We start from the raw sequence: 72,089 nt of genomic DNA on the forward strand, positions 1-72,089 counted from the left end.
GAGGAGGCTGGGGCACAGCCCTGTGAGGAGAGGCTGAGCGAGCTGGGGGTGTTCAGCCTGGAGAAGAGGAGGCTCAGAGCTCTCTACAACTTCCTGAAGGGAGGTTGTAGCCAAGTGGGGTTGGGCTCTTCTGCTAGTCAACCAGTGACAGAACACGAGGACACAGCCTCAAGCTGTGCCAGGCAGGTTCAGGCTGGATATTAGGGAGAAGTTCTTCACAGCAAGAGTGATTGGCATTGGAAGGGGCTGCCCAGGGAGGTGGCGGAGTCATCATCCCTGAAGGTGTTTAAGAGGAGACTGGATGAGGCACTTAGCATGATGGTTCAGTTAGTTGGAAGGGTTAGATGATAGGTTGGATTCGATGATCTTGAAGGTCTTTTCCAACCCAGTTAATTCTGTGATTCTGTATAACATATAGGCACGTAATACAAATTTGCAGATTGAATCAGGTTGGAATGTGTGCTAGTTTGAGCCTAGCTAGAATATTTTGGTGAGAAGAATTAGATTACAGGCTGTGAAAGGAAAACAAGGCTGATGTCTACCTCGCTCATAGGCTTGCGGAGATGTATAAAAACAAGAATCAAAACATAGATAAGGCACTTCTCCCTCTGTCAGTACACTCACAGAATTGTGAAGAACAAAACTGGGGAAGCAGCACAAGTCCTCCTGCCCTGACAGCAGTCACAAAGCTTGCACTGCATCCTTCCAACAAAACATTTATTTATAGTGAGAATTTGCAGAATAAAGCCTGGTTACTACCCTGTGTTTTACTGCACCTAACTCTCACAGCTGCACTCTTCATTGGCCTTTAGGCTGTACCATAATAAAAGATAATCAGTAGTAGGGTTTTTGCAAGTTTCTGAAGTTGCATCACAATGTGTTTCTCAGTTCATTTAACCAGAGAAGCACCCTAAGGCCCCTGCTCTGGCAGAATGAAGCAACTGTGTGCGAACAGAGGCAGATAAAGCACTCCTGACTAATTTTTTATGGTGTGTGCTAATTATTTTCAAGCCAGATTCATGATTTCAGAACAAGCAAGGCTGACATAGTAAATGCAACTCTAAGTGGCTCATTAACCACTCTCTCCAATTATAGTTACCAATTAGGCAGTAGCAAAGTCCTGATACAGCTCCTCAACATTTTACAGTTTACTTAGAACAACCCAGTGGCAAGGCTAACAAAAAGGGACTATTTTTAGTAACAGGCTAGATTGCTGATGAGTAGGAACCACTACCAGATACCCCCACTCCACCCCAAATAATTTCCTGGAGTTTGGTACTGATAGCCAAGCACAAATCTCCTCTGCTCACAGGTCCTTGGCTTCCAGAAACCCTCCCACCTCCTCTACTGCCTGAAGTCCTCCACAACCTTACTTTTATAGGGGTACCAGTGAGCTCTCCCCCCTCCCTCCCCCCGTATCCCTAAGTAATCAGAAACCCTGGATATCTTTCCTAACAGAGTTAGAACAAGGCTGCACCATTGGCATGCCAATACCTGCAACCTGTTGCAGCTCAGGAACGTAATTTTAATGATCTGGGGTCAGACTCCAGATTTGCTTTCCACATCTGCCTACAGGCATAGAGTATGTTTTTTGCTTTTACCCTCTTACGAAATGTCTTTGCTTGTCTGCTCAGCGCAGAGCATGGATTAGTACACCCTCCATGGGTAAATGAAAGAAGAGGTGCTGGTGAGAATCTTCACCTCCACTGCTGCAGCACACTGCTGGTACAGCAGCCAAAATACTAGGCACTGACTGAATCAGGGTTCTCATTTTACCCCTGAAAAGGAGGGACAGAAAATATTAATTATGACTGCTTGAGACACACTTCTTTCATTGAACCTTAAAGCTAAATACCGCAATGCATGAATTAAGCTTACGGGCACAAGGTAACCTTTGCAGGCATTAACAGTATGCTACGGAAGAATGAAAATGCACTCCTGGACAAAGAACTCCTGCAGGCCTTATCCACGGTACTTCTCTGAGACATCAACAGGCGCTTGCCTAAGGAAAGGCTGGGAAGTTTGAGCTATGAATAGGATCTCAAAATGTGCCATTTCACCATGGAAACAATTCTGTTCTCTTTAAGCCTGTAGCAGGAACTGCACCAGATACTTCACAGACCAGAAGGACTGAACGTCTCACTATTGCACAGGCGGGTGCAGAGCTCAGTCTTTGCGCAGTGCCAGCCACGCCGCTCCTGCAGACAGGTACCTCGGTGAGCTGTCCTTAGCGATCCCACACCAGTTAAAGCACACGGGCAGGGCGCGTTGGCCCTACACGGGTGCTATCTCCTGGGTCGCTCTGTTTCCAGAAACACGATAGAAGACCCACACTGCCCACAAAGGTCCGGTACACCTTCACGCCTGCGGGAATGCCGGCAGGTGTCAGGCCTGTACAAGCACACCTGCACGCTGCTGGCAGCAGTCAAAGCTTCCCTCGGCCTGCGCGCACGACCCCGGCGTTTCCCCCTAAGCCGGCTGCTGACAGACGCTGGCTCGAAGGAGTTAAAGTGGCCGGGCTCCCCCTCCGCCCGCGGCCACGCTGCCAGGGCCGGGCCCCTTCCCCCAGCCGCCGAGCGGCTTCCTGACGTCAGCCCGGCGCACGGCGCAGGCGATGCGCTAGCGGGCGGCTTGGAGCTTTGCGCGGCGGCGTAGACCCGTGGCAGGCGGCTGCAGGCGGCTGGGAGAGCGCTGCGGCAGGCCCTTGCCTGCAGCCCCGCCAGCATGTCCGCGAAGGAGCGGCCAAAGGGCAGAGTGACCAAGGACAGCGTCACTCTTCTGCCCTGCTTCTACTTCGTGGAGGTGAGTGGCCGCCCCGCCGAGTGGGCCTCTCGGGAGCTAGCGGCGGGCGCAGAGGCTTGACGGGCTCGGGAAGTGGCGCGCTTCGGATCCGCGCCGCGGGGAACGGCGCCGTCCCCGCGGAGAGGGAGCTCGCCTTGGCACCGCTACCGTACCGTCTGATGCAGAATGCCTACGTGCTGCTGCGCTGCCAAAACCAGCAGCGCAGCTCCCGTAAGGAGCAGGCAAAAATTAACATCTTCACTGCCCTTCCCGGTAGAAATTATGTCTAAGAATTGCTCAGAAAAGGAAAGGGTTGCTCAACGGCATCACGCTCTGCGCTCAGTAGCCCAGTGGGAGGAAGACGTTTCAAGAAGGGCTTGGCTTCTAATCAAACGCTGCTCGCATTACTTTGGTAGAATAAAAATGACCTTCGTAAGGGAACGCTTAGGTCAGGAGCTGACCTAAAGCAAGCAAACCAAGTGGAAGGCTTAGCAGAGGCTGGTTATATGGAATCCTCAGATGCATACTATCAAGGTGAATAGGCCTACTGAAGGAAAGCCTTTTGATGGAAGGCGCTTGCTGTGCCACATATCTTATATGGCCTTTGCGTGGGAGGGAATGGTCAAGTCGGGAGACTCCTCTAAAAAAAGGTAGGGGGCTTCCTCACTCTCTGTGCCCTCTTTGCTGATTCTGGAATCCAGATGGAGGGAGGTTCTCCTCATCTACTCTGCCCTGCTGAAGCCCCACCTGGAGTATTGCAGTTCTGGGCTCCCCAGTGCAAGAGGGACAAGGATCTGCTGGAGACAGTCCAAGGGAGGGCTACAAGGATGCTGAAGGCACTGCAGCACTGCCTGATGAGGAAGGGCTGAGAGCCCTGAGGCTGCTTAATCTGGAGAGGAGAAGGCTGAGAGGGAATGTGAGCAATGTCTATCAATATTTGAGGGCTAGGGGCCAGGAAGGAAGGAACAGAAACACCCTCTGCTCACTTGTGCCCTGGCATAGGACAAGGAGCAAGGGATGGAAACTACAGCACAGGAAGTTCTACCTCAACATGAGGAAGAACTTCTTGACTGGAAGGCTCCCAGAGCACTGCCACAGGCTGCCTAGAGAGGTTGTAGAGTCTCCTTCTGTGGAGCCTTTCCAGCCCTGTCTGGATGTGTTCCTGTCTGACCTGCTCTGGGATTCTCTGGTCCTGCTCTGGCAGGAAGGTTGGACTGGAAGATCTCCAGAGGTCTTCTCCAGCCCTTAACATCATGTGAGCCTGAGATTGCTCTACCAACATAGAAGTCTAATGCAGGGAATGTAGAGATACTGCAGGATACAACAGTACTGCTGTTTCCTGGGCTATGCTTTGGCTTGCAGCAAGAAGGGGTGAAATACAGAGCAGCATCACAAAATGTGCCTACTGCTCAAGAGTTGCCTTATGTAATATTAACTGCATACTTGTAATTCACATATAAGCTCTCTGTAGCTGTTGCAAGGAATGAGGCAAAGGATTCTGCAAGCAGTGAAGAACTGTCCTCTGTGTACCACTCTCACATGAACCAGACAAGATTCCCACTATTTGGTGTGGAGTCCTAAGACTTTCAGCAAGTCTTTTACAGCTAGATCTGAAAGAGGTGGAGATCTCTTCAATGCCAGCTGCTCTGAGAGAGCCAGAGTCCTCACCTGACAGAATGATCTCCTAATGAACTTTAAGAACATCTGTGTTACTCAGTCGCAGGAACAATCAAGAGCCTGCACAAGCCCTTTCCCCTCCAGGAGTAAGTTTTAATTATTGACCTGCCCCTTACAGCCCCTCTTGTACTTATGAACATGTAGATAGTCACCACAAGTAAAAGGAACATCAAAGCTACAATGCACCTCAGTCTAAACGTTGGTCAGTAAACAGACATAATTCTGACACTGAGGAGTTTCAGGCTATTAGGATCCTTAAGAATGTGTTATGAATGACACTCCTGTGAACATATGTGTTTGGTGACAGAAGTATTCAGGGCTGGATAAAATATATCTGTGTTTAATTTAACTTAAATGACCTGGGCTTGATTTTGGTTTCAAACTGATTTAAGAATAATTCAAATGATCAGATTTTACCACAGCCAGGGTTAAACCATTATTGTGGAGGGCCTGTAGGCCCCAAAATAGGCTTATTTATGCCTTGCCCTGTCTGGAGATGCTTTTTTGCCCAAACCAGAGGTAAACACATTAAATGGATAAAAGAGGCACAATAGGTCTGGTGCCACAAAGTCTGGTCTGCCAGGACCCCTGTTTGTAAACATGTTGTGTAAGCCCTACCCAGCTCATGCTTCCCTGGTGTAAGCCCATGTGATTCCCATATTTGGGAAAGTCCAGGCAAGTGGCATTTGCCTATTATGGTAAGGTTTGGCTGACTGCCAACCTGATTGGTCATTCTAGTGGCCAAAGGGCCGTTAATCTCGTCCCACATTTAATAAATAGGGGTACACAGGTAAACAATGTGCTCAGGATCCGTGCTTGGACGTCCGTGCTCACGCTTACTTGCAGCTCGGACCACCCCTGCATAGCTTGGACCGCGAATTGCTGGTCTGCCTGCGTACTTCACTTGCAGAGCTCACATAAGCCTGCCTATATATATATGTGGAGCCCATAGTCTCCCAGCAGCCATGCACACCTTGTATGCCCACTGCCTTATCATTGCCTGGTAGACGCCATTGCTGCCGAGTTACCAGGAAGCAGACTCTGTATTGTCTGCACGCGAGTGGCCTGCTAGCCATGTGAGAACTGTGCTCAGACAGCACGGCATCCTTCTCCTGCACCTGACATCCTGCCTAAGAATCCTTGGACAGAGCATCTAGAAGGAGCCAGCAGCACAAGAGCAGAGATTAAATCCTGTGCCTGGAGAACAAGGTCAGAGACTGTCTTTCCCCAGAAGCCGGGAAGATTCTCTTTTCCCCTCAAGCTGGGAGGATTCCAGCCTCAAAGTCCACAGGCAAAGCTCCCCTGAAGTTTGGACACTAGTAATAGGCTGTGACATAGCCCCGGAGGCTGACTGATGATTAATAAGAATTGTGAGTAAATGCTTTAATGCCTCTGTAGTATCCGTTGTCTCTACCATAGACCAGAATCAGTTTCCAGCCCGCTCTGCTGGGCAAATAGTATATTGGCCCCAAGTGGCATTAAGCCGTGGGGAAAAATCCTCTCTCTGTTTATAGTTTGAATGTTTGCTAGTTATTAATAAGTTAATGTAGATATTTATCCTAGAATGTTTTCATAACTGTGTAGAGTCTTTTTAACATTAATATACAGTGGTTGGGGGTGATGAGAGTTTAGAATATTGAGTTTAACAAATACATATTTTTTATAGAATATTATCTCGCCCCAATTAATTTCTCTCCTCCGCCAAAATCGGCATAGGTGGCAGAATACCCCTCCGCGACAACCATTAAACCAATGTCTCTCGATATAGTTGTTAGCACCAGAACCAGTCTTCATTTGCTCAAGAAAAGCAGAAGGAGAATCAGGCTGGTGCTTTGGAAGACCAAGATGGAAAGGCAATGAAATGAAGGCATGGAGCTTCTGTACAATATGTATGGGTCATTTTCTAAACAAATCTTCGTACATTGTTCAGTTACACAGCCGCAAATTCTGTGATTCATAAAACAACTTGATGATTTGTTCTGTGTATCCTAAGAATGCTTCAAAAGCTATTTCAGAACACTGGCAGCATTTACATTCCGCAGAACCTCCTGTCAGCACACCCTCCTGAGTGGGATCATTTCAGATTGCCTTGTGCCTCATGCTTACACCTGAAGCAGGCCATAATGAGCACTGCCAGGTAGCCTGGCCTGTTTCAGTTATGCTCATGGCATATTAGGGTTCTATAGACTACATGGGTTCTCTGAGCTTTATTTGCATACTGAGAAAGAGAAAACTTGCCATGAAAATTCACAGCTGCTCTGGTCTAGTGGGAATTAATTTTCATGGTATAAAGTCTACATGCCTCTGGAAGATATTTGAAGTGAATATTCCTGGAGTAAGTTTTGGTTTTTGCTAAATTACTTTATTTTCAGCACGTGCAGAACATGTCATATTTGCAGAACGAATACAGATGTCTCATTTCAATGGGAAGCTTGTAGGTTGGTGTACTTTTCTTTTCTTGACAGAATGGTCATTCTTTAGAGGCAAGACAGAGAGTTACATTTCTTCCTGGAGAAGGAAGAAGACTCTGTTGCTCTGTTTTTCCTCTTTATAAGCTGCTGATTTAAACTCAGGTTTCCCAGAAGCTGCTGTGACTTTGCCTTTGACTTCAGACTGTTAGTTCATCTGGTACCCCAGACGTGGGAATATAAAAGGCCAAGATGTTGTCAGTCTGAGTGACTTTATGTGCTTATTCTCCACTTAAATTGTGTTCCTGTGGCATAGCTTTCATCTGTTGGCTGCTTAACTTCCAGGGACTAAAGTCAGAGACATTTCAGACAATGTCCCTTCTGCACTTACATTTTTCCCCTGTGTAATTTTCCTGGTTGTTGTGTATGCTGTGTGCATACAGATATAAGTAGCATCTTTTTCTACATCTTCCAGAGCACAGCCAGGAATTAATCACACCAGGATTGTTGGGGAACACTTCTTTCATTACTGGAGGAACACTTAATTTCCTTGTTCTCCAAATGAGCTGGAATTCTCACCAGCAGAAAGCACAAATATCTGTTATTATTGTAGGCCTCCAGGCTGCAAAATGCAGGAGATCACAAATCAGGGGATGTTAGATGTAGGAAGTGACCTCTGGACATCTACCAGTCCAACTCCTCTGCTAGAGCAGGACCAGAGAATCCAACACAGGTCAGACAGGAACACATCCAGACAGGGCTGGAAAGGCTCCACAGAAGTAGACTCTACAGCCTCTCTAGGCAGCCTGTGGCAGTGCTCTGGGAGCCTTCCAGTCAAGAAGTTCTTCCTCATGTTGAGGTAGAACTTCCTGTGCTGTAGTTTCCATCCCTTGCTCCTTGTCCTATGCCAGGGTACAAGTGAGCAGAGGGTGTTTCTGTCCCTTCCTTCCTGTCCTCTGGCCCTCAAATATTGATAGACACATATCAGAGCCCCTCTTATTGTTCTCTCCAGGCCAAGCAGCCCCAGAGGTCTCAGCCTTTCTTCATATGGTCATCAGCTCACACTGAGAGAAGTGCACGTAGAGAATGTTCAGTACCTCAGCTCCAGGTGCTTTGTCTCCAGCATACACTGACAGAGCTAGGTGTGAAAGGTCAGATATTCGTATGCATCACTTGGTGGTTCAGTGCCACTTCTCAGTCACATCTGGATTTTTTTTTTCAGCTACTAAGCCATGCATGGCCCACCACATTTAAAATATGTATTTTGTCACCTGCAAGTCATGTATAGTTGTGACTGCGAGAGATGCAAAATACCAAGAGAGTGATAAGGAGAGAGAGAAGGCTATAAGGCCAAATCTTACTTACCTAAGAGCAGGATGTTTGGATCCATTGTAAGAGTTAAACTATTCTGCTGTGCCTTGGAGGCACAGCAGTCACATTTCTCTCTAGATAGGTTTTCTGTTATGCTTAAATTAGGCTTAGGATAGGGGGAAAACAACAAAAAGCTCCAGCTACAGAAGATTAAATTACCCCACACTGTGGAAGTAGCATAACACTTTCCAAACATTGGGTTTTTTCCTCTCGAAAGAGTCAACTATGTGGGAGGAGAGGAGAAGAAGGAGTAGGAATACGTTTAACAGCCTATTCAGTGTGCTGGCCTTGTGTAGCTGACTCACAGACAACAGAGGTTAGATGTGTTTATGAAATGGCAGTACAGACCAGCAGCCCCAAAATAGTAAGTGGCTGACTGAGGCCTTAGGGGGCTGCTGCACATTCAAAGCAGCTATGTAATTAATTGGCCAAGTAATCAACATTGCATTCTCCACATCACTTCCATTCTTGCAGAAGAGCTGTTTAGCCTGCATCCTACAAGCTTTTCACAAAAGATGAGCAGAAGAAGGTAAGGAATAAATGGAGGTTTCAGGGCTGTGTGAAGGCTGTCCTGGGCGAAAAAATCCAAGTGCCACACATTAGAGCTCCCTCTGTTTGGCCACTTGCTTGAAAGTGTAGAGTTTGAGTAGTTATACTGAAAGAAGGGCCTACTCCTTTACCAGTCCTGCACAATCCTCCTCACTACCCTAGTAGTTACAAAAAAAACCAAAAGAGGCTTGAATACATTAGAAATTAAAGATTGATTTTTCCAAATGATTACCTCTTCCAAAAATTTTCACCCCTCTGTGATTTTCATCTATAATTGTTAAAAATCTCAGCAACCAAAATTAATAAAGAGCTATCTATCGTGGAACGTTATGCAGACAGGAGCCATGCTGTACAAATTTTGTGTCCTGACTGGTGTGATCCTGACACTTGAAAATTGTTTGTAGGAAGGGAGTTCAGGAGTGAAAAACCAGCATGAAAGTAAGCTGCTGGGCACTCATGGAAGTATTCAAGTGCTTTTGCTTTGTGTGTGTGTATATATATGGAAACCCAGTGTTTTAGAGAGAATAATACATAAAAGTATTGCGTAGAGATTGGTAGGTGTTTTTGAGGAAATTCTTGGCTGAAGTTTGGTAACACTGGCCGAGAAAGAACTGCCTGTGCTGCTCTTGATTTACCATAATTAAGGGCTGTCCTCTCCTATGATGACAGACTGAGAGAGTTGGGCTTGTTCAGTTTGGAGAAGGAAAGGCTCTAAGCAGACCTTCTTGTTATCTTCCAGTATCTGAAGGGGACTACAGGAAAGCTGGGGAGGGACTTTTTAGGGTGTCAGGTAGTGATAGGGCTGGGGGGAATGGATCCAAGCTAGAGGAGGGGAGATTTGGACTAGACCTTTGGAAGAAGTTCTTCAGCATGAGAGTGGTGGGAGACTGGCACAGGTTGTCCAGGAAGGTGGTGGAAGTCTCATCCCTGGGTGTTTTTAAGGCCAGGCTGGATATGGCTGTGGGCAACCTCATCTAATGTGAGGTGTCCCTGCCCATGGCAAGGGGGTTGGAACTGGATATCCTTGAGGTCCCTTTCAACCCTGCCAGTTCTGTGATTCTGTGATAATGCTGCTGCAGAAGCATAGAATAAGTGTCATAATGAACAGTATATGCTATATCCTAAATATTGTTTTCAGTTATTGATTATAACTGATCATGGACTTAATTAGTAAGTGTAATTAACGGTAATAATAATTAATGACTCCTCAGCTACATTTGAAGTCACACTGAAAAGAAATGTGTTAATGTTGGGGGGAGTTGTGTGTTGTAAAATTCTTGCCTAAGAACTTGCTTTCTGTTGAAGCCTATATACCTACTTAAATAGAAATATTTATAAAGTCTTTTTGGATGATTCCTGCCTGAAAATAATTGGTGTTTTGCTGGTTTTGCCCTTTGTAATTCCTGCTTCACAAATGTTTATTTACAAAATAATAAAGAGAGAAAAGAAATAAGCAACTGTAGGATTGCCATGCATTCCTCGTGACTTTGAGATTTCTGAAATAAACAGGAACTTTATCACTGATGTATCAGTTCTGGGTTTGGTCTTACACATACTGAGAAGTTTTCAAGTAAGAGTGAGAGGTTTGAAGAGTTGCAAAAAGATGTTTTGGAAAGCAGTGAAGGAAAAATGGACCTGGGGGTCGTGGTGGATGGAAGGATGAGCTTGAGCCAGCAATCTGCTCTGGTGGCCAAGAAGGTCAATGCCAGCCTGGGGTGGATTAGAAAGACTGTCGTTAGTAGGTTAAGAGAGGTTCTCCTGCCTCTCTACTCTGCCCTGGTGAGGCCACATCTGGCATATTGTGTCCAGTTCTGGTGCTCTCAGTTCAAGAAGGACCTTAGGGAACTGCTTGAGAGAGTCCAGCATAGAGCCACGCAAATGCTGAAGGCAGTGGAATGTCATCTTCCTTAGAAGAGCCTGAGGGAGCTAGGGCTGTGCTACTTGGAGAGAAGAAGCCTGAGTGAGGACCTCATTCCTGGTTAGAAAGATGTAATGGTGAGTGTCAAGAGGCTGGAGCTGGGCTCTGCTGGGTGATGCCCAGTGACAGAACAAGGAGCAGTGGTGGAAGCTAAGGCATAGAAAGTTCCATAGAAACGTGAGGAGGATTTTTTTCCCTATGAAGGTGACAGAGCCCTGGAACAGACTACCCTGGGAGGTTGTGGAGTCTCCATCTCTGGAGATACTCAAAACCCACCTGGATTTGTTCCTGTGTGATCTGCTCTAGGTGATCCTGCTCTGGCAGGGGTTGGACTGGAAGAGCTTTCAAGGTCCTTTCCAGCCCCTAACATACTGTGATATCTGTTGCATTTCTAAAGATAGACTCTAATTGGCAGTCACTGAACAATTCAATTAAACTCTAAAATGAATGCTGGAAATTAGAATACCTCAATTTTCCAAAATGGTAGCTATAGAGATTTTAGTGACATTTGGGATTTGAAATGAAACTGTGAGTTGAAATTAAATGAAAAAATGCTAAATATAGGAGAAGAAAAATCATTGTATCATGTCTCTGCAAGTAGTTTCCACAAAACTTTGACAGTGGCAAGATAAAAGTCCTTTAGAGAAAGACAGCTTTGGACAAGAAGCAGCAGAAACTAGAGGTCAGAGAAAAAAAGTAAAAATCCTTTAGACAGATAACAGACTTCTGAAAAGTCTAAGGCATTAAAGAATTTAGATTAGAACATTTAAAAAAAAAATCTATAACCTTGATTTTCAGGACAAGCAAGCTCCTTCTGTACAGCCATCCTGTGCTCAGTACTCTGTCTCAAAACTCCTCATGACAGCCCCCTTTGCAGTGCATTTGAGGTTGTGATTGGAATTAATCCCAGCCCTGCACAGCAGCCTCACTGAGGCTGGAGGTCAGCACTAGCACAGTTCAGTAGGAGCCATGGGTTCTCAAAAACAGGAGAAAATGCCTGATGCTATTTCATATTCCTGACATAATTCTGGATTTTATTCAGCCTGTCTTGGCACTTTATACTTCATTTCAGGATGAAATAGATCTGTCCTGCCACCCTCTCCTCTTGTCCTGTGAGTCTCACAGCAGAGCACAACAGTAAAACAGTCATGGTGGCTGAAAGCCTGCAGTCCCTGTTAGTTGTTTGCTAAGAATAGGAATACCTTGTCTCCTCCAACCCACTATAGCCCTCTTTTTTGTCTCATCCATCTCTGTGCCTTGTCATTTAGACTATTAATTCTTTGGCACAAGGACTGGTATATATGATGCATTTTAATAGAACTTGCACAATGCCACAGCTTTACTGTGTGAACACAATGTAGTTATTAAACACATAATCCTTCTCCCAATACTTGGCTGCAGTTCTTCTCCATGAGCATAAACCAATAGCTGTCCCTTGAAAGCAACCCTGTTTATTTGTTTGATTGCTTACAATAATTCCCTAATTCCCAGAAGACAAGACTTAGGTCACACCTTGAGTACTGTGTCCAGTTCTGGGACCCTCAGTTTGAGAAAGATGTTGAGATGCTCAAATGTGTCCAGAGAAGGGCACCAAGACTGGTGAGGAGGCTGGGGCACAGCCCTGTGAGGAGAGGCTGAGGGAGCTGGGGGTGTTCAGCCTGGAGGAGGCTCAGTGCAGATCTCATTGCTCTCTACAACTACCTGAAGGGAGGTTATAGCCAAGTGGGGTTGGGCTCTGCTCCCAGGCATCCAGGGGCAGAACAAGAGCACACAGCCTCAAGCTGTGCCAGGGCAGATTCAGGCTGGATGTTAGGGAGAAGTTCTTCACAGCAAGAGTGACTGGCATTGGAATGGGCTGCCTGGGGAGTAGTGGAGTGCCTGTCCCTGGAGGTGTTTAAAAGGAAGCTGGATGAGGCACTTAGTGCCATGGTTTAGTTAATTAGAAGGTGTTAGGTGGTAAGTTGGATTCAATGATCTCAGAAGTCTTTCCCAACCTGTTTAATTCTATGATTCTGTGAAGAGAAACACCAGGAGGCAGCTCCTGTGCTCAGGAGCTCCTTGCTTGCTGTAGAAGGGTTGCAGGATGACCTGAGGATCCAAGATTTTGCTGTATAACAATTATTTATGAAACAGAAAAGATCCAAATAGCATACCAGGCATCCCTTCATTCTTTCTGGTTGGGGGGCTAGTTATGCTGTCGTCATTCCGCATCTGGCTAGTCCTGTGTTGGCTTCTTGTGAAAGCCAAATACTACACCACTTCTCCCTTCTCTGCCTATCTTGTTATGCAGGCAGGTAACACTGCTACCACAGCCTTTGTATTTGCAGCCAATCTCAAGGAAGAGCACTCAAATCACTCTGTTCATTGCACTGAGCGGTGACTTCAGTATTCAGCTAGAATTATGGGAGAGGCATTTTGTTTTTCCCTACTTAGCTTGACTGAAATACAGCCAAGGCTAAACAATTTTATAACCCCCATTTAAGAAGTGCCTGGTGGTAGCCACCCACAAAGGAGCTGGATATGAATTCTGTGGTGCAAGGCAAAGAGGATTCACATAAATGTAACCTACAAAACAGGTTCAGACATTTGAGTATCATAGAATCATAGAATTGGTTCAGCTGGAAAGGACCATAATTTAACTTTACCAAGTTTGGTGCTAAATCATGTCCCTTAAGCACCACATCTCTTCATCTTTTAAACAGCTCCAAGGAAGGGGATTCAATTCATGTGACTGATAACCCTTTCAGTCAAGAAGTTTCTTCATATATTTAATCTAAACCTCCTCTGGTGCAACTTGAGGCCATTTTCTCTTGTTCTATCACTTGTTACTAGGGAGAAGAAACCAACACCCACCTCACTACAACCTCCTTTCAGGGAGTGGTAGAAAGCAAGAAGATCTCCCCTCAGCCTTCTTTTCTGCAGGCTGAACAACTCTAAGTCCCTCAGCTGTTCCTCAGCTCACCTGTATGGCTGCGGTCTTGCGACATGCATGGATTTTCCTGAAGAGAGATAAGGACTCCTTCCTAAGTGCTAGCTGATGGAAGAGTTGGATGTGTAACTAGCAGCGCACAGTTACTGTGTTACCAAATGCTCTTTTGGTTTGTCCTGTGCTATGTAATGTACAGGTTTTCAGCTTTTATTTTTCTCCTTCTGAGATCTCTGGGTACTTACATCCTTGTTGAGCTCTTGGGAGTAGAGATCATCTTTTCTCATGCTTGGACAATTCCTAGCTCAGTACAGAAGAGTCTTTTAGAAATATTGGTAACATTACTTACTATTAATAGCAAATTTTCTATGGCTTAATAAAGGCTCTTGACTTAGAGTTTAAGAAAATAATCAGGAAGAAAAAAGAAAAAAAATTTAGTCAACGCAACAAAGAAGCCTCAAATCAAAGCTTTTCAGCAGCTGTACTGATTATGGTCCTGACTTTAAGATTTTAAGGCACAGTTTGGCCATGTGATGGTTTGGGCTCTTACCCGCCCCCCCACACTTTGTATTTGCCCCAGCTAACTCAGACGGACCCTGGGAATATAGATGAAGCAATTTATTTACAGCTAGCAGAATTTACAAGCAGCTATTTACAAGATATACAGTTATATACAATTATATACAGAAATATGCAAAGGATAAACAATACAAAAGCACAACTCCCCTCCCAGAAACCTGAGTCCCTAGGAGGGGCTTTCAAACCACCCCAACACCTCCCCTTGCCCTCTCAACCTTACCCCAATCCTGAGAAAGGAATAAAGGTGCAACTAAGAGGGTAAGAAGCAGGGTAAGGAAGCAGTGATGTTAGAAAGATGTGTCTCGGTCTAAGGCAAAAGCAAGAGTGAGAAACAAAAATGGAGAAAAAAGTCTTTCTTCTTCCCAGAGTTCTCAGCGTGACTGTGAGAGAAGAAGACACCATGTTTTCATTCCACTGCCTGTTATCAAGTTCTTTCACCAAAACATTCCAGCTTGCTTCTAACTAGCACAGGCCACTTGTGTCAAACTTAACTTTTACAGGTCTCAATTACAAGCTGAAGTGGGATCTTCCTCCATTTGCCAACCAAGGAATTAAAGGAGTATAAAGACCTACTAGTCAAGATGTGTGAACTGAGGCTGAGGAGTTTATTATTCTAATTAATAACAGGAAAATTCCTATTCCATTTTGTAGTTAAAACAATACACATTCTACCATCTAATTATATTTGATATTTTCAAGGTATTGTTGGGAGCTGAACTCTGTAACTGCAGAACTGCTGCTGCCTTAAGCAGAACATTCCATAAATGTTAATATATTAAATAGCCACTTCTACTGTCTTAGAAGATTTTAGAAATGCTTGGCTTTTATTTTCAGAACCATTAGCCTTTTGGAAGCCACATTTTTTATTTGTATTTTTAAAGAACTTAGGAAGGGAAATGTCCTGTGGGATCTGACATATACTGTATATAGCAATTTGACCATAAGACTATTATGCAACTACCTTGGAGATTCATAGTAGAGTGGGTAATTACAGGCAGAAATACTATGGGAGTCCTGCAGTGAAGTCATAGGACAGTAAAATTCTATTTTTATGATTCCTTGATTTTTAACAATTCCTTGATTATTCCTTGATAATTAACTATACAGTTATAGCTTACATACAGCAGTTTAAAAAAAAAGACTAATCCACATCTTTTATTTTAGTGTTTCGCAATAAAACATCACTTCATATATTGCCTATTTTTTATGGTTCAGTATTGCCATCTAAAAATTACCTGCCTAAGAATACTATAATATTATTGCAACATCTTCATCAATGCCATTGCTGAGGGCACAGTCTGCTCAGCAAGTTTGCTGATCATACCAAACTGGGAGGCTTGGCTGAGACAACTGGAGGCTGTATAGCCATTCAGCCGACGTGGACAGACTGAGAACTGAGCAGAGGGGAACCTGATGAGGTTCGACAGGGATCAGTGCAGACTCCTTGTATTGGAAAATGATAATTGATATTAATTATGAATATTAATTTATGTATTAATATTAGTTTTTATAAATATTTTAAAAATTAGGGAAATTCCCTTGGATTTTCAGTTGGCAGGAAGTAGTTGCACAGAATTAAACAGTTTAAACTATAAGAACTTGGAAAAAGGAACATGAGAACAGGAAAAATTATAACTATGCTCATGGAGTCTTTGCATTAACTCTAGCATATGTACTCATGACGCTTTTGGTCCCTGAGTACATCTCGTGTATCAAAGGTGCCTTCAAACTCATGATAATGATCCTAGGGTAAACTACAATATATTCTAGGTAGAGGGGAAGGAGTTGCTGCTAAGTTGCTAGCGTTAGCCACAACATGTGGCTGCCTTTAACACGCTGCAAATGATGAGAGGCAGGAAGGCTCCATGCAGACAGGCTGAAAGCAGAAAGGATGCAGTTTTCTAAATCACCCCCCTTTAAATACTTTGTTTCGAAAATCGAACTGGCCAATAGGCACTACCACCATTGTTCTGGCCAATGAATTAAGTGCTTTGTGCCTTGTTTGACCATGCAGGCACGTTGAAGGCAGCATAAGACACCTGACATGTGCTGCTAAGCCCCCTAGCTCTCAAGGCTTTGCTGGGGATGAACCCTTATTGTTTGCTCATCTGACTCCACTCCAGACCCACAACAGAAGGGGAAGAGCAAGGGTTAAACCAGCCTAGCAGGATTTATGCCCTACCAGGACAGTCCTGCATCTCAGAAGAAACAATAAACTGCAACAGTATAGGTTGGGAGGTGATATACTGGAGAGAGCCCTGTGGAGTGGGACCTGGGAGTGCTGGTGGACATGTTCTCCATGGATGGCAATGTGCCCTAGTAGGCAAGAAGGCCAATGGGGCCCTAAGGGTCATTAAGAAGAGTGTGTCCAGCAGATCAAGGGAGGTTCTCCTTCCTCTCTACTCTGCCCTGGTGAGGCCCCACCTGGAATATTGCATCCAGTTCTCGGCTCTCCAGCTCAAGAGGGACAGAGAGAATCCAAGGGAGGGCTACAAGGATGCTGAAGGCACTGCAGCACTGCCTTATGAGGAAAGGCTGAGAGCCCTGAGGCTGCTTAGTCTGGAGAGGAGAAGGCTGAGGGGATGTGGGCAATGTCTATCAATATCTAAGGGCTAGGGGCCAGGAAGGAAAGGACAGAAACAGCCTCTGCTCATTTGTGCCCTGGCATAGGACAAGGAGCAAGGGATGGAAACTGCAGCACAGGAAGTTCTACCTCAACATGAGGAAGAACTTCTTGACTGGAAGGCTCCCAGAGCACTGCCACAGGCTGCCTAGAGAGGCTGTAGAGTCTCCTTCTGTGGAGCTTTTCCAGCCCTGTCTGGATGTATTCCTGTGTGACCTGCTCTGGTTTCTCTGATCCTGCTCTGGCAGGAAGGTTGGACTGGAAGATCTCCAGAGGTCCCTTCTGGCCCCTAGCATCTCGTGAGCCTGTGACTTATGAACTGTAGTCATTATGGTTCTAAGCAGACAGGCTTGCTAAAGTTAATTGCCTTTTGGATAGAACTACACAATGTACGTGTGAAGGCAGAACACATTCTGAGGAAATAGTGGATTTTTTTTTCATAAACTGTTACTTTGAAAGTCATTGCAAACTAGCTTTACATAAACACTGTTATATACACTACAGAGAGCTGCTGAAGGTCCAAAAAGGATGATGTTGAGCTGCAGACCACTGAGACCCCACATGAGAGTAGTCCATGTTAAAAAAAAAAACAAACCAAAAATCAACAGTGGTGTATTAATGATTCCAAGATGAAAAGGCCAAGTTTTGTGCTCCGAAGATTGGACTGGGTGTTTTGACTGGCTTGATAAAGAAGGTTACATGGTATCATCCGCGTGGTATCGCAACATCTAGAGAGCTGATCATTTAAAGATGGTAAAATGGCTCTGGCAGGGAGCACAGAGATGTAAATAGCAAACATCCCTGAGGTTTGTTAGCAGACTATGTTGTCTTTGCAAAAGCATTGCTGTTACATTTCCAAATGGTGATTTGTTGCTTTCTTCTCTTCCAGTTGCCCATACTGGCATCTTCTGTTGTTAGTCTCTATTTCCTTGAACTTACTGATGTCTTCAAGCCAGTTCACTCTGGATTTAATTGCTATGATAAGAGTTTGAGTATGCCATACATTGAACCTACACAAGAGTCTGTCCCCTTCTTGATGTTGCTTAGCCTGGTTTTTGCTGGACCATCGATTACGGTAAGTCTGAGGTGTCACTCTCATGTGTGAAGGGTTTTGAACGGTTTCAGGGAGCATAAAGAAAACAGCTCATGTGCTTTCACTTAGGCCTCAGAGTGCCTTGCAGGCTAATTACTCATTAGCGTTTAGGCTTTCCGGGAGCTCACAAGCCCAATGGAACAAAATTTTAGGATGCCTTCCCAAATTAGGTAGAAGAGTAAAAGTGGGTAAAATGTCCAAAGAACAGCCTTGAACAAATTTGGACATTAAAAAGAAAACTTTAACAATAAATAAAAGGTATTTAAGGTAAAGGAGGTGTAGCATATGTGCAGATATTTACAACTACATACAATTCATTATACACAAGTCAAAAGTAATACAGAAATTCAAAACCCCTCCCAAACAGCAGACCCATCAAAGAAGTCTCTGAACTAATTCTCCTTCTTCTCATGCCCTCCCTTATCTCAAAAGGCTTATGTGCAGGGGTGAGATGCCAGATAAGGAGTTAGAAGAAGAATGATTAGATTGAGTTATACAGGTCCAGGCAAAGGGGTTAATGAAGCAAGCACCAGCCAGACAGAGACTGAGAAACATTGTTTGGTTTGGCTTTTTATATCTCTAAGCAAAACCAATGGATAATATAGACATCACTATTATTTTCTTTTCATAGCCAATGATCTAATTTTTCTCATTAAAATATTCAAATTAGTCTCAAACCAGCACAGGAGGGTTATAAAGATATAAGGGAAGGGAACAGATACAGATACAAAACCAGATTGGATGGCAGTGGATTCTCTGGATTGAGATGGAGTTTGTCCTTGGATACAGGAGGTAACAGGACTGGCTACGTGGTTAGCTGGAACAGCAGCAGCAGAGAGATATCATAAAGGCAAAAGCAGGAACCAAGAGAGAGTGAGAGGAACTTGACTGGGTCTTAAATAGGGTTGTGGACAGTAAATGGGAGTGGAACAAACTGACCTGGGGGGCTCTCCCCTCAGGAGGTGCCAGGTCTCCCTGCCAATCTGGGGTCACAACGTTTCCAGACCACTCCCCCAGCCCAGCTGGGCTTAACCTGGAACATTACTTTAGGATTTTCAATTGCTTTTTCATTCTTCTATCACTGAAGGAGATACACCACGTTAAATGCTGCCTGTAGCACTTAATACACTATCCCGCTTGTGGACATTAATGTTCAGAAACTGCAGCTAAAGTTGGATAAGAATAGCTTGGATTGTCTTGTTATGTTGTACTTGAACTTTTACAGACAGGATATCTCCATGCTCTGAGATACTTCAGATTCACAGATTGGAAGGGACTCTCAAAAGTCATCTTGTCCAATCCCCCTGCAGTGAGTATGGACACCTCCAGCTAGACATCCCTGAACATGCCACTTTTGTTAAACCTATCTTCATGCTGTTTCAGTGAAATGAATTACACTTTCCCAGATAGCACCGTGACTCCTTTAAATTGCCAATTAGTAAGAGTAGGTAAAAGGAGGCTGGTTTCATCATTCACTCAAAGGGAGGAAATTATTTCAGCAGAACAGAAATGTCCTATTCAGATTATGAGAAGTTTGGCCACTGTTTTACAGCAAAAATATATACATTTGCTGACAGAGGTGAGTAGTGTCCCTGCTGGAATTGCTGTGTTAAATGAAAATAAAAGACTTTACTTTTACATGTGTGCTAGAGGGAATTCATTGTGGCTGGTATTAAGTAGATCATATGGAAGCCTTATCCACACCACTACTATTTGGCAAGTGGAGATAAAACATCACCTTGAATGGGTGATTCCATGCACCCAAAAAACTGAATCAGCCTTCTGAAAGGGTCTCCTCACTCCCCTGACAGCAGTGACTGTATGTCTCAGGCACTTCTCTAAGGCCACCTGCAAATGCATCTCTGCTGCCAGCTCTTCTGAATTCCTTTAAATTCAACCAGTTCATTCCTTTTAGGATAGCGGCCCATTTGCAATTACAAACTCTACAGAATGCAATACCCTTCTAAAAATCACTAAATGCTGCTCTCTCTTTACTATCCAGAATGTTTTGTCTTTTTTTTTCCAAATGAACTCTTCTTGCTGTTTTTTTTTCCTTTAGGAACCATTTTAAAGGATTCTGCACAACCATCAGGCTAAAAATTGTACTAATTAAGGAAGTGGGAGCTAATTCTCTCGTTGTTGCTGGTGCAGACACTTGCAGCAAAAAACAAATAATGTGATAAAAGCCAAACTTGGTGGTGTTGCAGTTTGGCTTGGTTTGTGTTTTCAGTGCATCTCAGTGGTGAGAACTGCCTCATCAATTTCAGTATTTCAACCCAGCTCTTCTGAACTCCGTAAAAGCCCTACTCAGGCATCCAAATTATTGCAGTACTGAACAAGGAGAAAATCAAACCTGAGACTGCAAATGTACAAGTGGATCTGGATTTTCCAGCAAGGAACACCATTTTTTATTTCTGTTCTTCTCCTTGTAAACTCTTATCTAGGGCTTCAGTAATAATCTGTTTTGCTTGGTGCATTCAGAGGGACCATAAGGACAGAATTTTTTCTGCTGCTGTGGATCTGGCTAAAAGCCAAGCCAAATGAAACAAATCCAGAAGAGCAGGCTGCCATGTAATTAGAAACTGCTAGCAATTGCTAGGCTTGAGGCCAACACCGAGTGCTAAAAACACTTCAGGAGCATTGAAAGATTATGGTGGCTCCTATTTATTTTAGAGGTGAAGTTGTGGATGAAGACCCCTGTTCCACTGAGCATTGCATACTGTATGCCACTTACATTTAATTTCAGTGCCACCTTCTTGCCTGCCCTCACTCAGGCTAAGCTGCATTACTGAGTGTTTACATATTGATATCAGTCTTTTAAGGCAAATACATGTCAGTGGGCGACATTGGTTGTGGTCTGGTGGTATCTTAACCCTTTAAATTGACTCAGTGTCTTCTAAGTAACTGATACATTTAATTTAACAGCTCCTTTGTCATTACAGATAATGATAGGAGAAGGAATACTCTACTGTTGCCTGTCCAAAAGAAGAAATGGGACTGGAACAGAAGCCAATATTAATGCAGGAGGATGCAACTTCAATTCTTTTCTTAGACGAGCTGTCAGATTTGTTGGTGGGTTTCAAGTGTTAGTCATGAAGAGTTTTCCATATACATTCACTTTTCACTATGCAGCTTTTCTTTTCTGAACCAGTCTTTAAGAACAGTGCAGGACTGTCACTGATACAGATCTTCTGCCAGAAAAGTGTGAGAAGAAAACGTAAAATGGAGCAGCAGAACAGCCCCATATGCAGTAATGCAGCCATCTACACTCTCCATTTTCACTTTCCTCTCAGTGTTTCAAAAAGAGAAATTGAGTTTTGTCTCTGCCCACCTTGAGCTGGCTTCCTTTTAATAGTTTCAGTATATAGTTTCCCCTGCCTGGCTTCTGTGCACCCACCTGATACAGCATTCAACAAGACAGCAAAAACATTCTCTTCTGCTACTTGTTTATGCTCCCCTTGAAAAAGGGCTAAAATCCAGGAACCTCTTAGTAGAGAGGAATGGGTTGAACTGATTTTATGCTACCTTAGTTTAATTCTTGATTATGAAAATTGAATTTGAATAGGTGTCTGGACTTTGTTACCATTCTTCCTTTAGCAGTGAGTGGCTGAATGAAAGTTTTTCCCTGTTCCAGATATTTTTCATTAGAGAGGGCAGCCTAGACAAAGATAAGCTGCAGGACAAGGGGCAAGGGATGGAAACTGCAGCACAGGAAATTCTACCTCAAAATGAGGAAGAACTTCTTGACTGGAAGGCTCCCAGAGCACTGCCACAGACTGCCCAGAGAGATTGTGGAGTCTCTTTCTTTGGAGCCTTTCCAGCCCTGTCTGGGTGTGTTCCTGTGTGACCTGTGCTGGATTCTGTGGTCCTGCTCTGGCAGGGGAGTTGGACTGGAAGTTCTCCAAAGGTCCCTTCTGACCCCTAACATCCTGTGAGCCTGTGCTCCTGTGACAGCAGACTGAAACTCCTGTAAGTGTCTGTACACTAGGTTCCTGTAGTATGGCAAACATGTAGTCTGGCAAACAAAAGAAGTTACTCAGTGTATGACCAGTAAAACATCCTCTTAAGTGCCCCATTGAAGAAGTGAGCAGAGAAGATGGCAGACAATATAAGCAAAGAGGATCATAAAGGTACTCCATTCTCCTGCATGGCATCCCATTCCACCACCAAAGGAGAGAAGCTCAAAGATGTATGAATTTCACTCTTGGTTCTTACTCTTAACTTTCAGTTTCTTTCCTATTTTAATGACTTCAGCATTCTTTCAATTTTAAGATTAAAATAAATGTTTTTTATATGGATATAAGTAGAGAATTAGAGGTAAATCTTCAGGAGAAAAGCAGTTGCTCAGTAAAACAACTGCATTACTTCAACTGTCTTGTGAATTTGACATTGTTAACCAAACAAAAATGGATCACTTACCATAAAGGCAAATATTTGGACTTGTGGCAAGGGCTTGGTACTCAAGAAATATGAGGTGTGAAAGTAGCCCAAGTTACTGAGAGCTGATGTGCCCCTGGTGGTAAAAAGAGAACTGGCCCTCAGTGATCTAATGAGAAGCTAGCCATAAGAGTAAGGAGCTTTTATCCCAGAGAGCAAGTCCAAGGACTGGATGAGCACATGTGCTCTCCTCAAATAGTTGGCTGTTCTTTAGCCAGTTCAGAAAACTGCTTTCCAAATGGAAAGTGTAGTTTACTTTTGTGAAAGCATGTTATAAAAAGAGGGAGACCATCAAGTCATCAAAATGAAATACCAAGTATCAGGATGATGAGCATAAATAATCTGAGTTTTTACATTCAGTTTTGCAATGAGCTTTTACAAAAGCAAACAAATAAAAGTCTTATTCTTCAGTTAAATTCCCTTCAAGTCCAATGACACTAACATTCCACTGAATGTATTTTTGTCACAATTAATCTGATTTATGCATCTAATAATGTTAACAAGCTCTACTGGTGTCTCTCCTAGGTGTTCATGTGTTTGGTCTTTGCTCTACTGCTCTTGTTACTGATATTATACAGCTGTCAACAGGATATCAGGCACCCTATTTCCTGACTGTCTGCAAGCCCAACTATACATCCTTAAATGTATCCTGCTCAGAGAATTCCTACGTTGTGGAAGATATTTGCTCAGGAGCTGATCTCAATATTATCAATGCTGGAAGGTTGGTTCTGTCCTTCATCGTATACTTCTAATTTTTTTTTATTTTCTGTCCTAGTTTCAAGAGTAGCTTTTTTGCTAGTTAAAAGTCTACACTGCTTTGTGTCAGGTTTTAATCGTAAAGGTGACAGCAGAAGTGTATTTTTTGGCACATTCAGTTTCCTACATAAATATGCTAGGCTTTGGAAGGAAGCCTTTGTCAGATTCTGAAGCTCAGTCATTAGCAATTAGTTATTTTCCCTTCTTCGAAGGAGACAATTTCTTATGTAGTTATTGATATGCATAGCTTCTACTGCTTTTCCCAGTGAGATCTGGCTGATGTCCCCAGAAGAGGCAGGGAATGAAGTTACCTAGGCAGTTCATCTGAGACTTCTGTGTAAGATCCATTACTCTTCTGTCATTTTGATCTTGATTTGTCAGGCTTGGCTTTTGGATTTTTTAGAGATGTTTAGCTGTTCTCTACTTCTCTGGTTGATCAAGTTTGTTATATTGACAGCATTGAAGAAACCCTTTTATTAGAGGAATACCACAACAGTGTAAATTGTGTGCCCCCAAACATATGCCTTTTCTTTCATATTTGTTTCTAACTGCTGCTTTACCCTCCTTGATCACAGTATCACAATATCACAGTATTATCAGGGTTGGAAGAGACCTCACAGATCATCAAGTCCAACCCTTTACCACAGAGCTCAAGGCTAGACCATTGCACCAAGTGCCACGTCCAACCTTGCCTTAAAGTGCCCCAGGGACGGCGACTCCACCACCTCCCTGGGCAGCCCATTCCAGTGTCCAATGACTCTCTCAGTGAAGAACTTTCTCCTCACCTCGAGCCTAAATTTCCCCTGGCGCAGCCTGAGGCTGTGTCCTCTCATTCTGGTGCTGGCCACCTGAGAGAAGAGAGCAACCTCCCCCTGGCTACAACCACCCTTCAGGTAGTTGTAGACAGCAATAAGGTCACCCCTGAGCCTCCTCTTCGCCAGGCTAAACAATCCCAGCTCCCTCAGCCTCTCCTCATAGGGCTTCTGCTCGAGGTCTCTCATGAGCCTCGTCACCCTTCTCTGGACACGCTCAAGCATCTCGATGTCCCTCCTAAACTGGGGGGTCCAGAACTGAACACAGTACTCGAGGTGTGGTCTAACCAGTGTAAAGTACAGGGGTAGAATGACCTCCCTGCTCCTGCTGACCACAGCAGGATCATTTAGTCTTTAGCCTTACTACTTAGATAAATACAAGAGACATTTATAATAGTAGCTTTGGACATGCATATTCTTCAAGTTAATATATAAACCAGACTATATATATATGCTACTTTAAACAAGCTCAATGTGATGAAATAGTGGTAATTCAATTACTAATGACAGGTCATGGATTTAAACAAGGACTCTGAAGATCTAAGCCAGTGAGTAGTATTGTTCCAATACATCTGTTACTTTTAGTTCAAGGACAGCAGGTGTCCTAAATATAATCACTATACTACTGAGAAATCATGAAGCTCTTGACTGATTACAATAGTAGTCCTCTGCGGCGAGGCAGATCTCACAGAGAAGGGCTAAACTCAATATGCAAGGACACTGCACAATCCAATGTGGATCAAAAATGAGTGACCACTTTATTTAGTAGATGCGTGCTTATATGTGTTACAGATAATATATGCATACATGTAAAAAGCTAAATGGCTGAATCTCTAAATACCCCATTTGCATGGTGCACCTACTTGCTACATGCAGCCGCGAGCAGCAAACTACTTCTTATCTTATTCAGAGTTAGCTGGATCCTGCTCTGCTTGAGTTGTCCGCTGACTTGTCAAGGACAGTGCCTCCCTAGCTAGTTATATTAAATGCTGCCTTTGTTTATTCAATGTGGCCTTTGTTTCAGTGTGGTCTAGCACAGCCTTAATTTAGTTCTATATACTTATCCTTCTTGCCCACCTCTAAGTCATGTCCATTTTCCTTAGCCATTCTGCAACAGTCCTCCATTATCTTTTTCACACCAGGTTCATCATTATTGCCTTATTGAATCTCTCACAGTCCTCCAGAACCTTGTTACTTTTTAAAATCTTCTGCTCTCCAGAAGAAAAGTTTGAGCGAAATCATAGGATGCTTGAAATAACAAGTTCCTGGCAAAGCTGGCAGCTGATGGCTTGGACAGATTCACTCTGATATGGGTCAAGCACTGGCTGGTATGCTGGGTCCAGAGAGTGGTAGTGAGCGGTGCCACATCCACTTGGCATCCAGTCACTAGTGGTGTTCCCCAAGCATCAGCACTAGGCCCAGTCCTGTTCAACATCTTTCCTGATGATCTGGACCAGGGGATTGAGTCCAGCATCAGTAAGTTTGCAGATGACACCAAGCTTGGAGCAGGTGTTGATCTATCATAGCATCATAGTATCATCAGGGTTGGAAGAGACCTCACAGATCATCGAGTCCAACCCTTTACCACAGAGCTCAAGGCTAGACCATGGCACCAAGTGCCACGTCCAACCTTGCCTTAAAGTGCCCCAGGGACAGCTACTCCACCACCTCCCCGGGCAGCCCATTCCAGTGTCCAATGACTCTCTCAGTGAAGAACTTTCTCCTCACCTCGAGCCTAAACCTCCCCTGGCGCAGCCTGAGGCTGTGTCCTCTTGTTCTGGCGCTGGCCACCTGAGAGAAGAGAGCAACCTCCTCCTGGCCACAACCACCCTTCAGGTAGTTGCAGACAGCAATAAGGTCACCCCTGAGTCTCCTCTTCTCCAGGCTAAACAATCCCAGCTCCCTCAGTCTCTCCTCATAGGGCTTGTGCTCAAGGCCTCTCACCAGCCTCGTCGCCTTTCTCTGGACACGCTCAAGCATCTCAACGTCCCTTTTAAACTGGGGAGCCCAGAACTGAACACAATACTCAAGGTGTGGTCTAACCAGTGCAGAGTACAGGGGCAGAATGACCTCCCTGCTCCTGCTGACCACACCATTCCTGATGCAGGCCAGGATGCCACTGGCTCTCTTGGCCACCTGGGCACACTGCTGGCTCATGTTCAGGTGGGTATCAATCAGTACCCCCAGATCCCTCTCTGTCTGGCTGCTCTCCAGCCACTCCGACTCTAGCCTGTATCTCTCCATGGGGTTGTTGTGGCCAAAGTGCAGCACCCTGCACTTGGAGCTATTGAACCCCATCCCACTGGACTCTGCCCATCTGTCCAGGCGGTCAAGGTCCCGCTGCAGAGCCCTTCTGCCTTCCAACTCAGTCACATCTGCCCCCAGCTTGGTGTCATCTGCAAACTTGCTGATGACTGACTCGATGCCCTCATCCAGATCATCTATGAAGATGTTAAAGAGGATGGGGCCCAGCACAGATCCCTGAGGGACACCACTAGTGACTGGCCACCAGCTGGATGTGGCACCATTCACCACCACTCTCTGGGTCCGGCCCTCCAGCCAGTTCCTAATCCAGCACAAAGTGTTGCCATCCAAGCCATGGGCTGACAGCTTAGCCAGCAGTTTGCTGTGGGGGACAGTGTCAAAGGTCTCTATTGGAGGGTAGGAGAGCCCTGCAGAGGGACCTTGCCAAGCTGGATGGGTGGGCAGAGGCCAATGGGATGAGATTTAACAAGGCCAAGTGCAGGATTCTGCACTTTGTCCACAACAACCCCAAGCAGCACTACAGGCTGGGGCCAGAGTGGCTGGAGAGTAGCCAGGAAGGGTGGGCCCTGGGGGTACTGGTAGGTAGTAGGCTGAAAATGAGCCAGCAGTGTGCCCAGATGGCCAGGAAAGCTGATGGCATCCTGGCCTGGAACAGGAACAGTGTGGCCAGCAGGACAAGGGAAGTTATTCTTCCCCTGTATTCAACACTGGTCAGGCCACACCTTGAGTAGTGTGTCCAGTTCTGGGCCCTTGCATTCAAGAGAGATGTTGAGGTACTGGAATGTGTTCAGAGAAGGGTGACAAAGCTGGTGAGGGGCCTGGAACACAGCCCTGTGAGGAGAGGCTGAGGGATCTGGGGGTGTTCAGCCTGGAGAAGAGGATGCTCAGGGGTGACCTCATTGCTCTCTTGTGGCCGGCTGAGGTCGGTCTCTTTTCCCAGGCAACCCAGCACAGAACAAGGGGGAGAGTCTTAAGTTGTGCCGGGTGGGGGTATAGCCTGGATATAGGAAGATGTTCTTCACAGAGAGAGTGATTGGCTTTGGAATGGACTATCCAGGGAGGTGGTGGAGTAGCTGTCCCTGTAGGTCTTCAAGAAAAGACTGGATGAGGCACTTAGTGCCATGGTCTAGTTGATTGGATAGGGCTGGGGGATAGGTTGGACTGGATGACCTTGGAGGTCTCTTCCAATGTGGTTGATTCTATGATTCTATGACTACAATGTCTGACTGACTCAGCTGCATAACTTCTCTGTGTACCAAATTAATAGACATGAAGCTATGTTACTTCAGTCACATACACTTCTCCAGAACTGCACACTCCTTTCTTGTTCTGTATGGAGCCTCAGACCCTAGCTTCTGTTTTAACTGCATGCTTTGTGGCATTACACTTTAGTCAGTTAAAATATTCTGTATATGTGTTAGGCAGCTTTCCCCTTTTTTTTTGCTTTTCCAAAGTTCATTTCAGTGGTTGGCACATGGGAATCCTGAAGTAATTCACTTTGTATATTCCAGTAGATCTTGTAATCTGTCTCCTTTCACTGGAACAAACCCATTTCACTGGTACTTAAAGACACTCATTTATTTGATGGTTTTGGTTTTAAGTATGTCTAGTGGCCTAAGACTCATAATTGGAACTGATTAATTTGCCATATCTTTTCAATTTAAATAACTTGGTGACAATAATTTTGCTAAAAGGCATAACCAGAATTACTGTATCAGCCTTCACCTCACTGTCTTGTTTCCCCTAAGTATTCACTGTTACCAGGATGCCACTGAAGCCCAATGCTGCCAAGCACTGTCCTGCACCTACCTGGTATCCCAGGGAAATCAATGCAGCTTTACACAGGAGCAGGCAGAAAAATTTTCATCATTTCATTATCATCTCAAACATGGTATCTGCTGCTCTGAATTGACTGCCTGTAGCTGTTCCAAAATCAGCCATCTCTCCTACGTTTAAACATCTTCACTTGCAAACTCAGCTAAATGAATTGTAACATAGTAAGATTATGAACCAGTTTTTGTGTTTCTGCTTCTTTAGGAAGATGACAATATTTTGACATCTCAGACTGATTCCTATCATACAGGATACATTTGGTGATTCTGGCATCTTCCTCAGCTTCTCCTTAATTTGTTTCATTTTCCCCTTACTAAACTGTTGCTTCTTTATGCCTGACTCAACTTTACCGAAGCAATCAGAACTCACTGCTGGTCCAATATGTCCTTCAGTCAGCTACTGCAGCTGGTATAACTTCTCCAGCCCAGGAGCTTTGACTTCAGTAATTTCAGCTTGTAAGGAATTTGTTCTTCTGATATTTCTAATGTGCTTAATTTTTGATTTGTGCTCTCCAGAAACTTCGACTCCAGAAATTTGCCTCTAGACTCCTTTAATGAAAAGTAGAGAAAACACCTAATTATCCAGCTGATTATTGTGCAGCATCTCCAAATAGCCAGTAGTTTGCTTTGATCATTTTTGACTCTATCTTCAAAGAGCCTTTTCAGTGATTTCTGTTCAGATTTCCTGTGAGTTCTCTACCCTCTGTCATTTCTGATGTTCTGACTCAGTATGAGTCTCTCAGAATGACTCTTACCATTGCTTTCTCTCTACAGATCCTCCTGCATGAGCATATAGAGCTCAGGACATGTTTTCTTTGAGGGCTTTGTTCACCTTTTCAATACAGAGCCATAAAAAAGGCTACATACTCTTAGTTTGAATTATTTTCATTTTAGAGGAACAAAAGTACTGCCACTGCTAGGGAGTACACAGAGTGCATTTAGTTTGTGAATGCTGTGCTTGCCATGAAAGCACATGAACAGAAAATGCAAAGCAAATTGACTGCAGCATAGTGACACACCTTGTATAGGATAGAAATGCCATCAAATTAAGGCTAAGTTCTGAGTAATAATAAAGTTCATGAATCAAATCTACATATTAGCTCCACACAGACTGTAACTAGGTGTGTGCCTCAGTGAAAATCTGCAGAAGGTAAACAAGTTGATTAGGCAATATAAACATACACATATTTTTCATGTCTTTATCCTCCTGATGCCAGCCTTGATCTTGTTCTTCAGGGATACTGTTTGTGAAAGGTTTGTTCAGAAGTGGGGGGGGGAAAATAAAGAAGAATAACTTAAATCTGTCTTTAGAGACAAAAAAAGAATTGTGCTGATTTCATCTTGTCCAGTCATGAACCTGCTGCAGCTACGGGCTCAAATTCAGGTCAGTGGTGTGGCATCACACACAATTATATGCACACATTTAACTGCAAATCAATTATTTAGAACTAGCAAGGCAAAAGGCATAAGAAGGAAATTTAGAAAGTAGGCACTGCTGGTTTGCAGAAGATTCCTTTGTCTGAAGTGCTGTGTTTTAGTTGTTGCTAACCTAGCTAACTCAGGTGCTGCTAGCAGAAAGGCTGTCCATGGAGGCCAGGTAGGGTGGCAAAATCTCTCTGTGAAGCTGAACAATTGTTCCAAGTATTTATCCCAAGCTAATCTTTCTCAGGTGTGTGTGTTAGCTCTGGTTACAAGATAAGACATACCCTCCTTCAGCAAGCCAGCACATTATCATTCCCTGCCTTTTAAAGGAGATAAATATACAGAGACAAGCTACTATACATCTTCACTGCATCTTCCTAACTTCTGGAGTTCAGAAGTCATACAATTTTTTTATGGCTTCTACAACCTCTGAACTAGTTGTCTGCTACAGAACAGGTGCTGCTGAATCCACCACCAGCTAGGTTTTTGCTCTGCTGCATAAAAATCTCTCCATCATGTTCCCATTGCTTTTCTTTTGTCTTTGGAGGACTAAAATGAGTCTATAAGAAGTTTTGGGCTTCCTGATTCAAGAGTGACAGGGATCTACTGGAGAGAGTCCAACAGATAGCTACAAGGATGATCAAGAGAGTGGAACATCTCTCCTCTGAAGAAATACTGGGAGCCCTGGGGCTGTTTAGTCTTGGGAAGAAAATGCTGAGACAGGGTCTTATTAATGTCTGTAGATATCTGTGGTGTGGGTGTCAAGGTGCAGGTGACAGTTTCTTCTTGGTGGTGCCCAGTGATAGGACAAGGAACAACATCTCAACATGAGGAGAAACTTCTTTATAATCAGGGTGATGATGCACTGAAGCAGGCTGCCCAGAATGGTTGTGGAGTCTCCTTCTCTGGAGGCTTTCAGAACCCACCTGGATGCATGTGGTCTGCCGTAGGTGATCCTGCTCTGGCAGGGGAGTTGGGCTCAATCTCTAAAGGTCCCTTCCAGCCCCTAACATTCTGTGATTCTAATATTAAAATGTTAGAGGACCTTGTGATAGTTCTTTGTAGCTGCTACTTAAGCGAAACCTCTTTTCTTGATCAGAGAAGTAGAAGCTGTACTGTCACTTCTAATTTTCATATCTGTAGTTTCTGACTCAACACATGCCGTGGAAGTTCCCAGATTTTCAATGGGTGCAGAAGGCCCTCAGCAGTTTCAGAAATACACCTGCTATTGCCTAATGTCTCACACAGTTTGGACATATTCTTATTTATCCTCTTGTTCAGGGCTTGAGGAAGAAGCCTGTTAACTCTTAAAACACCCTCTCCATATTCTTGTGTTCTATTCACTCCAGTCATGTCATAAAGTGCTGGCATTTTAAAAAATAACCTAAAGACATAGCAAAGAAGGATATAGTTTGCTTCTCACTCAGAAGAATGGCAGCCTGTCATTGCCCTATTATTAGAGTGACAAAGGAGGCACATGAAGATGATTAACGTAGTTGAAGGTAGGCCCTGGTCATCAAACTGTTTGAGTCCTTACTTTGAAGAGTCCAAGTGAAGTCAATGAGAATATTCATCTCACCAAGGTTCATGCAATAAATAAGTTGAGTAATTAGGTACTCAATGAAAAAACTCCTATGGACATTATGTACAGAAACAAATGTAGAGGTGTTGCCCTGAATGAAGCAGTCTTTGGACTTTCCCACCATTGCTTTAGGAGACACTTCTCTTAGGACACAAAACATTTCATGCTGAATACTTAGCTTCAAAACAAAGATATTTCATTAACATTGGTCCTTCCTCCAGAATATAGACAAGACATTTAGAAATTACATGTTACTGATTGATCATATATTGCTTAGGAAGTATAAACTGTGGGAGTCCTAGTGGATGGAAGGATGAGCATGAGCCACCAATGTGCTGTGGTGGCCAAGAAGGCTAGAACAGGTTGTCCAAGGGGGTTGTGGAGTCTCCCTCTCTGGAGATATTAAAAACCTGCCTGCATGTGCTCCTGTGTAATCTGGTCTAGATGATCCTGCTCTGGCAGGGAGGGTTGGACTGGATAAGCTTTGGAGGTCCCTTCCAGCCTCTGACATTCTGTGATTCTCTGAAGCTGAAGTGGACTGTACCACCCAGTGTTTTTTTCAAGTGCACAGTAGCACAATATGTTTGAACTGAGAAGCCTAATTTGAGTCTTCTTCCTTGGCAGAAAATCATTCCCTTCTCAACATGCTACCCTGGCAGCCTTTGCAGCAGTGTACATTTCGGTGAGTAACCAACTTTGTTCATTTTCATTTACACAAGACAAAAGTCAGAAAGTCATTTGCTGTATATTGTACTGTGATGTGTTGCCTGGATGTTCTGGATGGGTAGAAGTTTTTATCCTCCCACTCTGAAAGCAAAATATAACTACTAACAGATGAAGTAAAACCAGTTCTATTAAGAATACAGAACAGCTTCAGTTGCTTCAATTCCTTTGTTGAGAATCAACAGTAAGTGTAATGTTAAAGTATTTTATCCCTCATATTATTAACATATAAAATGCAGTGCTTATCAGTCAACCAGTGTGATATTTGGACTTAACATTCACATTAACCTTTATGTAGTCTGCCTCTTCTTTATTGCTGTCTTCACTCAACTTGCTTCTTTTAAGATTGAGGCAATAAAGATTGAGCATTTATGTGATGGAGTTTGGTTTGACCTCTATAGAATTGCAGCATGGATGAACTGGCACAATCACTCCCAGGTGCCCCTGCAAAGCAAGGGAGTAAAAGCTGTTGGTAACTAGCAGGGAATGGCAAGATATGCTGAAGCTCTTAAAGCTGTCTTTCCACACATCTGACCCATGACATTTATTCAGCATAGGTTGAATGCTCATCTGAGTGACCATTTAGCTGAGGTTTTACTTGGGGGGGGGGGGGGGGGGGGGGGAGGAAAGGCAATTCCATCACTTGTGCTCTAAAAATCACAGGAGGACAACAATAATTATTAATCAAGTTAGAATTTGAATTGTGCACATACTAGCAGCTGACCAATATTTATTCTGTCCAGGGAAAGCCCAAAATCTGGAATAATACTGATGAGCAACCTCCACTTCATTTTTGTGACCTCCCTGGCTTGTGTCCCCCAGTTGAGAAGTGTCTCTGACACATCTGGTCATAGCTTTTTGTGATAGTTTGGGATCTTACCCGCCCCCCACACTTTTGGAATTGCCCCAGCTAACTCAGAAAGGCCTCCAGGAATATAAATGAAGCTATTTATTTTACAGCAGCAAATACACAAGCAGCTATTTACAATATATACAGTTATATACAGAAATATACAAAGGATAAACAATACGGAAGCACTACTCCCCTCCCAGAAACCTGAGTCCCCAGGAGGGGCTCTCAAACCACCCCAACACCTCCCCTTGCCCTCTCAACCTTACTCCAGTTCTCAGAAAGAAGAGAGGTGCAGCCAGGAGGGTTAGGGAGCAAGGTTAGTGGCAGCAAGGTTAATGAGATGCAGCTTCGTCAAAGCCCAGAAGCAAAGTGAGAGACAAAATGGAGAATGCTATCAAATGTTTACTTCTTCTTCCCAGAGTTCTCAGCGTGACTGTGAGAGAAGAGACAACCATGTTTACCTTTTCACTGCCCATTATCTAGTTATTTTACCAAAACATTCCAGCTTGCTTCAAACTAGCACACTTTTATTAGAACAGGTTACTGCTTTTATCTGTCAGGACATCTGCCTTCTGTATTTCATAAGTGCTGGCTCCTTAGTCAGATTTACAGAACATTTTGACTCTGACTGTGAACAGTACTTAGGCATAAAATCCTTGGTGTTAACAAGCAATGCTGCCTGTGCTTTTGGAAATCCATTCCTTGTGATCTCACATTACTTCATACAATTTTAGCAGGCTGTAAAATCAAATGCAAGTAATTGTCTTCAGTATTCCTGTGTAATAGTGGTCTACATGTGAAAGAAATATTGAATGCAAGAAATTACTATCTTCTCAGGTGAATTTTAAGTTTCTTTAACTGCTTATTAATTTCTCTCTTTTTTTCCCCAAGATGTACTTCAATTCTACATTAACAGACTCCTCAAAACTTCTGAAACCACTCTTGGTCTTTGCATTTATCATCTGTGGAATTATATGTGGCCTGACTCGGATCACCCAGTATAAGAATCATCCAGTTGATGTTTACTGTGGCTTTCTCATAGGAGGAGGAATTGCTCTCTATTTGGTAAATATATATTAATGTAGTTCATTTTTAGCAAATGAAACTGGGAAGGCTGTAATTAAGAGTACTGGGAGGTTTTTATGGAAACCTTTCACCATGGTCACATGAAAAATATAGTCCCAAAGTGTTGATGATGGTGATGTTATGGCTAATTTCTTTAAGGAATCAATAGAAAAATGCAAATACACATTTCAGTTTAAAGTGCCATTACCATGCACAAAGTGTATCATCTGGCACATGATGTGCTTCATTAAATGCATAAAGATGCTCATCTTTTCTCCTCCACATTTACAAGCAAGGAAAAATATTGGATTCATTGGTATTTGTTGCCAGCCTTAGAATCACAGAATCATAGAATCAACCAGATTGGAAGAGACCTCCAAGATCATCCAGTCCAACCTATCCCCCAGCCCTATCCAATCAACTAGACCATGGCACTAAGTGTCTCATCCAGTCTTTTCTTGAAGACCTCCAGGGACGGTGACTCCACCACCTCCCCGGGCAGCCCATTCCAATGGGAAATCACTCTCTCTGTGAAGAACTTCCTCCTAATATCCAGCCTATACCTACCCTGGCACAACTTGAGACTGTGTCCCCTTGTTCTATTGCTGGTTACCTGGGAGAAGAGGCCACCCCCCACCTGGCTACAATGCCCCTTCAGGTAGTTGTAGACAGCAATGAGATCACCCCTGAGCCTCCTCTTCTGCAGGCTAAACAACCCCAGCTCCCTCAGCCTCTCCTCATAGGATTTGTGCTCCAGGCCCCTCACCAGCTTTGTTGCCCTTCTCTGGACATGTTCCAGCACCTTAACATCTTTCTTGAATTGAGGGGCCCAGAACTGGACACAGCACTCAAGGTGTGGCCTGACCAGTGCTGAGTACAGGGGCAGAATAACCTCCCTTGTCCTACTGGCCACACTGTTCCTGATGCAGGCCAGGATGCCATTGGCTCTCTTGGCCACCTGGGCACATTGCTGACTCATCTTCAGCTTACTATCTATCAGTACCCCTAGGTCCCTTTCCTCCTGGCTGTTCTCCAGCCACTCAGTCCCCAGCCTATAGTGCTGCTTGGGGTTGTTGTGGCCGAAGTGCAGAACCCTTCACTTGGCCTTGTTAAATCTCATCCCATTGGCCTCTGCCCACCCATCCAGCCTGTCCAGGTCCCTCTGCAGGGCTCTCCTACCTTCCAACAGATCAACACCTGCTCCCAGCTTGGTGTCATCTGCAAACTTACTGATGCTGGACTCAATCCCCTTGTCCAGGTCATCAATAAAGATATTGAACAGGACTGGGCCCAGCACTGATCCTTGGGGAACACCACTAGTGACTGGCTGCCAACTGGATGTGGCACCATTCACCACCACTCTCTGGGCTCTGCCATCCAGCCAGTTCTTGATCCAGCACAGAGTGAATCTGTCCAAACCATGAGCTGCCAGCTTGGCTAGGAGCTTCTTGTGGCATACAGTGTCAAAGGCTCTGCTGAAGTCCAGGTAGACTACATCCACAGCCTTCCCCACATTCACCAGGCGGGTAACCTGATCATAAAACGAGATCAGGTTGGTGAGGCAGGACCTGCCCTTCCTAAACTCATGCTGGCTGGGCCTGATCCCTTGGCCATCCTGTAGGTGCTTTGTGATGGCACCCAAGATTACCTGTTCCATGACCTTGCCTGGCACTGAGGTCAGGCTGACAGATCTGTAGTTTTCTGGCTCCTCCTTATGACCCTTCTTGTGAATGGGTATCACATTGGCCAGCTTCCAGTCTTCAGGGACCTCTCCAGTGAGCCAGGACTGCTGATAAATGATGGAGAGTGGCTTGGCCAGCTCATCTGCCAGCTCTCTCAGCATCCTAGGGTGGATCCCATCCAGTCCCATGGACTTGTGAGGATCCAAATGACGCAGCAGGTCCCTTACTGCTTCCTCATGGATTAGAGGGGGACTGTACTGGTCCCTGACTCCATCCACCACTTCAGGAGTCCAGTTGTCCTGGAGACAACCTGTCCCACTGTTGAAGATTGAGGCAAAGAAGGTTTTAAGCACCTCTGCCTTTTCCTCATCCTTTGTCACTATGTTCCCCTCTCTATCTAATAAGGACTGGAGGTTGTCCTTGGCCCTTCTCTTGCCATTCATATATTTAAAGAAACACTTTTTATTTTCCTTGACAGCTGTGCCCAGCCTGAGCTCCAAGTGGGCTTTTGCCTCTCTAATTTTTCCTTAGTTTATATTGCCAGTGTTGGCTTTATGGCCTCAAAAAGATGCCTGAACTAACATGCAGCATCTCAGATGATTGAATTGCTGAACCTGCAAGAAATCAGTATTACACCCCTGGGATTCTTTGAACCTCTTGGGGAGATTTGCAGGGGAAATAGAAGGCCTAAGCTGGGTTATTTCTATGCCTTTCCTCTGTACTGAGTTGAAATGTATGGAACCCCTTGGAAGGGTCTTCTAAGGCTATATGTAGGATAGGCCTGTACCTGTCAGTATTGGGTTTGGCTGAGACACAGTTAATTCTGCCCACAGCATCTTTGTAGTGCTGTGTTTTGCAGTGGTAGCTGGAAGGGTGTGGATAGCACACCAGTATTTTGGCTATGGCTGAGCAGTGCTTGTGCAGCACTAAGGCTTTGCTTTCCAATGTGCCCCATCCCCCAACAGTAGACTGAGGGATGGGCAAGATCTTGGAAGGGCACACATCTAGGACAGCTGACCCAAACTGACCAAAGTTTGATGTCAGTTCAAATTTAAAAGCTAAGGGGACGAAAGAAGGGAGGATGGGGGCAGTTGTTGGTGGTGCTTGTCCTCCAGAACAATCGTTGTGTGTGTGTAAGCTCTGCTTCCTGGGAAGCAGCCGGACAGTGTTTGCTGATGGGAAGTAAGGAATATTTTATGTTTGCTTTTGCTTCCAGGTGCAGCCTCTGCTTTCACTCCACCTTATCAAATTGCTTCTATCTTGAATCACAGGCCTCTTGTTATTTTTTCCCTCTCCCCTGTCCATCTGAGAAGAGGGAGGGGGGTAGAGTGGCTTTGGCGGGCATCTATCCCTCAGCCAGGGCTGAGCCACTGCACTCATCAAGCATTTGCTTTTGCTTGCTGTTTTCACGACTGAAAGCTGTTCAGCACAGCAACCCGGGTGACTGTGAGCATTCAAGAACATCTACTAACAACATTTTTAGTGTTCCAGTGTGGAAAGTTGAACAGAAGAATCTTAACAGCCAGTGGGAAGTTTCTGATCCTTAAGAATCTTTCCAGTGATGAATTTTAATATAATACTAAAAAGAGTTAACATCCTCCCCTCCTTTTTTCTGTCATAAGATAATCTAAGGTACATACAAATGTGATCTACCAAGGTGACTGGGGGTTGGGAACTGGCTTTCACGCTGGCAGAAGAATGAAACCAGTATAGATAACAGAACCCAACAAGCTACTAAAGTCTGTTTCTTAAATTGAACTGTGAGCATAAAGGCACTGCCTTGAGAGTATTATTTCACATTATTAACCTGTTGTAAACTGTTGTTCCCATGTTTGAAATCCACAAGCAAGTCTGCTCTTTATTAAGTCTTCTCCATACACTGTTGCATGACAAAATACCACAGAAAGCACATTGTCCTGGTTACCCAGTAGTCAGTAAATCTGCCCTGAAAACTACACACCGATAAGAAGGGGAGGGAAAATAATGTGAAACTACAAATAACTCCAGAAGGAGCACAAAGAATGAGTAACCAAACGATTTAGTTGGGCATTGGACCCTTTCATGGAATATGACAGCATTTTACAGTGAGTTTGCTGAATAAGAAAGTGTTGTATAATTAAATCTTGCTGCAGTTCTAGGCAGCTTGGAAAGGAATTGATTTCAAGTTGAGAAACTGCTCTCTGGTGTGGATATGGTATTACACATTTATTATGCAGCAGAAAGGGCAGAAGTGTAGAGCAGAGAACAACTCGAACTGTAACAAAAGTCAGTAAATCAGAGCAGGCAGCAGTGTACCTGTAAAATAGCTTTGCCTGGAGGACTGCAAACCCTTTGTTATTTTTGTAGTGAAACACTCTTTCTTCAGCTCTGTTTTATAAGATGAAGAAAACTGAAGGAGCTTAAGTATTTTCCTCAACTATTTATTGCATAAACTGTATGCCCTGGTTACCCTGCTGGACTACTTCATCCATATCTAGGTGTACCAGAGTGGGGACAGAAGTCGGAATAGGAAGGTACTGGTGAGGAAAAGGAAGTGAACATACCCTATCAGTTAAGCTGGACTAGTTCTATCACCCAATATTTACTTGAAGTCAGAAGAATATAAGTAAAATACCTTTCAATGTCTTTCTTTTCCATAACTGCTTGTTAATGCTTTTGTTCAAATATCAGGGCCTGTATGCCGTGGGGAACTTCTTACCAAGTGATGAGAATGTGTTTCACCAAAATTTTCACAGAGAACCTCTAAGGTCTTTGACAGACCTCAGTCAAGATGCCAACAGAATCCTGCCAGGTAAAAATGGTAGCAGCAGTGACAGCATTGTCTCTCACCGCCCAGGAAGCATCCTGAATAGAAACCACAGAGATTCAGGATCTCTGACCAATCTCAAGAGAGCAAATGCCGATGTAGAAATAATAACACCACGAAGCCCAATGGGAAAGGAAAATATGGTTACCTTCAGCAACACTCTGCCAAGAGTCAACACACCATCCTTGGAAGATCCAGCAAGACGAAATGCAACCATACATGCGTCAATGGATTCTGCCCGTTCCAAACAGCTGCTTTCCCAGTGGAAGAACAAGAACGAAAGCCGAAAGTTGTCACTGCAGGTGATAGAGACTGAATCTGGCCAGTCGCCACCGAGGGCTATCGAAATGAGATCAAGCTCAGAACCGTCCAGAGTGGGTGTAAATGGTGACCATCACGGCCCAACTAGCCAGTACCTGAAAATTCAACCTGGCAGTGTTCCGGGTTGTAATAACTCAGGTCTTTCCAGTGGGCCAAGGGTCTCTATTCAGTCACGTCCTGGCTCATCCCAGCTAGTACATATTCCTGAAGAGACTCAGGAGAATGTTAACACGTCTCCAAAAAGTAGTTCAGCTAGGGCTAAATGGCTGAAAGCTGCTGAGAAGAGTGTTGCCTGTAGAAGTAATAGTCAGCCAAGAATCATGCAAGTGATAGCCATGTCTAAGCAGCAGGGAGTGCTTCAGGGTGGTCCAAAAGGTTCAGAGGGAAGCACAGTTACCTGTACAGGAGCCATCAGATACAAAACCTTGACAGACCATGAGCCAAGTAGCATTGTCAGAGTCGAAGCCCATCCAGAAAATAACAGACCTGTAATTCAGATGCCATCAGAAGGTGAAGGAAGTGGGTCATGGAAATGGAAAGGTCCTGAGAAAATTACCCTTCGTCAGACATATGAGCTAAATGATCTTAACAGAGACTCTGAGAGCTGTGACTCCTTAAAAGACAGTTATGGGTCAGGTGACAGAAAAAGGAGCAACATAGATAACAGCGAGCATCACCATCATGGAATCACTACAATAAGAGTAACACCAGTGGAGGGAAGTGAGATTGGCTCAGAGACCCTGTCCATCTCTTCTAGCCGTGACTCAACCCTTCGAAGAAAAGGTAATATCATTTTAATTCCTGAGAGAGGGAGCAGTCCAGAGAACACCAGAAACATCTTCTATAAAGGTACATCCCCAACACGAGCATACAAGGAATGAGAGGAGACATAGCAGCTGGTCCGTACCACCACACTGAAACGCATCGTGACACATCTGCTCTCTTCGCTTTGAGCTGATATTTACCTTCCATGTGCCAGATTCTTGACCAGCAGCCCAAAATGATGTTGATCACTGCTGATGTGCAATGTGTGTGAACCTGTGGAAAGCATGTGGTGGTGGGAAAAGCACAATGCCAGAACCTAACTAATGTGAAATATTTTCATGTGACTTGTTTCTTCAGACTCTGAACTGTTTAGCTGAGTGTGATGATGTCAATCAACAGGATGGTCTTGAACACAGACATTTTATTCTCTGAATGTGCCAACTTTCTATTTTATTTATACTTGTGTCCAAAGTCAACTGGATTTTTCCTCAGCAATGGCTGTCCCCGTGGTATATATTCACCTTTGCAGAATTTGCACCAAATCTTTCCTACAGGATGGTGCTGCTGATAACTTCCCATGTTTGTAGGCCTTACGTACTTACAAGACTCTGCAAACACATGACATTGTTGATGTGCAGTTACTTTAAAAAGTAGTGTTGCTAATACTATGATGATGCTGGCTGCATTCATTTAGTGTAGGAAATATTTACAGCTTTGTTATAGTGGATCCATCACATTCAAAGATTGCAAAGGTTTTGTGTAGTTCTTTAAGATGTCTGGTCTACTGCAAAAACAACAACAAAAAAAAAGTGTGGGTGCCATTACAGTACAATGGAGTATCTCTATTTGGAATAGTTTTGCTGCTGCCGCTCAACTTTTGTTAAACAACAGGTGCTACTAATGAAGAGGCTGCTTCTTAGTGGGTTAACTTGTAGAGATGTTGTCAATTACATTTTTTAAGGGGTCTTTTGAAATACTACCAGTCATTCAGATTTTACATCGTTAAACCTCTTATTCTGTCCTTCAGCAACCCTCTCGGTTTTTTCCTATTATTTTCCATATAATGCAGGTTTTTAACCAGTAACTGCAAGATGTGCCATGAGTAAGAAAAAAAACCCAACAGCCACTTCCCTGACCAGGTTGCAAGAAGTGATTAATATCATATCTCACACTTAGAAGCAGTCATTCACCTCGCCTGCTTAGTATGCCACAAGAATAATCACAAGTTTCACTCCAGTCACCATCACTGAGGGAATTTGTGCTTCACTTTAAGAATGGAATGCCTTGGTATTGCAGAATCACTGGATGAGTGTTGCATTGTGCCACTACTGTTCACCTCCCTTCAGACAGAGCCTCCTTAAACGTTGTATTTTTTCCTACCACTGCCACTTAAGAATAGGGAGGGTCTCTGAACCTGAGAGTACACAAATTATTGTAGTAAACTGAACTCTAAATATAACAAAATGCCTAGCCTGACAGAAACCTCCATTGGAAAACTGGTGAAAGGATAAGCTCTGAAAGGAATAAGCATATCATGTTCTGGGCATGCTGGAAGAAATGCCTTATTACACTTGGTTCTGACTTAAATAATTTAAACCATTTAATTTAAGCTGCATCTAGTTCTGGTGTCTCCAGCATAAGAAGGTCACAGAGCTGCTAGAGTGAGTCCAGAGGCTGGAGCACCTCTGCTATGAGGCAGGCTGAGGGAGCTGGGCTTATTCAGCCTGGAGGACCTTAGAGATGCTTTCCATTTCCTGAAGGGATCCTACAGAGGGACTTTTCATGAGCATGTCTTGCAACAGGCCAAGGTGGAATGGTTTGAAGCTGAGGGAGAGCAGGGTTAGACAGGATCTTAGGGAGAAGTTCTTCAGTACAAGGGTGTCACCACCCAGGGACCCAGGTTGCCCAGGGAGGTTGTGGCTGCCTCCTCTCTGGGGATGTTCAAGGCCAGGTTGGATGAGACCTTGAGTACTCAAGTCTAGCTGAGAGGCATCCCTGCCCATGGGAGGGAGGTTGGAGTAGGTGATCTGAGGTCACTTCCAAATTTAAGCCATTCCATGATATTGAATGCTGGGGACAGTGCTCACCCACTGCACCTTCTCATTCCTCCTCCACTATTTCCACCTCAAAGAAAACTACAAGACACCACCCAGATCCACTGCTTGGAGGGGAAGGGAATGGCTTAGCAACCCCCACATTGAATAAGCAGTAGCAGATGAGGTCTGTTCTCTGACTTTTTGAGAGGAATGGTTTGCTTTAAGTCCTCTTCTGTTGTAGTGTATCAGAGAGACAGATCCACACTACATGGTTGGAATCTATCTACAGACTCACCTCCAGAGAACTCAGAGAAAAAGCTCACTCTACCCCAGCCAAGTAGGAGGTAGAAAGAAGAATCATCCCATCCCAAGAAGACAGCACAACACACAGAGACCAAAAAAACCCCAAAACCCACCTAACCAAAAATGACCCACACAAGTAAACCTTTAAACAAAACCAAAATCCTAAACCCAACCCCAATCCTAAGTGATTCCAGAAGTCTGAGAGTGGTGTTTGCTAATCTGTATAGAAGAAAAGATTCAGAGTCAAAGGAAAGGTTTATTAGCTTTCCAGTTAATACCAGTGTTACAGACTTAGCTGAGTGCTGTCAGCCAAACCTGTCAAGCAATGCTTCTCCCTCCTGCCTATCACCCACTGCTGTGGTTCCTATGGCAAGGACCACACTTTTCCTGATGATAATAGAAGACTACCCCAGCATACATTTGATGACTGGGAGGATTGCACAGGTTAGATCCTAGGAAGCTAAGCAGTAGGGTTGCAGCATACTGTGTATGTTAAAGGCACAGTATGCTGAAGACACATTTCAAGGCATATTACCTGAGAAAAATAGGTGCTGGGGAGGCAATTTTTTAAAGAAATATATTCTCAGACTCTACAAGTCAGGTTTTGGGTTGCTTTTACATGTTTTTGGGTTTTTGAAGGGTGAATCTCTAGTCTTTGGTATTTAATACACAATTTTGTACATGATTCCTAAGAATCACAAATGCTTGGGTTGTGGTGAATAAACCTCTTTGGATTTCATTTAGTCTAGGTACATGATAAAGCAGGTAAGGATTAGCTTTAAAGGAATGGGTGAGACACAGTTGTCACTGTAGGCCTAATGGTGTATCAATGCAGGGAAAGAAGATGCAATCATTTGTTAGTTTGTAAGGGCAGGGAAAAAGAACATAAGGAAATGAACCTGGAAATAATGCAGAAATAGAATGGAGAAAAATGGCAATAAAGAAAAGATTAGAAAAATGTTCCCTCTGGCAATTCACATGTTTGGGGAACAGCAGGATTCCTAGTGGGAGTGTTTGTTCTTTATTCCTTGGCTTTAATCAGATCTATTATATTGGCATATGTGTTGCTTTTATTACTGTCAAACTTGCTGCACTATTTCGAGTGCAGTGTGGTATTTTTCCTAAGGTTTCCTATTTCTTAACAAAAGATTTTAAAGCTCTTGTGTAATCATTGGAAATGTGTTCATTACATAAATGTTGATATATTCTTTTTTACTCAAAAGTGCCAAAGGCTACTGTTTTTAATAATGGCTTATCAAATTATGTTAAAGAGCAGAAGTGTAAAAATTGGAGTGCAGACCTCTGCATGTATATTTGATAAGGAGCCTTTTGTAAAATTATTCTTTGTTTACATTCCACTGATACCTTAATTTAGAATTAAGTAAACTAACAGGTGACATCTTAGTGTTCTGATTTTCTTACTTGCTAATGAGCACGAATCTCTTTGTTAGGCTGTGCTTTACTGAGAAAAAGGAAATACTCAAAAATTAAATACGTTTTTAAATTAAAATTCTCTATATAAAGTATTGTGTTTAATAAAATGTTATGCAATGTTTTCAGATGGAGAAGAAAATAATTTGTAAATTGCTATAAATGTATTTTGTTAAATAAGTACAGATCAGTGCTGCTGTGTGCATTTATTGTGCAAACATCATGAAAATAAAAATAAAAATAAAATTCCAGTCATCTCTGTGGTGAAACAAAGTCTCATTCACCCCCAAATTATTTGTCAGTGTTAAGTGTTTCATTACATGTAAAATCAGTCATCAATGGGAATCCTCCAAACTATGTGTATTTGTAAGCAGTTACAGGGAACAACATCTAGACAAGTTTCTCCAAAAGGTGAACTTGCCATAAAAGAAAGGAAGTAAATTGGGAACTTCCAGACCTTGTGAGGAAAGGCCACTTACATTCCTAAGCCCCTAGTGTAGTGCCTCTAAACCTTGGCTAGTGTTACGTAGAGCTGCTGCACATAGTGATGCCCATCTTGGATTTGTAAATGAGAACAGGGCAGATGCCAAGAAAGCAGAGAAAAAGGGCTCTCCCCAGCAGGGGAGAAAGTCAGGATGCAGGAATCATCAGGTGACATACACATACTTAGAAATTTTATGTGTGTGGCAGCACATTACCCAAAACAGTCTTATCTAGAAGCTACCTCAGGTATGGAGCAGCAAACACTGTCTTCAAACCTGTCTTGAAGCACCCTAGAACAGGGCAAAAGCAGGGGCAGAAGACACTGCTGCAGCTGAGGCATGCAGACACTGCCAAAGGCATGGTAAAGATCCCATGAACTAGCAGGGAGATAGTTGGATACGCTTTCCCAAGTGTGCCTGGACCGCAGTGCAGGCTGCCAGTTTGCAGCTGTGTGTCCTAGAAGTTGACATCACTGGGCTGAGGTGATGGAGAACCTGGGCAGCTCCAGCTGCTGAGTTTTACAATGTGCATCTGCCACGTTTCTCCAAGCAATGATGCAGATTTGGGGCACTTGGCAATCTCTCTTCAGGGCTTTCAAGACAATTTTGAGATGGGGGCTGGGCTCTTGGGCAAAAGAGAGTGGGAGACCAGTACATTATGTCAGAGAAAGAGCAATGTACATATGGTTGTGATACTGCTACCTCTGTGGTGACTGAAGGAGCTCTCTGTTTGTGGCTGGGGCTGGGGATGTTCTGACCACACTGCCTGAGTAGCCAGTTTTAAAGGAGACCTCTCCTTTGACCATCAGGATATGCTAGGGTGGCAGGCCATTCTCTGCTGCTGCATGAGGCTGGAGCATGAGCTAATTTGGCAGGAATATTTTAAAGACATTACAACTCTGGTTCGTAAACTCCTGAGTAAATCTCTTCACAAAACTTACAGTGCACAATACATCAAGCACTGGACAAAACTACCAAGTGTCTCCTCCATACTGCACATTCCAAATTCAAGTAAGGGAAATATATAACGATACAACCAATGATCTACTATTGCTGTATTTGAGTTTTTTCTTAACTATCTATAGCAGTTTTCTTTCAATTAGTACAGCCCACGCTTATCAGAGTCTTCAGTAAGCTTTCTTTTGGTGTTCTTTCATGTGCATAAATTCATGTAATGGTTATTGCTTAAGATACATAATTCACCATGAGGGATGGTCACCCTGGAACCAGTTTGTTTTAGACCAGAGGAGGTGTGGATACGTCACAGAGTGCCAAGAGCACCATTTTTTCAGCAGTGCATCTTCAAGGGTTGAAATTCTGTTCCAAGGCCCAGAAGAAATACTAGATAAAAGCTATGCACTTGCAGTCTCCTCTGGTACTTCTTAATCTTTATGCATAGTTTGAGACAATTATATCTTCACTCTCATCAGAGACACATTTTCAGTCAACTGGTTCCACCATCTGTGTCCCCAACACCAGACTGGCAGGAGAAAAATGTAGGCTTTGGCCACTCCTAGATTTTGATTTCCTGAGAACTACCATGAATCTGACACTGAATTAATGCTTCACTTTACTGCCAGAGACATTGAGGTTTCTACCTTTTAGTAATGGCAGAAAATTGAAGAAAAGCATGTGGTGTAAATGACCAGGACAGCTACCACTTCATTGCATTGCATTCTGCGTGGTAAGACAACACAGAAGTGCTGTGACCTTCATATACCTAAGAGATTGCAGACTTGTCTAAGCTTCTAAGCCAAGGCAGACCACTGGAAGGAGTTTCTTACAGTACCTTCATTTTTAATGAGAATCATGAAAGACCCCTCTTTTCACTAATCTTTTTTTATAGTGTAATTAGAAGAATCCAGGTACAAGTCATCAAAGAAATACAACTTGCTTAAGAGAAGAAAATTAATCAGGATGAACTTTAAGATGCTTTCCAAAATGGAATATTCAGCAGCATTTAACAGAGCACAAAGTAATAATTTTGATGTCTGGGAGGAAGGATTACACAGGTTAGATGCTAGGAAGCTAACCAGTAGGGTTGCAGCATACTGTGTATGTTAAAGGCATAGTGTGCTGAAGACATATTTCAAGGCATATTACCTGGGAAATTTTGTAAAATTTGTAAATTATGTTTATCAAGTGGAGTAGGCAGATAATTAGTACAATCAGTGCCTTCTTAATCTCTCTTCAATTACATATCAAATAATTGAAGATTGGGTCACTGTAAAACAATTCATTTCCTCCACAGTTAAGACATAAAATGCCTTCTTACAAACCTCCCTAAGCTCTTGCTGTTGGATGTGGGCAGGGCAGAAAGCAAAGGAATAGATGAGTGCATATTTGAATCTGTGGAATGATGCACAAGCTATAGGAATATTTTATTATAGTCAAAAGTAAAAGCATGGAAAATTCCAGCAAGGAGTAAGAGTAGCTGATTCAATGCTGGCCAGGGAGCTAGCACAACCAAACTGCTTCAGAACTAACAGGGCGAGCATATTGCCAGGTCAAGCTCACAGAGTGGATTTTTTTGCAAGAATAGTGAGTGGGGCAGTAGCAGTTGTGTGCTGCTAAGCATTGTTAGACTATATAAATGGTCTTCTGTTATCAAAAAAAAAAAAAAAAAGCTTGTAGAGAAACACTTCAAGAGATCTGCTGCCATAGAAACTAACATAGATGCTAGGTACACTGCATAACTGCTACACTAAGAACACCATGTATCAACAGTACACCATCAACTGTAGCTTTGTTCAAAACAAATCCAGCATCTGTGACATGTGATCACAGGATGTCAGGGTTTGGAAGGTACCCAAAGAGATCATCAAGTCTAACTCTCCTGCCAGAGCAGGACCATACAATCTAGTTCAGGTCACAGAGGAACACATCCAGACAGGCCTTGCAAGTCCCCAGAGAAGGAGACGCCACAGCTTCTCTGAGGAGCCTGTTCCAGTGCTCCACGACCCTTACAGTAAAGAAGTTCCCCCTTGCATTGAGGTGGAACATCCTGTGCTGCAGCTTCCATCCTTTGTACTCCTTGTCCTATCCCAGAGAGCAAGTGAGCAGAGCCTGTCCCCTGCTACCCTGACTCCCAGCCCTCAGCTATTTATAAACATTTATTAAATCCCCTCTCTTCTCCATACTAAAAAGCCCCAGGTCCCTCAGCCTCTCCTCATCAGATAGTGCTCCAGTCCCCTAACCATCCTCATAGCCCTCCACTGGACCCTCTCAAGCAGATCCCTGTCCCTCTTAAAATGGGGAGCCAGAAACTGAAAGCAGTACTCGAGATGTCACCGAGGCACAGTAGAGGCAGAGGAGAACTTCCCTTGATCTGCTGGACATACTCTTCTTTATGCACCTCAGGATCCCATTGGCCCTCTTGGCCACCAGGGCACACTGCTGTCCCATGCAGAACTTGTTGCTCACCAGCACTGCTAGGACCCTTTTACATGACTGCTCTCCAGCAGATCACCTCCCATGATGGTCAATCAGAGATAAAACAACATGACTGTGTACTTTCCATCAGTACTTAATAACTAGTGGAAAACTGGAGATTAAAATGTCTAAAAGTTAAGGGTTAAGTATGTTTAATCTGATGTACAGAGTACTTTGAATCCTCGAAAAACAACAAAAAAAAAAATCTATACACAGAATCACAGAATGTCAGAGGCTGGAAGGGAGCTTGAAAACTCATCCAGTCCAACACCCCTGCCAGAGCAGGATCACCTAGACTAGATCACACAGGAACACATCTAGGCAGGTTTTTAATATCTCTAGATACTCCACAACAGTTTTTGTACCTATTTCCCAAAGAATGAAGTTTAAATTCCGTATTTCTAATGAAAGACCATCTTTCCTGTTCCAGTCGATGGTACATTCTCCTACAGAAGGAATCCAGTTGGTAGGATTTGGTAATGACCTTTCCAGCGAGGGTGGTGAGACATTGACACAGGTTGCTCAGGGAGGCTGTAGTTGCTCCCTCCCTGGAGGTGTTCTAGTGGAAGGTGTCCCTGCCTTTGGTGGGGGGGTTGGAACTGGATGAGCTTTGAGATCCCTTCCAACCGAACCCATTCTATGACCATTCTATTCAACATACTCGTCAAGAAGGATGAAAGTTCAGCAGATGGCCACCAAGATCATGAGGCTACCAGAGCATCTCTGTTATGAGGAGAGGCTGAAAGATCTGGGTCTGTTTAGCCTGGAAAAGGGAAGAGTGAGAGATCTTATATACAAATATCTAAAGAGTGGAGGTTGTGAAGAAGGGGCTGGGCTCTTTTCAGTGGTGCCCAGCAACAGGACAAAGAACTTGTACAAACTAGAATGCAGGAGGTTTCACTTGAACTTAAGGGGAAACTTTGAGGGTGATGAAGCACTGGCACAGGCTGCCCAGAGAAGCTGTGGAGTCTCCTTCTCTGGAAGCTTTCAAAACCCACCTGAACTAACTCCTGTGAACTTGATATAGGTGTACAGGTGTTAGCAAGGTGCTTGGACTAGATGATCTTCAGAGATCTCTCCCAACTCCTACCATTCTATGATTCTATGACTATGGCCCTTTCTCTGCAGAAATAAAAGCTGACACACCTCTGGAAGACTTCTACTGCTTATTATTTTTAATGTTCTCCATTCCTTCTTTCTTTACTAAGAAAAGACAAAAAGATTCTACAGAAGGTAAGTCCAAATACTGTGCTGTACCATCAGCTTTCAAAACATTATTAAACCATTATAAAAAAAATCATTAACAAAATCAATGCAAGCAGGCACTAATTATTAACCCACACTGCAGCACTTCATCTCTCCCCTTCAAAATAAGACACTTTCTAGCTGGATTTTCTAGCAAATGTCCTAACCCCTTCTCTCACCAATATGTCCTTCCTTCCCATGAAATCCAATTGACTGACAGACAAATTGTATGAGCCTTTGTACTTCCTAAGCTCCTAAGTTTTTCATTCTTCAATATAAGAGGAAAAAAGTGTCTGTGTGAAGACAACAATTTGCCAGAAAGTAACCCATCAGCTCCCATTCACTCCACCCTCGGAAATGGCAGCTGGGATGGGCCAATGCATATAACTAGCCACTTTCTCATCATTTTATTTAGCCTCTCAAGAGACAGTGATTTTCCCAATTAGCATCTAAGTCTTGTCAGAGTATCTTATTTCAGCATCAGTGAAGACTGTTTGGACAGATAAAGATAGGGAGACAATAAATGCTGAGAATGACACATTTTATGGCATGAATTGGTAATTTCTTCAAGGAAGAGAAAGGGTTATTTCTTTCTTACTATTTCCCTAGCAACAGAGAAAATGAAGAGTTCTTTTTCATTTATCAAAGAGCCTTGATTTCAGAATTGCTGGGAAATAGAAGCATCAACTTGTAAGCAAGGCATCTTCTGAACAGCACAGAACTTTCACTTAAATCCCTAAGAGCTTTCAAGACTTTAGGTCTTACTATGGCGATTATTTCAGGTAAAAGGAAATTACACAGCTCGAGGTATAGGAAAGCTTTCATCACACCACACAGTGCTCGTATTATAAGCTCTCCGTAGGAAAAAAACTTGCTTGACAAATACTATAAATAGAAACCTAAGTGAGAGGATACATAATTACTCATCTACTGGTAAATTCTGATCAAATCACCTTTCCTATGCACCTTCAGTGAAAGACATAATGAGAAAGTCCTTGATCTGTTCATGGGCAAATAGCATTCTGAATCCAAACTAGCTTGAAAAATACTGAAAGCTCTAAAATGGTAATTTACATTTTCCCTTTGTCAGTGAGATGATATCACTGAACCCTAAGCATCACGCTGATACAGGACTGTGGGGGGTTTGTTTGTCTCTATGTGGTTTTTTTTACATTTCATCTTCTTATCGTTGAGAAGATTTATTCTCATTCCCATTAAATCCAGCCTAAATTCTAAAGCACTGCTTTTTGTTGAGGGAAATGGTTCAAATTAACCATAGTCAATTCATTAAATCAATATACAAATATCAAAATATCTTGCAAACTCTATGCTTGTTCTTTACTCAGTCATGGTGTTCCTTTTGAACAGACAAGCAGGCAATAGGATTGAAAAAAAGAAAAAAAAACCCCTGCAACCTCCTGTTAGGTAATGATTGATGAAGTCTCCAAGCTAAGAATTTCAGATAGTGTCACATTTCTTACAGACACTGAGGAAATTTTGAGGTCACTCAGATGACAGGCATTTGTCATTAAATAGAACCTAGAAATAGTAAGAGATAGAGGCTTCACAGCTGCTTTGCTCCTGTCCTGACAATTTGCTGGGAGAGAGATGACTAAAGGAATAAAAAATGTATTTCTGTTTTTCACAGAACTGTCAGGGCTGGAAGGGACCTCAAGGATCATCCAATTCCAACCCCCTGCCATGGGCAGGGACACCTCACATTAGATCAGGTTTCCCACAGCCACATCCAGCCTGGCCTTAAAAGCATCCAGGGATGCGGCTTCCACCACCTCCCTGTGTAACATGTCCCAGTCTCTCAGTATCCTCATGCTGAAGAACTTCTTCCTAACATTCAATCTGAATCTGCCCTCCTCTAGCTTGGATCCATTCCCCCCACTTTTATCACTACTCAACACCCTATAAAGTCCCTCTCCAGCCTTCTTGTAGCCCCTGTCAGATATTGGAAGGTCTTCTGGGAGCCTTCTCTTCTCCAAACTGAACAACCGCAACTCTCTCAGCCCGTTCTCACAGTAGAGCAGCTCCAGCCCTCTGATCATGTACGTGGCCCTTCTCTGTACACGTTCCTGCACATTTTCACCAGATCACTTATTTTTAGACTTTGCTGCTGAGAATTTCAGGCCTTCTACATTGCAGATCTGACAAAAATAGATTAATACACATCTAATGTACAAAGGAGAAAGATTTTTAATAGATTTAAAAACATACGTACTCATAAAAATCTGTCATCCAAAAACCTTTTAGTGAAGCCATGTAGGAAAGAAAACCCAATCAAGTAAAGATGTGATATGGCCATGTCATTCAGATATTTACAGGTATTTTGTGGAATGGCTTAGGGCTTTTTTTCCCTTTCTCTTTTATTTCCCTTTTTTTTTGCCCATGAAATGAAACATTGAAAAGAAAATTATAATAGCTGATATTCAGAATGAGCCCTCCATGCCAGATCTCTGAAGAGTAATGATGCTAAAAATAAAACATTACCAGGGAAACTGGATGGAACAGAAATTAGCAGTACAGTCTGATCTAAAGCCACTGAAATATATCAGAACAGGATCAAACTACACTCCAGAAAATAAACCTGTGTCCCAGAATTCTCTCCTTTTGTATGGTAGTGGTTCTGAAGAAATCAGTTTGAACTGAAATAGCACATAACCTGTTAATAGAATACTGGTTTCTAAGATTCACTGTGTACAGCAAATAAATCTTATGAGGAGCTGGAGATGGTTAGTTTGAAGAGGAGGCTGTCTACAGCTACCTGAAAGGAGGTTGTGGAGAGGCTGCTGCTGGTCTCTTCTCACAGGTAAACAGTGATAGAACAAGAGAGAATGGCCTCAAGCTGCCACTGAGTAGGTTTAGATTCAATATTAGGAAACATTTTTTTCCCAGCAAGGGTGATCAGGCATTAGAATGTGCTGCCCAGGGAGGTGGTGGAGTTACCGACCCTGGATGTGTTTAAAAGTCATTTGGATGTGGTGTTTGAGGATATGGTTTAAGGGTGTACATTGTAGAGACCAGGTGACAGCTGGACTTGATGCTGCTGGAGGTCTTTTCCAACTGGAATGTTTCTGTGATTCTGTGACATTCAGCAACAGGAGTCTTTAGGATTAGCCTTTTTAAGATGGCTCTGACCCATTTTTGTTCCATTTAAGGCTGCAGACCACAAATAGGAAATAGACTTCACTTCATGAAAGACTAGAAAAGAGCAGAGAAGGAGATAATACAGCTGACTTCATGGGAAACCTGCAAGGCACATCTTAGCCTCGGCTTCACCTTGTGGAAGAAACATGAGGATGAATGACAGGCACAGGGAACAAAAATAAGGTTCATGATACCACTAGATAGATAATAAACAAGAAGAGTGATCTGTGAGGCTTGCTCTGTTCACAGGGTCTTCTCAGACTTCTGATCATTTAACTACCCATCTGCATTTCAGGGGCTTACCTATATAATATAGGTACAATGTAGGCTGTAGTCGATACAAAAAGTTTTTTTAAAATACTGTAGTATTGTCCACAAAACAGTTTCAGTCCACTGAACCTCACATCCCACACTCTGAGCTGTCCTATCCTCTCATTGTTTAGGAGCTTCCATGATTTGTCAAGCTGTTATGCATCCATTTAATGGTGGTTTTCATTCTCCCAATATGAACACCAAAATATAATAAAAAAGAGCTGCAAAACTAACCATGGGAGATCGTCAGCTAACACTGAAAAGCCTTAGAGAGTTTACTTAATTCTGAGGTCTGAATTCTGCTGAGGATGTTGGAAGGGGATGGGGAAGAGAAAGGGAAAACAGAATTCCCTCTCTCCATCGCTGGCCATGCTGCTTTGGATGCAGCCCAGGCTGCCATTGGCCTTCTGTGCTGCAGGCTTACACTGTCTGCTCCTGTCCAGCTTCTCATCCTTTTCCTCAGGGCTGCTTTTTGTCACCTCTTCCCCCATCCTGTATTGACAGTGAGGATAGTTCTGACCCAGGTGCAGAACCCTGCAGTTGCTCTTGGTGAACCTCATGAAGTTTGCCTGGGCTCACCTCAGGAGCTTGTCCAGGTCCCTCTGGATGCCAGCCTGTCCCTCTGGTGTATCAACAGCTCCACTCATCTTGGTGTCATCTGCACACTGCTGATGGTGCCTCCATCCCATTGGCTATAGCACTGATAAAAATAAATTTTACACTTTGTGGTGAGACACAGTATGAGAGAACAATAACTGAAATATAGTAGGATAAGCAGTAGCATCTGAATCACTGGGTGGATAGAGACTAATTTTCCATCTATCTAACTCTACTATGTGGATGCATCACTATTTCAATACTGCTCATTAGCACTGCTGAACTTTCCAGAGTCACCTGCATTTGATTTGTCTGTGTCAAGCCTTACGTTTGTATTTGTGAACAATGAAACCCTCACCTTGTAGTTGAATTTCCAGCAAAGGAAGTCTGTGTACAGGCAGAAATTCTGCAAGGATATTTACAGATAAGTCATTAGATTTTGAGCAAGCAGAGTCTATCTTATATTTATTCAATTCCATGAGCATTAACAAGACTCTTAGGAGCTACTGTAGCACAGATACTTGCCAAGCAGTAACCATCATTGCACTATGGTTTCTATTCAACTTTTCTTGGAATATGCTTATTGAAGTCAGCTGCATGATTTTAATTTTCAGCTTTCTCAAGACTTTTAAAAATGTCACTGCATGATAAAGAAATAAATCCTAATTCTCCTTCATGCATAAAGCACATAGGTTTCAAAGTTAGGAGCCATAAAGAAATTGTCAGCCTGCGTACAGAACGATTTGTCATTTCTATCAGATGGGGTTTAGCAGTTACTAAAGCAAATACACAAGAAAGAGTCACCTAACATTAAAATCTAAAACTACAAAATGTTTATTCCTCTTACTTATGTCACTTTATGTAGGGTGTGATAAAGAGGCACATGACTCGTGTTAGTGTCATGGAGGGCCTGTAGGACTGAAAATAGGCTTATTTATGCCTTGCCCCACCTGGACATGTTTTTCAGCCCAAACCAGAGGTAAACAGGTTGTGTAAGCCCCCACACGACCAGCTCGTGTCTCCCTGGTGTAGGCCCATGTGATTCCCATATTTGGGGAAAGTCCAGGCAAGTGGCTTTTGCCTATTATGGTAAGGTTTGGCTGCCTGCCAACCTGATTGATCATTCTAGTGGCCAAGGGACCATTAATCTCGGCCCACATTCAATAAATAGGGTGTCGTGGAAGGGAGTTTTGTTTGGGAGAGGTTGGGGAATGATATGCGAGGCCGATGTTTATAAAAGATTTAAATGATTTAATATTGTGTATAAATGAAAATTTTGCAAGAGGGCAAGAGGGCTCTGCTCCCTTCCATAACATATTGGTACATAGGTAAACAACGTGCTCAGACCCCTGCATAGCTCAGACGCCATTGCTCACACTCGGAGCCTCATTTGCAGCTCAGATGCTCAGACTCCCATGCTCAGACACTCACGCTCTGACCCACTTGCAGCTCGGACTCCCTGCCTGCATACCTTAGTTGCAGAGCTCACATAAGCCTGCCTATATATATATATATATATATATGGAGCCTATAGTCTCCTAGCCAGCTGTGCACCTCTGCACGCCACTGTGTTATCAGGACCAGATCCTGTATTGCCTGCCTTTACCTACAGAGCTCAGGCTCCTGAGCAGCCGTGCACACCCTAATATATGAACACTGCCTATCATTGCCTGGTGTGATGGTTTGGGTGTTCCCTGCCCCCCCACACTTTAGTATACTAGACTATAAATGAAGCTATTTATTTACAGCTGGCACAATATACAAGCAGATATTTACAGTATATACAGTTACATACAGAAATATACAAAGTAAAAAGTAATGCAGAAACACAACTCCTCTCCCAGAAACCTGAGTCCCCAGGAGGGGCTCTCAACCACCCCTGCACCTTCCCCCTGCCCCTCTCAACCTTACCCCAGTCCTAAGGAAGAAAAGAGGTTCAGTCAAGAGGTTAAGAAGCAAAGGTGAGTGGAAGGTGAGGTTAGGGAGATGCAGCTTAGTAAAAAGCCCAAAGCAGAGTGCGACAAAACGGTGAGAGTGTTATCGAATGTTTACTTTCTTCTGCAAGACTCTGAGGGGAGTAGACATCACCATTGTTTTCCTTTCACATCCTATGATCTACTTTTTCTCACCAAAACATTCTACCCTGCTTCAAACTAGCACAATCCACCCCTCGCTACTTCACTCAGAGTATTGCTAAGAACTGATCTAATCTAAAACAATATTTACACTAATGAATATGACAAGTCCAGTTCACACTTCATTCCAGCTATCTCAGATGTAGGTGATTCAAAAGCTCAGAACAGTTTCTCTCCTCACAGATGAGAGGAGAACACGGACTCCCAGGTGACATTGGGTTCATGCTCATGTACTGTAGATTCTCTCATAGATTCTTGCAGTGTTGGACGCCGATGGTACCTAGAACAGAAAACTCCTAACAGCTTGTATTATACTCTCTGAATTTAGACTCTCTCAGCTAAAGTTAGATTTCTCTGTGGAATACACTGGATTTCACCATCCTCCTGCATTACCCAGTAGGTATGACCAGGACCTTCAGCAGACACGACCCCTCCGACAGGTTTCCCTTCGCCCGAAGGAGAAAATACCCAAACAGTTTTCCCTAATAGATTCTTTTCACGTACAACAGGAATTTTATCACCATCTACTGTTTGGACCAAGTCTGATTGTGCAGGTCCTGCTCTGTTTACTGAACCCCTACTATTTACCAACTAGGTAGCTTGTGCTAAATGTTTGTCCCAGTTTTTCAGAGTTCCACCCCCCATGGCTTTGAGGGTGGTTTTCAGCAAACCATTGTAGCATTCAATCTTCCCTGAAGCTGGTGCATAGTAGGGTGTCCTGGGTTAGGGCAGATCCCTCCCCCGGGGAGAAATAAACTCACCACAACACAGATTATTGTTTTTTTTTGAAAGTCAGGGAAAGATGAAATTGTATTTCTTATAGTATAACAATGTAAAGAGAGATAATAACTAGAGAAGGAAGAAAAAAACCCAATACAATAACCTTAAGGGAGATGGAGGAGGGGTCAAGCGGCGGCGAAGCAGCAGCAGCCAAAACAGTAGCCAGGGAATATAGGCAAAAGCTTCAGCAGCAGAAGCCAGAGGGAGAAAGGGGGAGAACAAGCTGTGCTTCTAGACATTAAGCTCTTGATGCTCCAATGAAATGATATTAATTTATCTATTGTTGCTATTATGTGGCCTATCCCTGGAATGTTCATCTTTCCCCTATATCTGAGCTAGAAGATCAGCTCAAACGGCCACAATCCACCCCTTTAATATAATTTACCATTGCAGCATCAAGTCATTCTATGTAACTAGGGATAACATCAGTATCGTAGATGGTCATTTTCCAGGCTTCAAGCATCTTTCTTCAATTTCCGGTCATTCATCTTCTCATTTCCGTCTGTCTCAGGTGTTCACTAGCTCAATGTCAGATGTTTTCTTTGATGAATGGAATAGAGCAGGACTCTTGGCACTCACGGGGTTCATGCTCATGGATAGCAGGCTTTTCATGGTTTTTTTTGGGCACCACAATCATCTGCAAAAGAACTCATAACAACATATCTACATTCTTTCTGCCAATGTCAGATTCTTTTGTGGCACGCATTGTATTTCACCATTTTTCTGCATAACCCAATATGTATGACCAGGTCCTTCAGCAGAAACCACCCCTCGTACAGGCGTCGCCTCTCCCGAAGGGGAGAATACCCAAACAGACTTGCCCAACAAATTCTTTTCATGAATGACAGGAAGCCTGTCACCTTCTACCTTTTGTAAGACCTCTGAATGAGCTGGGCCAGCTTGGTTGGTGGAACCTCTACTATTCAACACCCAAGTGGCTTGGGCTAGATGTTTCTCCCAGTTCTTTAAGGTTCCTCCCTCCATTGCCTTTAAAGTTGTTTTTAGCAAGCCATTGTAGCGTTCCATTTTGTCTGAGGCAGGTGCATAATAGGGGATGTGATAAATCCACTCAATGCCGTGCTCTTTGGCCCAAGTTTTTATGAGATTATTTTTAAAGTGGGTGCCATTATCTGATTCAATTCTCTCTGGAGTGCCATGTCGCCACAGGATTTGTCTTTCCAAGCCCAAAATGGTGTTATGTGCAGTAGCATGGTAAAATGGATAGGTTTCCAGCCATCTAGTGCTTGCTTCGACCATGGTCAGCACATATTGCTTTCCAGTCCGAGAACGAGGTAGAGTGATGTAATCAATCTGCCACACTTCACCGTATTTGTACTTTGCCCATCACTCACCATGCCACAAGGGCTTCAGACGCTTGGCTTGTTTAATAGCAGCACAAATATCACAGTCATGTATAACTTGTGTTATAGCGTCCACGGAGATGTTGATTGCTCTATCCCGTGCCCATTGGTAGGTAGCATCTCTGCCTTGATATCCTGAGGAATCATGAGCCCATCAGGATAAGAACAGTTCACCTCGGTGTTCCCAATCTAAATCCAGATCACAATTCACATCGGTTTGAAACACCTTGGCAGTCAAATCTGCCTGATGGTTGTGCTGATGTTCCTCAGTAGCTTTACTCTTGGGCATGTGAGCATCTATGTGCCATACTCTTACAGGGATTTTCTCTAGACGGGTAGCAATGTCCTGCCATAAGTCAGCAGCCCAAATTTGCTTTCCTTTCCATTGCCAATTATTTCTTTTCCAGTCCTTTAGCCAACCCCATAAGGCATTAGCCACCATCCACGAATCAGTATAGAAGTAAAGCATGGGCCAGTTCTCACGTTCAGCCACATCAAGAGCAAGTTGGATAGCTTTTACCTCTGCAAACTGACTCGACTCACCTTCTCCAGCTTTTGCTTCAGCCACTACTCACATAGGGCTCCAAACTGCAGCTCTCCATTTTCGCTTGTTTCCAACAAGGCGACAGGAACCATCAGTAAATAGAGCATAGTTCCTTTCTTCTTTAGACAAATCACTGTAAGGAGGAGCTTCCTCAGCCCGATTTATTCACTCCTCTGGAGGATTTATACAGTTTGTGCCTTCTGGCCAGTTGGTGATCATCTCCACTATGCCAGGTTGTTCAAGACTCCCATGCGTGCTCGCTGTGTTATGAGAGCCATCCACTTAGACCAGATAACATCGGTTGTGTGATGTGGCGATGACCCCTTTCCCTTAAACGTCCAGTTCAAATCTGGTAATCTGGGAGCCAAAAGAAGCTGAGAGTCTGTTCCAATTACTTCTGAAGCAGCTTTTACACCTTCATAAGCAGCAAGGATCTCTTTCTCCATTGGTGTATAGTTGGCTTCTAACCCGCTATATCCTCTACTCCAGAAACCAAGTGGTCAACCATGTGTTTCTCCTGGGGCTCTTTGCCATTGGCACCAGGCTGGACCATTATCACTCGCAGCTGTATACATAATGTTCTTAATGTCTGGACCAGTTTGAACAGGCCCCAAACCCATTGCAAGAACTACTTCCTGTTTTATCTGATCAAAGGCTGCTTGTTGTTCAGGTCCCCACTGAAAGTTGTTCCTCTTTTGAGTTACATCATAGAAAGGTTTTACAATTTGGCTGTACCCAGGGATGTGCAGCCTCCAAAATCCAACTGTTCCCAAGAAAGACAATGTGTCCTTCTTCTTTGTGGGATTTGCCATGGCAGAAACTTTATTTATCACATCCATTGGAATGTGGCAGCGACCATCTTGCCAACGAATTCCCAGGAACTGAATCTCTCTAGCAGGTCCCTTCACTTTGTCTCGCTTTATGGAGAAACCTGCCTTCAGCAGAATGTCAATTATTTTGTTACCTTTCTCAAAAACTTCTTGTGCCGTGTTCCCCCAGACCATGATGTCATCAATGAACTGCAGATGATCTGGAGCTCCACCTTTCTCCAATGCATTATGGATCACTGCATGACAGATCGTTGAGCTGTGCTTCCACCCCTGGGGCAAACAGTTAAATGTATACTGAATCCCCCTCCAAGTGAAAGCAAATTGAGGCTTGCATTCTTCTGCTATTGGAATAGAAAAGAAAGCATTAGCAACATCTGTGGTTGCATACCATTTGGCCTCCTTGGATTCCAGCTCATACTGGAGTTCTAGCATGTCTGGCACAGCAGAACTCATGGGCGGAGTCACTTCATTTAGGCCGCGGAAATCAACTGTAAGACGCCATTCTCCATTTGCCTTTCGCACAGGCCATATGAGACTATTGAAAGGTGAATGGGTCTTTTTAACGATGTCCTGGCACTCCAGACGATGAATCAGATCATGTATGGGCACCAAAGAGTCACGGTTTGTTCTATATTGCCTGTGGTGTACAATTTGAGTGGCAACTGGCAACTTCACATCCTCTATATTATGCTGTCCAACAACTGCAGACTCATCTGAGAGCTCAGGCCTAGCAGACAACTTCAGTCTATCTCCAACAGCTTCTACAGTTGCTATTCCAAAGGTCCATTTAAAACCCTTGGGATCCTTAAAGTGCCCTTCTCTCAGAAAGTCAATTCCCAAGATGCAAGGTGCATTTGGACCCGTTTCAATGGCATGTCTTCGCCAATCACTCCCAGTCAAACTCATCTCTGCCTCTAACCTTGTCAATTCTTGAGAGCCTCCTGTAATTCCAGAAATAGTAATAGGCTCCATTCCTTTACAGTTTGAAGGCATCAATGTATATTGTGCACCCATGTCTACTAGAGCCCTGTATTTCTGAATTTTCAAGGTACCAGGCCATTTAACATATACATGCCAATATATCCTATTATCTTCCTGGTCCCTGGCCTCCACCTGGTAAGAGGCAGGACCCCCCTAATGTTGGCCATTACAAGTGCAGTTGGCACAGTGTTTAATAGTACCAGTTGAATCATTGCCAGAACTATCTGATTCATGTGGGGAAACCGAGGCAACTACTCTTTTAGTCCTCTCACTCTGCAAATCTTTCACTCTTTTTAGGAGAAGTGAGGTAGGTTTTCCATCCCATTTATCCATGTTTTCACCAAACTGGTCACGTAAGATTAACCAAAGAGACCCACGTGACTGTTGTCTATTTTTTTGTGAGTTAGATTGAATTGGTCTTCTAGGAGGATTCCTGTCTCTGATGGCTGAGACATGTACCCACTCTGATGGTGAAGAAGAAAGGTCACTGTCCTTTGCCAACTGGGATATGGAGGTTTTAAATTCCTCCTTGAGTTGTTTCATGCTGTCTTTTATCTCTTCGGTCATAGTATTTATGGCTGACACCATAGCATTAACCGTAAGGCTATACTCCATTTGCCTCATTTGATCAGTGAATTCACCCACAGTCAGAGAAGTTGTTGCATCATCCTTCCCCACCATTTTACTTGCCAATGTATGGGCATAATTAGAGGGGGCGAGCTGAATAAGTTTCTTTAGGAGAGCTCGGCTTACAGGTATCTCCTCAGGATCCTCTGTCACATAGTCTCCATAGATTAGCTCTCTTATGGCCATCTCTCTCAAGCACTGCACCCCCTGTTCAATTGTATTCCAGTGTAAAGGTCTCCAGGGTAAATCATCCCTGTTGGGGTACCGCAGTACCACAGCCGTCAATACATGTGACCAGAGGTTAGAGTTGCCACTGAGATGTCCTAAGTGCTTATCTATGCCATTGTCTCTCGAGAAAACTCCCAACTGCCTTACTGTCCGAGGGTTTATTTCTATGGTGTCCATGCCTCCATCCCAGTATCTGTTCAGCCAACTCATCAGCAGTTCTTGCTCTTTCCGGGCATAGTCTTGCCTAATATGCCTGACCTCCTTTCTTGGCAATGCGGCTTTCTCCTCATCATCACTATCATCCATCTCCTGAGTATATTTTCCCTTCGCTCTAGCCTTTCCAATCCTTGTGCCCACAAGGGTACTAGCCTTCACACCAGCCGATGTACCTTCTCCTGGATCCTCTTGCCTTTGCTTCATGAGTTGAACAGACTTCTGAACCTCCTCATCCACAGCAAAAGGGTTGCCCTGCTCTGGTTTATCCCCATTGTCATCTGAGCTATCTCGACCCCCAAGGCTAGCTGCCATTTTTCTCCTCATTTTAATCAGACCAAGGGAGATCTTACCTAAAGTAAACTGTGTCTTACTCTGGGAGGTGCCTTTCATTGAATCATCTGAATTTTGTTTGTCTGCCTGGCTCTGTTCCTCACATGGTAGTGGAGCTGAGACTGAGGCAGAAGGACCCTTCCCCACAGCAGCAACAGCAGCCAGTTCAGCAGAGACAAGCGGGGCTAAGGCAGGAGCAGTGGAATTAGGAGGCCTGATGGCGTTAGTGGGCTTGCCCTCCAAGGACCCCGCCGCATCCCCCAGTACTGCTTCCGGTCCCCTGGTTGCAGGTGAAAGAACCTTTGCCTCAGCAGCCTCTCTACTGACAGAGGCTCTGGTGTCAGCGACCCTCCTACAGATCAAAACATTTGAACCGCATTTTCCACAAACCAGTTCCTCAACATTATCTGTCTGAGGGACTTTGCCATAGCCCACACCGTCTGCAGCCAGATCCGGTGCCGCTGCAGCAGCCCTTTGTGACTGCACTTCTGCAGGGGTTCCATCGCCTCTACCTTTACTTTCCTCCGTTCTCTTTGGTACAAATGGGAACCAGATAGTTTCCTGCCTCCATGCTTCAGGGTCAGTGGGGTACAGGCCATGTCCAACAGTCTTGTCTCCTTTCAAAGGTCCTGAGGCAGGATGTTTCAGTCCGTCTGCCTGGTGCCGTGGCCTTCCCTCCCCTGCTTCGGTCGCAGACTGTTTCTTTAACCCCTAGCTTCCTGCTATTGCCTCCGGAAAAGGTAAAAACCTCACTTATAGCCTGTTTGTTCCTGTATCTCTCTCATCTCCAAACTACAACCAGGCCTACAATAGCAGCCAAAAACATCAAGTTCACACATATTAGGCAGGCTACTGGGTAGCTCATTTCTTCCAAATAACTCCTAGTCTCTGACACCAGTGTAACATATGGCACACCCTCAACGACATTCCTAAACCCTAAAACATTCCTAACAACAACTCCAACCTTAGTTAGCACAGCTTTTACCGAGTCCCAGACCATCTTAGTGAAGAATGCACACACCTGGTAGTGCACCATAGTGGTAAAACACTGCTGAACCGATAGAGTCAGAATTGAGGCAATAATAGGCCAGAATATATCAAACAACTTAATTTTTCCCTGATGTTCTTATTCTGATTATCAATCAAAAGGGAAAAAAAATCAAATCAAGATTGTGCCCCACGTTTGGAAAAATGCCAAAATTAATGTCCTGGGTTAGGGCAGATCCCTGCCCCGGGGAGAAATAAACTCACCACAACACAGATTGATTTTTTTTGTTGAAAGTCAGGGAAAGATGAAATTGTATTTCTTATAGTATAACAATGTAAAGAGAGATAATAACTAGAGAAGGAAGAAAAAACAAAACAATACAATAACCTTAAGGGAGATGTGGGAGGGGTCAAGCAGCAGCAAAACAGCAGAAGCAGCAGCAGCCAAAACAGCAGCTGGGGAAAATAGGTGCAGCTGAAGCAGCAGAAGCCAGCAGAAGAAGGGGTAGAACAAACTGTGCTTCTAGACATTAAGCACTTCATGCTCCAATTAAATTATATTAATTTATCTATTGTTGCCATTATATGGCCTATCGTTCATCTTTCTCCTATGTCTGAGCTAGAAAATCACCTCAAACGGCCACATAGGGTATGTGGTAGATCCACTCAATGCCGTGCTCTTTGGCCCAGTTTTTCACAAGAGTGTTCTTGAAATGAGTGCCATTGTCTGACTCAATTCTCTCTGGAGTTCCATGTCTCCACATGATTTGTCTCTCCAAGCCAAGAACGGTGTTGTGTGCAGTAGCATGTGGAACTGGATATGTTTCCAGCCATCCAGTGCTGGCCTTTACCATCGTTATCACATACTGCTTGCCAGAATGAGATCAAGGTCAAGTGATGTAGTCAATCTGCCACGCTTCACCATACTTATACTTTGTCCATGTCTCACGATACCATAAGGGCTTGATTCACTTAGCTTGCTTAATAGCAGCACAAATGTCACAGTCATGAATGACTTGGGTGATAGCGTCCATGGATAAGTCAATTGACCTATCGCATGCCCATCGGTATGTTGCATCTCTGCCTTGATGTCCAGATGAGTCATGGGCCCACCGAGCTAAAAACAGTTCACCTCGGTGTTTCCAATCAAGGTCAAGATCAGAGTTTGCATCAACTTCGGAAATCTTAGCAGCTTGGTCTGCCTACTGGTTGTATTGGTGTTCCTCAGTGGCTCTGCTCTTAGGCATGTGTGCGTCTACGTGCCGCACCTTCACTGGAATTCTCTCCAGCCATGCATCAATGTCCTGCCATAGATCAGCACACCAAATAGGCTTTCCTTTCCTCTGCCAACCATTCTTCTTCCAGTCCTTTAGCCAACCCCATAGAGCATTGGCTACCATCCATGAGTCGGTGTGGAGGTAAAGGATAGGCCAATTCTCACGTTCAGCCATATCAAGAGCAAGTTGGACAGCTTTTAGCTCAGCAAACTGACTGGATTCTCCTTCTCCATCTCTCGCTTCGGTAACTCTACTGGTAGGACTCCAGATTGCTGGCTTCCATCTTTGCTTGTTCCCAACAAGATGACAGGAACCATCTGTGAACAAAGCATAGTTCTTTTCCTGATCAGAGAGATCACCATAGGGAGGAGCTTCTTCAGCATGAGTTATTTTCTCCTCTGGAGGTTTGGTACAGTCTGTGCCTTCTGGCAAGTTGGTGATCACCTCCACCAGGCCAGGTTGGTCAAGATTACCCATTCGTGCTTGCTGGGTTATCAAAGCCATCTATTTAGACCAGGTTGCATCTGTGGCATGATGCAGTGATGAACCTTTGCCTATGAACATCCAGTTAAGAACTGGCAGTCTAGGAGCTAAAAGAAATTGCGACTCAGTTCCAATCACTTCAGAAGCTGCTTTCACTCCTTTATAGGCTGCTAGTATCTCTTTCTCTGTTGCGGTATAATTTCTCTCTGAACCTCTGTAACAACATCCCCAGAAACCAAGAGGACAGCCACATGTCTCATTTGGAGCTCTCTGCCAAAGACTCCAAGTGGGACCATTGTCACTGGCAGCTGTATACAGAATGTTTTTAAAGTCCGGGCCAGATCACAAAGGTCCCAAGCCCACTGCATGGACTACTTCTCGCTTGATCTGATCAAAGGCTGCTTGCTGTTCAGGTCCCCTCTTCAAATAGTTTCTCTTACGAGTCACACCATGCAGAGGTTTGAAAATTTGACTGAAACCAGAAATGTGTAGTCTCCAAAATCCCACTGCACCCAAGAAAGATAGAGTGTCCTTCTTATTGGTGGGAACTGCCATGGTGGAGACTTTGTTGATCACATCCTGAGGAATGTGATGGTGGCTGTCCTGCCACCGCACTCCCAGAAACTGAATTTCTCTGGCAGGTCCTTTGACCTTAATGGCAAAACCTGCTTGCAACAGAATGTCAATGATTTTGTTACCTTTCTCGAAGACTTACTCAGTAGTCTGGCCCCACACAATGATGTCGTTGATGAATTGTATGTGCTCTGGAGCTTTACCTTTCTCCAGTGCATTGTGGATGACTGAGTGACAGATCGTTGAGCTGTGTTTCTACCCCTGAGGCAAAGAGTTGAACTGGTACTAGATTCCTCTCCAGGTGAATGCAAACTCAGGCCTGCACTCCTTTGCTATGGGAATGGAGAAGAAAGCATTAACAATATCTATGGTAGCATACCATTTAGCCTCCTTCGATTCCAGCTCATACTGGAGTTCCAGCATGTCCAGCACAGCTGCGCTCATGGGTGGAGTCACCTCGTTGAGGGCACAGAAATCAGCTGTCAGTCTCCAGTCTCCATTAGTTTTATGCACAGGTTGTATGGGACTGTTGAAAGGTGAATGAGCTTTCTTGATGACAACCTGACTCTCCAGTTGACGAATCAGCTGATGAATGGGCAATAAAGAGTCACGATTAGTTCTACACTGCCTGTGGTGAACAGTTTGAGTAGCAATTAGCACTTCCAGATCCTCTATGTCATGATGTCCCACAACTGCAGATTCATCTGAAAGTTCAGGTCTAATGGACAATTTCGATTTACCATCCTCAGTCTCTACAGATGCTATTCCAAAAGCCCATTTGTGACTCTTAGGATCTTTGAAACAACCTTGTCTCAAAAAGTCAGTTCCCAGAATGCAAGGCGCATCAGGACCAGTTACAATAGTATGTTTCTTCCACCCTTTACCAGTTAAACTGAACTCAGCCTGTATCTTAGTTAACTCTTGAGATCCACCAGTGATTCAAAAAATAGATATTGACTCTGTCCCTTTGAAATTTGATGGCAACAAAGTACACTGAGCACCTGTGTCAACTGAAGCCCTGTATTTCCGAACTTTTGAACTGCCAGGCCACCTAATGAATACATTCCAATAGATTCGGTTCTCTCCACTATCCCTTTCCTCCTCCTGGCTGGAGGCAGGGCACCCTAATGCTAAACATGGCATGTGGGGTGTACACAGTGATTGGTGGTATTGTGAGAGAAATTGGAATTGTTGGAATAATTGCAGTTGCTCTGGGGAGCTGAAGAAGTGACAGCTACTTTTCTGGTATTGCTGCCTCTGTTTCTGCCACTCTGCAGTTCCCTGAGTCTCTTTGAAAGAGACCATCCTAACTAGTTCATGTTCTCACTGTATCGGTCATGCAGAATTATCCACAGTGATGCATTTGATTGCTGATGTCTAGGTGGAATTTGTCTCGTCCTGGGCTGGAATTGCCTTGCAGGAGGTGGGTGTTCTTGATGGCAGAAACATGCACCCATTCAGATGATGCAGGAATGGTATCCTGTACCAGATTGGAAATGTTTCTGAGATCCTCCTTCAGTTCTTTCATGCCATCTTTAATACCTTCCTTGATGCTATCTTTGATGCTATCCTTAATACTATCTTTGATGCCATCATTTATCTCTGTACCTAGAGTTTGTATGGCAGAGTGTGATGGTTTGGGGGTTACCCCGCCCCCCCACACTTTTGTATTTGCCCCAGCTAACTCAGACGGACCCTGGGAATATAGATGAAGCAATTTATTTACAGCTAGCAGAATTTACAAGCAGCTATTTACAATATATACAGTTATATACAATTATATACAGAAATATACAAAGGATAAACAATACAAAAGCACAACTCCCCTCCCAGAAACCTGAGTCCCCAGGAGGGGCTCTCAAACCACCCCAACACCTCCCCCGGCCCCTCTCAACCTTACCCCAGTTCTCAGGAAGAATAGAGGTGCAGCCAAGAGGTTAAGGAGCAGGGTTAGTAGGAGCAGGGTTAATGAGATGTGACCAGGTCTAAGGCAAAAGCAAGAGTGAGAGACAAAATGGAGAATGTTTTCTTCTTCTTCCCAGAGTTCTCAGCGTGACTGTGAGAGAAGTAGACACAATTGTTTTTCATTTCACTGCCCGTTATCTAGTTCTGTTACCAAAACATTCCAGCTTGCTTCAAACTAGCACAATCCACCCCTTGTCTACTTCGCTCAGAGTATCGCTGAGAATTATCCAATCTAATCTAAACCAATATTTACACTAAAACAATATATACAAGTTCAGTTCACACTTCAATCAGATGTAGGTGATTCAAAAGCTCAGAACAGGGACTCCCAGGTGATGTTGGGTTCGTGCTCACGTACTGTAGATTCTATTGTAGACTCTCTCAGTGTTGGGCGCCGATGTTACCTAGAACAGAAAACTCCTAACAGCTTGAATTTAAACTCTCTCAGTTAAAGTTAAATTTCTCTGTGGAATACATTGGATTTCACCATTCTCCTGCATTACCCAGTATGTATGACCAGGACCTTCAGCAGAAACCACCCCTCGGACAGGTTTCCCTTCGCCCGAAGGAGAAAATACCCAAACAGTTTTCCCTAACAGATTCTTTTCACGTACAACAGGAACTTTATCACTGTCTACTGTTTGGACCAAATCTGATTGTGCAGGTCCTGCTCTGTTTACTGAACCTCTACTATTTACCAACCAGGTAGCTTGTGCTAAATGTTTGTCCCAGTTTTTCAGAGTTCCACCCCCCATGGCTTTGAGGGTGGTTTTCAGCAAACCATTGTAGCGTTCAATCTTCCCTGAAGCTGGTGCATAGTAGGGTATGTGGTAGATCCATTCAATACCATGCTCTTTGGCCCAGTTTTTTACAAGATTATTCTTGAAATGAGTACCATTGTCTGACTCAATTCTCTCTGGAGTTCCATGTCTCCACAAGATTTGTCTCTCCAAACCAACAATGGTGTTACGTGCAGTAGCATGTGGAACTGGATAGGTTTCCAACCATCCAGTGCTGGCTTCTACCATCGTTAGCACATACTGCTTGCCAGAACGAGATCGAGGTAAAGTGATGTAGTCAATCTGCCAGGCTTCACCATACTTGTACTTTGACCATCTATCACCATACCATAAGGGCTTGATTCGCTTAGCCTGCTTAATAGCAGCACAAATGTCACAGTCATAGATGACTTGGGTGATAGCGTCCATGGACAAGTCAATTGACCTATCACGAGCCCATCGGTACGTTCCATCTCTGCCTTGATGTCCAGATGAGTCATGGGCCCACCGAGCTAAGAACAGCTCACCTCGGTGTTTCCAATCAAGGTCAATGTCAAGATCAGAGTTGGTATCAACTTCAGCAATCTTAGCAGCTTGGTCTGCCTTCTGGTTATGTTTATGTTCCTCAGTGGCTCTGCTCTTAGGCATGTGTGCATCTACGTGCTGCACCTTCACTGGAATTTTCTCCAGCCGTGCATCAATGTCCTGCCATAGATCAGCACACCAAATAGGCTTTCCTTTCCTCTGCCAACCATTCTTCTTCCAGTCCTTCAGCCAACCCCATAGAGCATTGGCTACCATCCACGAGTCGGTGTAGAGGTAAAGGATAGGCCAATTCTCACGTTCAGCCACATCAAGAGCAAGTTGAACAGCTTTTACCTCAGCGAACTGACTGGATTCTCCTTCTCCATCTTTCGTTTCGGTAACTCTCCTGGTTGGACTCCAAACTGCTGACTTCCATCTTCGCTTGTTCCCAACAAGACGACAGGAACCATCTGTGAACAAAGCATAGTTCTTTTCCTGATCAGAGAGATCACCATAGGGAGGAGCTTCCTCAGCACGAGTTATTTTCTCCTCTGGAGGTTTGGAACAGTCTGTGCCTTCCGGCCAGTTGGTGATCACCTCCACCAGACCAGGTCGGTCAAGATTACCCATTCGTGCTCGTTGGGTTATCAAAGCCATCCATTTAGACCAGGTTGCATCTGTGGCATGATGCAGTGATGAACCTTTGCCCTTGAACATCCAGTTAAGAACTGGCAGTCTAGGAGCTAAAAGCAATTGTGACTCAGTTCCAATCACTTCAGAAGCTGCTTTCACTCCCTCATAGGCTGCTAGAATCTCTTTCTCAGTTGCAGTGTAATTTGTCTCTGAACCTCTGTAACAACGTCCCCAGAAACCAAGAGGACGACCACGTGTCTCATTTGGAGCTCTCTGCCAAAGACTCCAAGTTGGACCATTGTCACTGGCAGCCGTGTACAGAATGTTTTTAATGTCCAGACCAGATCTCACAGGTCCTAAGCCCACTGCATGGACTACTTCTCACTTGATCTGATCAAAGGCTGCTTGTTGTTCAGGTCCCCACTCAAAATTGTTTCTCTTACGAGTCACATCATGCAGAGGTTTGACAATCTGACTGAAACCAGGAATGTGTAGTCTCCAAAATCCCACCACACCAAGGAAAGAAAGTGTGTCCTTCTTACTGGTGGGAACTGCCATGGTAGAGACTTTGTTGATCACATCCTGAGGAATGTAACGGCGACCATCTTGCCACCGCACTCCCAGAAACTGAATTTCTCTGGCAGGTCCTTTGACCTTGTCTCTCTTAATGGCAAAACCTGCTTTCAACAGAATGTCAATGATTTTGTTACCTTTCTTGAAGACTTCCTCAGCAGTTTGGCCCCACACAATGATGTCGTCGATGTACTGGATGTGCTCTGGAGCTTTACCTTTCTCCAGTGCATTGTGGATGACTGAGTGACAGATGGTTGAGCTGTGTTTCCACCCCTGAGGCAAACGATTGAACTGGTACTGGATTCCTCTCCAGGTGAATGCAAACTGAGGCCTGCACTCCTTTGCTATGGGAATAGAGAAGAAAGCATAAGCAATGTCATGGTAGCTCTGGGGTAGAGTGCTTGCCTGCCGTGCAAAAGGTCCCAAGTTCGATTCCTGTCTAGACTCTGTGGCGTTGTTTTTGTTATCAGTGTTTATGTTAGTGGTGGGAACACTGGCTGTGTTCCCAGAACCTATAGAGGAGGGTGGAGAGGCTGGCAAGGGGGAAACCGATAACTGTGTTCCCTTGTTTTGCTGTGAAAGAGACTGCTTCTGAGACACAGAATTTTTCCTAGCTCTTACAGAAACTGGTTTTGAATTTTTCACCAATAATGCCAAAATTAATATGAATATTAAAATCATGAGGCAAATATTAAAAATTGTGAGAAGAAAAACAGTTTTACACGAGCATGTCCCTAGGCAAACAGTTGGAATTCCTGTCTTAGGCTGAATAACTCTCATTAGAGCCATATTTAAAGCAGAATTTCCATTGATTGTCACATTATTGACCAGAGCTCCTGTAATGTCCTTGGTAATATTTTCAGAGATATTAAAACCAGCATAACCAAGAATAAAATCACCCCAGCTCCAGAACATATCTGAAACCTTAGCTTTAGCCTTATTATAAGCCAGATCAATGAAATAAGCAACAATTTGACCTTTTAACCAACTAAATGGCAAGAAAACAAAACCAGACCAGAGCAATGCACCAACCAAATACAATAGCTGCTTGATTAGCTTCATCTTAATTCCCAGAGCTAATTTCCACTCACTCCAAAATATCTAGCCCCACGTTGGGAAAGCCAATTAAAAATGTGATGGTTTGGGGGTTACCCCGCCCCCCCACACTTTTGTATTTGCCCCAGCTAACTCAGACGGACCCTGGGAATATAGATGAAGCAATTTATTTACAGCTAGCAGAATTTACAAGCAGCTATTTACAATATATACAGTTATATACAATTATATACAGAAATATACAAAGGATAAACAATACAAAAGCACAACTCCCCTCCCAGAAACCTGAGTCCCCAGGAGGGGCTCTCAAACCACCCCAACACCTCCCCCGGCCCCTCTCAACCTTACCCCAGTTCTCAGGAAGAATAGAGGTGCAGCCAAGAGGTTAAGGAGCAGGGTTAGTAGGAGCAGGGTTAATGAGATGTGACCAGGTCTAAGGCAAAAGCAAGAGTGAGAGACAAAATGGAGAATGTTTTCTTCTTCTTCCCAGAGTTCTCAGCGTGACTGTGAGAGAAGTAGACACAATTGTTTTTCATTTCACTGCCCGTTATCTAGTTCTGTTACCAAAACATTCCAGCTTGCTTCAAACTAGCACACAGAGATTATGGCAGAATGTGGCAAGCTGTCCTCTATCTGCCTGAGATGGTCAGTGAATTCACCAACAGTGAAAGACCTTCCATTATCACTCCTTGATACAAATTTGATGGCCAAGATGTTAGCATAGGATGAAGGAGCAAGCTTAATCAGCTTCTTCATGAGACCTGTTCCAAGAGGAATGTCATCAGGCTCATGTGTGCCATGATCTCCATAGAGCACTTCCTTCACAGCAAACTCCTTCAGAAGCTTAATTCCCTGCTCAATGGTGTTCCACTTCTTGGCAGCCCATGGCAGATCATCTCAGGAAGGATATCTCATAGCCACAGCCAACAGAAGGCATGTCCACAAGCTAACCTTACCAAGAGGACTTGCTAGGTATTTGTCCACTCCACTCTCCTTGGTGAGTGGTCCTAGCTGCTTGGCAGACTTGTCTCCTACCTGCAGGGCATTGGCACCAATACTACAGCATCTCAATAGCCTGCTTACAATTGCCTCTCCTGATTCCCTTGAATATTCCTTTCTAACTTCCCTGACCTCTCTGAGGGGATCGTTGGAGTCCTGGATGTCATCCTCCTCCTCTTCCTCTTATTGATCTGGATGTCCCTGGCCTAGAAACAGAACCTTCCTCATAGCACTCTTAAACTCATTGGAACCATCCTCTTTCTTGGCAGCCAACCTCACAGCACTCTTCTCATCAGAGTACTGGGATCTGAGCATGTTCGCCAGGTCCTGAAGACTAAATGCCTCCTCTTCCTCCTCTTGCTCACCAGAGGTCCCCTCTCTTACATCCTCTTTTGAATCACACTTTGTCAAATGCTGTGTCTTGGCTTTCACTTTAGCAGGCACCAGAACAGCCTGTGCAGTGACAGACTTTGACATGTCTACTGGAGGATTTGAATCATTGGGGGTCTGACCTGGGGTCTGTGAGTTCAGATCTGCCTTAGAGCTAACAGGGTTCTGGTCTGCTGGCTGGGGATTTGAACTGCCTGATTTAGTGTTGCTAGTATTAATAGTATTATTTGCCTGTGCCTCTGGGACACCTGCCAATCCTGCTGCGTTATCTTTGCCACTATGAGTATTGGCAGCCTTCCCAGATCTCATTAATGCGCTGGATAAAGCAGTACTTCCATTGATTGTACTAGCATTGGTAAATACCCCTGTAATGTTACTGGTAAGATTTTCAGTGACATTAAAACCAGCATACCCAAGAGTGAGATCGTCCCAGGACCAGAAAATGGTTGTGAGTTTAGCTTTAGCCTTCATATAAGCTACATTAAGAAAGTAATAAATAATTTGGGCTTTGATCCAGTTGAATGCAAGAAAACAGAAAACAGGCCACACAATAGCCCCCACTAAGTTAAATAGCTGCTTCATTAGCTTCATTCTGATTCCCAGAGTTAATTAACAATCACTCAAATGAATTTGCCCCACGTTGGGTGCCAAACAAAAACTGTGTGATGGTTTGGTTTTATCCCGCCTCCCCACACTTTAGAAATACCCAACTAGACTCAGCCAGCTCTGGGAATATAAATGAAGCTATTTATTTACAGCTGGTGCAATATACAAGCAGATATTTACAGTATATTGCCTGCTCGTCTTTTGTCAATTCAGCTCAAGACTAATGGCTGTTTGGCCACAGATCAGCCAGTGAAAATGTCAGTTTTCTGAACTTCACCACATTAGGTGAATTAGGGCTTACTTTAATCTTTTTAGGGCAGAGCACAAATAAGTGTATAAACACATAAGGGTACCCTATTTACCACTCTGAAGAGACATAATGGCACCAAGCCTTTGTCTTCCTTTCTCATGATTACTTCCCTCAGCAACAGAAGGGAGGAAGAACAGGGAAAACATGTCTGAACAAATCAGGACATGTTTAGGCCTATTCTGGCTTTCCACAACAGGATGCTCAGGGCCACATCAAGTCTACAATGATATATTTGAAATATCCATATATTTTAAGCAACATATAGCCAACTCTTTGTGGTGGTTTGGCTGTTACCCGCCCCCCCCACACTTTAGAAGGTACCCCAGCTAACTCAGCTGGACTCTGGGAATATAAATGAAGCTATTTATTTACAGCAGCACAATATACAAGCAGACATTTACAATATATACAGAAATATACAAAAATATACAAGGTAAAATGTAATACAGAAACACAACTCCCCTCCCAGAAACCTGAGTCCCCAGGAGGGGCTCTCAACCACCCCTGCACCTTCCCCCTGCCCCTCTCAACCTTACCCCAGTCCTAAGGAAGAATAGAGGTTCGGGCAAGAGGTTAGGAAGCAAAGGTGAGTGGAAGATGAGGTTAGGGAGATGCAGCTCAGTAAAAAGCCCAAAGTAGAGTGTGACAAAATGGTGAGAGT

General features: G+C 43.8%; 1 protein-coding gene across 1 annotated transcript; it reads left to right on the top strand.

Moving 5' to 3' along the window:
• The first annotated feature begins 2,433 nt into the window (after window positions 1-2,433).
• PLPPR4 (phospholipid phosphatase related 4) lies at window positions 2,434-43,271 on the top strand. Its single transcript, XM_064147321.1, has 7 exons — window positions 2,434-2,802; window positions 17,722-17,907; window positions 20,868-20,997; window positions 22,888-23,083; window positions 31,656-31,713; window positions 33,499-33,672; window positions 38,025-43,271. Exons 1-7 carry the CDS (start codon window positions 2,725-2,727, stop codon window positions 39,360-39,362), a joined length of 2,160 nt encoding a protein of 719 aa, XP_064003391.1. The 5' UTR covers window positions 2,434-2,724; the 3' UTR covers window positions 39,363-43,271.
• The last annotated feature ends 28,818 nt before the right edge of the window (window positions 43,272-72,089 follow it).

This window comes from Pogoniulus pusillus, chromosome 8, assembly GCF_015220805.1.
Source record: "Pogoniulus pusillus isolate bPogPus1 chromosome 8, bPogPus1.pri, whole genome shotgun sequence".
Classification (NCBI taxonomy): domain Eukaryota; kingdom Metazoa; phylum Chordata; class Aves; order Piciformes; family Lybiidae; genus Pogoniulus; species Pogoniulus pusillus.

Coding starts and splice junctions, on each gene's coding strand:
- PLPPR4 (XM_064147321.1), top strand. CDS start 2,725: ATGTCCGCGAAGGAGCGGCCAAAGGGCAGAGTGACCAAGGACAGCGTC. Junction 20,998..22,887: donor ACGAGCTGTCAGATTTGTTG/GTGGGTTTCAAG, acceptor TGTCTCTCCTAG/GTGTTCATGTGTTTGGTCTT. Junction 23,084..31,655: donor AATATTATCAATGCTGGAAG/GTTGGTTCTGTC, acceptor CTTCCTTGGCAG/AAAATCATTCCCTTCTCAAC.